Here is a 72089-nt window from a genome sequence, read left to right as displayed (position 1 = left end):
TCCCTCTCCAACTGCTGAAATTAGATTCAAAGGGATGATTGTGAAATTGTTTATCAGCTTGGGTGTGGGGGAGAGGAACAGAAGATGGAGGAGGAGCAGCCCAGTACTTTTCAGCAATGGATTGAGCACTTGAAACATATCTGTCACTCAACGAATATGTGTTGAATTTGAGTATAGTCAAGCTTTTAACTACTACCTATAAATCGAGTTAATGTAACAATCCTATCAGGAACAGTGCTTTGGAATGCCAGTATGATGAACTGCCTTTATAGTTAAACTGGTTTCCATCTCTTCACCTTATCCATTTGATAGTCCTCACAAGGGAAAAGAATTGTTGTTATCCTGGAGAGGGCTACAGCATATTATAAGGGAAGTCTTGGTTATATAAGAAAGGAGGAAAATCCTGTCCACCCACATCCAAGGGATTGTGAAAAAAGAAAAATGTAACAGATTAGCTCTTTGCATCCTATCCCTGGGTCAAACTGTGGGGCTGTACACATTTCATGAATATGGAAGAATCTGAGCATCAGAGATCTCCCTTCCATCTGTCTGAGGAAGCTGCATGCATGCCCCTGGTTTACAACCTGGCATGCAGCCATATGTCTCAGGAGTGGTAATGCAGAAGCTGAAGAAAGTCACCAGAGAAACAGTCCTAAGGTTGAATTTCTGGCTTCCTAAGACTTGTTCAGGGTGTTACAGAGCCACACTGTCCAATAGAGTAGATACTAAATACATAAGGCTACTTCAATTAAGATGTAAAGTAAATAAATTAAATAACATTTTAAATTTGAGTCTTCAGTTGCAATGCCCACACTTAAAGTGCTCAATACATGGCTGATGGCTGCTGTATTAGTCCGGCCGGATACAGCATGCTTCCATCATCACAGAATGTTCTATTAGACAGCATTCGTTAGAGCAGTGGTCAGCAAACTTGTTTTAATAAGGGTTTGATAGGAAACATTTTTGGCTTTGTGAACAAAATGCAAAATGACTCCATACTGTTGCTGTAGGATGAAAGCAGTTATGAGCCATACGTAAGTTGAAATAGGCATAGCCATGTTCCAACAAAACTTTATTTACAGGCATTGGCCCAAGAGTCTCAGTGTCTAGCCTAGAAGACTCAAAAGTTCCCATGTGCTTCAGGAAAGGGACAGGAGCCCCTGAAAGATTCAATACGTTAGCAGAGGCCAGATTACCTGATCCCTCTGCCTGAAGGAGAGACAGGTTGAAACACAACTCAGCACAACCAGGCCAAGACTCAGACCTGTCACTGTGGGAAAGCACATGAATTTGCACACAGATTCAAGACCATTTTGAGAAAGAGCAGGGAGAGAGGAATGAAATTAGAAACACCAACCCCAAATAAACCAAATAATCTTAAAGTGGTTGTTTAAATGGAGGAGACAATGGTGCTGTGTTGGCAACTACAGGTGATCTCAACTCCAACATCCCCATGCCCCCACCTCTTCTGCTGGGGGAGTAGAGTTCAGGTGGATGTTTAGACCCATTTTATAAAAAAACCAAATCAGTCATAATTTCTTTGCATCTCTAAGTTACGGTGCAAATAAGTCAATGCTGCTACACAGTGTTTTCTGATATCCACATAGAAATAACTTAGGAAAGTTTGTGCACTGTTTCTAGAAAGCCTGATTTGGGCTAATTCATCTCTAAATCCCTACCAACCATCTGAACAAAAAATTGTATGTATTGCATAAAAGGACCCCTGGCCTTGGAAGATGGCATCTGGGCTCCAGTTACATGGCTTATGATAAACTTCTGAGCCACTCCTGGCCTCAGTGACCTTATCTGCCACACAGGATGATGACTCAAATGCCTCCTAAGTTCTTTTCAAGCTCACAGATAACAATTTTACTACTTATCTAAAAGACATCTGGCGAGGTTATATATAGTGAACCCAACACATGTCAATGAGTAAAATCTTAGCCTTACTGAAAGTTTCTTCCAAGTGACCGAAAAATTGTGACATTTGACACTTGGATAGTTATAGTCTTATGATTACCACTCAAACTGTATTAATTAATCAGGTTGAGAGGCCCACCACTCTATCGGTGATTGCATGCAGACCCCAGGGAGCAGCTGTGTGGCAAGGATCAGTCCAGGGGCAGGCTGATCCCAGCTGAGTCTCCGCCCCAATATCAGAGGCTCAGGCACACCTGCCCAAGCCAAAGGCCCACCCAGAAAGGGGCTACTCAGGTGCATGGGCTTCAGTCAGAGGTCCACCATACCATTGGCCACAGCCAGGAACCCACCTGGACAAGAGCTGTATAGGCACACAAGCAATACCCAGTGGCTTGAATGATACCATTGATAAGTGCATGGTGACCCTAGCCAAAGCCTGTGCAGACAACAGGAACTGGGGTGCACAGCCCCCAACCAAAGGCCCTGCCAGACAACAGCTACATAGGGGCTCCAGTGAGATGCACACCTAGATACCACCCCAGGTGTGCACAGGCCCCAGCCAGAAGCCTGCCAAGACAACAGGTAACCTCAGGGATCCAGAAGGCCACCACTGGGAACACAGGAATTAGTATACTCATGAGTAGCAGAGTAAAGGCTGCTCCATGACTAGTTCAGAATTCAAGACCACTGGGTGAGCAAAATGTCACCTCAACAGACACAGCAGGCTGCATCTGCTGAAATGAGAAGACATGTAAATAAGTCTGAAAACCAGAATTCCAGATCACCTAAGACAACCACAAAGGACAACGAAATGCAACAATCTGTTACTAACCTGGACTCCCTGAACTGGCAATGGAAGGGGACCTGTAAAAAATGAAATCAGAAATAATTTCTCAGATAACAGCAGAGATTGTGCCCATAGTGCAAGACATGATTAATAAATCTAAAGTGGAAACAGATTAAAAAAATAGAGAAGCTGAGGAACATGATGGAATCTCAACATACAAAACAAAGGGAATCCTTAAAACAGATACAAACAGATTGGCAGGAGATTAAAAACTCCATTGAAAATTTGCATACCAGAATGAGCCAATGTGAGGACAGACTTTCAAATATAGAAGATAAGATTGCAATTAGTGACCAGGAAAAGAAAAATTACTTTAAAAAAGTAAGGGACTGTGAGAAATCAATCAAGGAGCTGCTAGATAGTGCAAAGAAGAATAACACCAGACTGATTGGAGTCAATCAACAAATAGAAGAGAGTGCAGATGACATTAAAAAAAACTGTTCACAGAAGTAATGGCAGAAAACTTCTCAAATAGGGGAAAACAATTTGACATAGAGATAAGTGAGGCATGTAAGACTCCAACTAGCAATGATCAAAAAAATCTATACATAGGCAGGCATAAAATAGATAAGATTCCAAAAACCCAAGAGAAGAACAAAATTATACAAGCAGTTAGAGAAAAGAAACAAATCACATACAAAGGAAAGCCCATCAGAATCACAGCAGACTTCTCAACACAAACCCTCAAGGCAAGAAAAGCATGGAGTGACATATTTCAAATCCTAAAGGAAAACAGCCTCCAACCCAGATTGATGTACCCTGCAAAACTATCTTTCAAAATCGATGGAGAAATAAGATTCTTTCATGACAAAGAGCACCATAGGAACTTCATGAATACCAAATCAGCACTCCAAAAAATTTTAAACAATATCCTAGGAAAAGACAATGAGGATCACAACCCCTGGAAACCCAGCAGAATGAATGCAGTGGACCCCACAAGAAATTAAAGCAAAGGGGGAGAATCCAACAAAAAGAAAAAGACATGACAATGATAAGTAAATATGTATCAGTTATAATCATCAATGTTAATGGTCTCAATTCAACAATCAAAAGAAATAGACTGGCAAAATGGGTCAAGAAGCAAGATCCAACAATATGATGCATTCAAGAAACACATATAATTCAAAAAGAAACTCACAGACTGAAAGTTAAAAGGTGGAAAACAATAATCCATGTGACAGGAACCCAAAAAGAAATAGGAGCAGCTATCCTCTTTGCAGATCAAGTGGATTGCAAACCACCATTGATTAAGAGAGACAAAGAAGGACACTACATCCTTGTAAAGGGAACAATCCAAGAGGAAGAGATGACAATCATTAATATATATGCACCAAACACTAGTGTGCCCAACTATACAAAACAAATACTAACAGACATGAAAAATCATATAAGCACTAACACAATAGTGGTAGGGGACCTTAATACCCCACTATCAGAGATAGATCAACTAGACAAAAAATAAGCAACAAAATACTAGAACTCAAGCACTCTTGAACAACTGAACTTCACAGGTGTTTACAGAGTGTTCCACTCCACAAAATCAGAATACACATTCTTTTTAGCTGCACATGGGTCGTTCTCCATAATAGACCACATATTCACTCATAGAACACATTTAAATAAGTGCAAAGGAATTAAAGATATCCCCTGTATATTATCAGACCATACTGTGATGAAATTGGAAATCAATAGCAAAAGAAACCGCAAGAATTTCAGAAACACATGGAAATTGAACAACACAGATCTGAACAACCAATGGGTCACAGAGGAAATTAAAGAAGAAATCAGACAGGTCCTACAATTAAATGACAATGACAATACAACATATCGGAATCTATGGGATGCAATGAAAGCAGTCTTACGAGAGAAGTTCATAGCAGTGAATACTCACATCAGAAAAAGAGAGCAAGCTCAATTACACAGTGTGATGCTGAACCTCAAGCTTCTAGAAAAATAAGAGCAGGACAAACCCAAACACCCTACAAGGGAGGAAATTATAAAGATCAGGGCAGAAGTCAATGCAATGGAGATTAAGAGAGCAATACAAAAATTCAATGAAGCCAAGAGTTGGTTCTTCAAAAGAATAAACAAAATTAACAAACCCTTAGTCAGCCTTATCAAAAAAAGGAAAGAAAAAGCCCAAATCCATGCAATTAGGAATGAAAAGGGTGAAATTACAACCCAAAAGAAATCCAGAGGATGATCAACACCTACTTCAAGAAGCTATATGCTAATAAGATAAAAAATTCAGAAGAAATGGGCAGATTCCTAGATACATATGAATTACCTAAGTTGAATGAAGAACTAAAATTTCTAAACAAACCAATATTAATCAAAGAAATTGAAATGTAATTAAAAATGTACCAACTAAGCAGAGCCTGGGTCCTGATGGCTTCACTGCTGAATTCTATGAGACATTTAGAGAGGAACTACTGTCATTACTGTTTAAATGCTTCAATGAAATTGAAAGGGAAGCAATACTCCCAAATGCATTCCTGGAAGCAAGGATCACCTTGATCCACAAAGCAGAGAAAGACCCAACCGAAAAAGAGAACTAGAGGCCAATCTCACTAATGAACATAGATGCAAAAATCCTTAATAAGATACTGGCAAACAGAATGCAGAAGATCATACACCCTGACCAAGTGAGATTCATCCCAGGGATCCAGGGATGGTTTAACATAAGCAAATAAATCAAGGTAATACACTATATTAATAGAGCCAAGGACAACAACCATATGATCATCTCAATAGATGCAGAAAAAGCATTTGACAAAATCTAACACGCATTTATGATAAAAACTCTACAAAAAATTGGAATAGATGGTCTCTACCTCAATCTGATAAAAGACGTCTATGAAAAAGCAACAGCCAATATCATACTAAATGGTCAAAAACTGAAAGCCTTCACACTCAAATCAGGAACAAGACAAGGATGGCCACTATCACCACTCTTGTTCAATATAGTTCTGGAAACATTAGCCACGGCAGTTACACAAGAGAAAGAAATAAAAGGAATGAAGATAAGACATGAAGAAGTCAAATTGTCATTATTTGCAGATGACATGATACTCTATATAGAAGACCCCAACAACTCCACCAAAAGTCTTCTAGACTTAATAACCAAATTCAGTCAAGTAGCTGGTTACAAGGTCAACACACAAAAATCAATAGCTTTCCTCTACACAAATGACAGACTCACTGAGAGAGAAATAGGGCAAATAATTCCTTTCACAATAGCATCCAAAAAACTGAAATAGCTGGGAATCATCCTAACAAAAGAAATCAAAGACCTCTACTCTGAAAACTATAGCACTCTGAAAAGAGAGATTGAAGAGGAAATCAGAAAATGGAAAGACATCCCTTGCTCCTGGGTAGGAAGAATCAACATAACGAAAATGGCCATACTTCCAAAACTGCTCTATAGATTCAATGCAATCCCAATTGAAATCCCAGCAGCATACTTCACAGACCTGGAGAAAACAATCCAAAAATTCATTTGGAACAAGAAGAGATCTAGCAAAAGCAATACTAGACAATAAAGACAAGGGAGCGGGCATCACAATCCCCAGCTTGCAACTGTACTACAAAGCTACTGTGACAAAACAGCATGGTATTGGCAAAGAAACAGACCTGAGGACCAGGGAAACAGATTAGAAGAAGCAGAAACAACTCCAGACACACTCAGGTACCTCATCTTTGACAAAGGAGCTAAACACCCTCACTGGACGAAAGATAGCCTCTTTGATAAATAGTGCTGGAAAAATTGGGTTTCAAACTGTCAGAGATTTAAACTAGACCTATATCTCTCACCATGCACTAAACTAAAATCTAAATGGATTAAAGTTCTAAATATTAAAACAAAAATGCTGAACTGGCTAGAACAGAGATAAGGTAGAACTCTTGAAGACATTGATGTAGGAAAAGATTTTATGAACAAAATCTCAGTTGCCCATGAACTAGCACAGACAATCAACAAGTGGAATCTCTTCTTATTAAAAAGGTTCTGCATAGCAAGAGGAATCACCAACAGTGTGAAGAGACAACCCAGAATGTGGGAAAAATTTTACCAGCTGTCCCTCAGACAAAGGTGTACTATCTAGAATCTATAAAGAACTTTAAAAAATCAGACCTCTCAAATTTAAATACCCAATCCAAAAATGGGCATCTGAAATGGACATTTCTCAGACAAAGAAATAGAAATAGGAAATAAACATATGAAGATATGTTCAACATTACTGGTTATTTGAGAGATGCAAATGAAAATAGCACTGAGATTCCACCTCACCCCAGAAAGAATGGCTGCTATCATGAAATCAACCAATAACAAATGTTGGCGGGGCTGTGGGGAAAGAAGAACCTTACTCCACTGCTGGTGGGAGTGTAGACTGGTACAACCACTGTGGAAATCAGTATAGAGATACCTCAAAGAACTAGGATTGGAAGCCCCATTTGACCCAGCTATTCCCCTGCTGGTATCTTCCTCCAAAGTATTAAAAGAATTATACCACAGTGATATATGTGCACCCATGTTCATAGCAGCACAATTCATGATAGCTAAAACTTGGAAACAATGCACTTGCCCATCAGCTGGAGACTGGATAAAGAAAATGTGGTTTTTTAATAAAATAGAGTATTACTCCGCCATAAAAAATGAGAAACTAGAGACATTCATAGCTAAATGGATGCACATTGAGGTGGTACTCTTAAGTGAAATAAATAGGACACACCTATGTAAACATCAAATAGTTTCTGTAGTGTGAGAAACTGAAAGAGTAAATAAGGACTAAAAGGTATAATAGATAATGTGAAATAGGAAGAAAAGGGGCAAAGGGGAAGGGGAAGTGAGAGGGGTGAGGGAAAGGAAAGAAGGGAATGAAAATAATATGAAAAAATTAAAAAATGGATACAAAGTCTTTGTAAATAGGGAGGGGTGGAGTGGTTGAAGGAAGATCAGGGGAAAGGGGAAAAATAAGAACCAAGATGGATTATGTAAAGGTGCAAATTTCCAACGATGAATGTCATTATACTGTATACCTTAAATGTACCAATAAAATTAATTTTTAAAAATTCAATCAAATTACCATAAGAAACTTTTTAAAAGAGGTGTATTTTTTACAGTTCTAGAAGCTAAAACTCTGAAGTTGGGGTGTGAGCATGGTCAAGTTCTGGTGAGGGACCTCTTCCTGACTTCCAGAACTGCCACTTTCTCACCATGTTCACATATGGGGTTGGGGGGGGATCCTCTTGAGTCTCATCTTAAAAGGGCACTGATCCTGTCCAGGAGGCCCCCACCCTCCTAAACTTACCCAACTCTAATTATCTTCCAAAAGCTATATCTCCAGATGATACCACATTGTGATAATGGAACTTATTGCTATGATAACTCTCAGCTGACTTTGGGACCCTTTGTGTTGTGCTCTTCATTTTTTTTTTTTTTTTTTTTTTTTTTGGTACGAGGGATTGAACTCAGGGCCTTTCATTTGCAAGGCAGGCGGAGTGCCGCTGAGCTAAATCCCCAGCCCTGTGCTCATTTTGATCCATCCATTCATCTCTTTTCCTCTTCCTCACTGTACTATCTAACCAGGAAATACTTGCTTGGCCTGGGAAATTCCCTTTTTCCTTTTATGGTGAACACATTGTTTCTATCCATCTCAAAAGGAACTAGGATTCCTGGAAAATGGCTAATTCTAGGATTAGGACAGAAAATGATCTTGGAGCATCTTATAGTGCCAAAAAATAAGGAAGTACCAAAAAATCTGTGGGCTACACTGGCTTGTGTCTAGATGTCCCCCCCAAAGCCTTATGCAGTCTTTTTCAGAGGTGTCTGAATCTGGAATGTGTGAGTCTGGAATTAAGGGTGTGTAATTACTAAACCACTGCATGTGAGTGATTGGTTTGGCACCGCCCTAATCTCAGAAGTCTGGATGGGATAAAAGGGGCAGAAAGAAGCTGTTAAACTCTCATTGCTTTTGCTGCTTCTGCCACCATGAACTGTTGCCCGACTGCCACACTGCCCTGGGGCCAGCAAATTATGGACTGTAATCACTATGAACTGTAAGCTAAATACACCTTTCCCCCTTTAACTTTTAGGTGTTGAGAATTTTATCTCAGCAATGAGAAAAAAGTAACTAGAACATACACTAATCTGTTAGAGTTATTATAACAAAATAGCATAAACTGAGTGACCTAGGCAACAGAAATTTATTTCTCACCATTCAGGAGGCTGGAAGTCTAAGATCAAGGTGCTACCAAGTCTGGTTTCTGGAAAGGCCTCTCTTCCTGTTTTATAGACAGCCACCTTCTCACTGTGTTCTCAAATAGCTATTCCCCTGTGCATACATATTCACACAAGCATGTACACATGCACGCACACACATGCACATGTGCACAATCACACACTCACAGACCAAGTTGGGGGAGGCAATTCTGTGTTTCTTCTTGTCCTTTCTTTTCTTCAGGTGCTGGGAATTGAGCACAGAGCCTCACTACATGTTAGGCAAGTGCTCTACCACTGAGCTGCTGCCCGCCTCTTCCTTTTCTTATATCAGACCTATCAGATTAATGCCCTACCCTTATAACCTGACCTAACCTTTACTATCTCCTTATAGGCCCTTTCTCCAAATACAGTCACATTAGGGTTTAGAGCTTTAACACATGAATTTAAGGGGAATATAATTCTGCTCACCACCTGACATATCAAACAGACACAGAAGTCAACTGAAAGCTGAAAAAATTGGGGCTACAAAATAAATAAGTAGTAATGGATTATAAAAATCCATAATATTAAATAAATGATTGCATAAATCAGTAAATGGAGGGAAAGAGGCAAATCCTTCATGCGGGTGAATTCCAAATAACTTATGTAGATATTCACCCTCATGGAGCAGGAGCATAACTGCCCACTCTTTATGTGTGGGCCATGCATTGTAACTTCCTTCCAAAATGTACAATGTATAAAGAGAAAAAAGAACAACTTTACAGTGTAGAAATCTTCACTAAATGCTACCTCAGCCAGGTGACCAAGGTTAGCTTCTACAGTGATAAACCATGTTGCTAGCATAAGATGTTATGAAAATGTCATCTCTATGGTTTGCCTTCCAGCAACACACAACCTTAGTCTTATCATGAGCAAAGCTCAGATAATTTCAATAGTGGAGCATCTTAAAGAATACCTGATCAGTATCTCTCAAAACTGTCAAGTCATCAAGAAACAAGGAAAGTCTGAAAAACTGTCACAGCCAAGAGAAGCATAAGGAGACAAGACCCCTAAACATAATGTGGTATCTTGCCTGAGATCTGGTATAGTTTCAATTATGCTTTCCCTCAAAAATAAAATGAAACAAAACAAAATAAAAGATATATTAAAGTCCTAACACTAAGTACTTCAGAATATGACATTATTTGGAAATAGGATCATTAGTTAAGCTGAAGTCATACCAAAGCAGGCTGGGCTCCTAATCCAGTATGACTGGCAAGAAGATGGCCACATGAAGATACGTGAAGAGTGCCACTTAACAATGAAGGTAAGGGCTGGAGTTATGCAGCTCCAAGCTAAGAACCAGCAAATATTGCCAGCAAAACACCAGAAACTGGAAGAGAGAAAAGGAAGGATTGCCCTAAGTTTTCAAAGTCAGCATCACTTAATGACTTCTAGGCTTCTAGCTTCAAGAACAGTGAGATAATAAATTTCCAGTGTTTCAAGACACCTAATTTGTGGCATATTTTTAATGGCTGACATAGAAAACTAATATAGGGTACTGGAATGGGAAAAAAAAGCCAGATAAAACAAGAAGACAAAAATCTGAATAAACTGCAGACTATAGTTAATTAAAATATAGCACTATTGGTTCATTAATTATAATAAATGTACCATAATATAATGTAAGATATTAATAATAGGAAAACTCAGTGTGAGGTATATAGAAACTTTATTATCTTCTCCATTTTTATAGTAATGTAAAACTTTTCTAAAAATAAGGTTCTTTTTTAAAAATAAGTCTTTTTTCATATTTCAGAAATTGCTGAACTAAAGTCTAAATTTCTCTAAGCTCTGACTTTAAAGCCATCTGCCTTTATGTAGTTTATATCAAATGTATCCTAATTTAAAAGAATAAGAACCTCTCCACAAAAAGCTGTCCTAAAGACACCATGTCTACCAATTTAGTGTTACTTCCTTCTCTCCTCCTCACACATGTATTCTATAGGTCTAGTCTTCCGTTATAGTTTAGATCTAAAATGTTCCCCAAAAGTCTCAAGTATTCAGAGGTGGAGCTTTTGAAAGGTGATTATATCTTAAGGACTCTGATTTCATCAGTGCATTAATCCACTGGAGAATTTATAATTTGATGACATTGTCAGGAGACAATGAAGACTTAGGTTGTGGGGCCTAGTTGAAGCTGAGTATTGAAGTGTAACCTTGGGGACTAGATCTTGTCCCTGGTCCTTTCTTCTCTGGCTCTTTCATCCTGTCTGCTTTCTTGCTCTCATAAGGTTACCAGCTTTCTTCCACTACAGTCTTCTTCCATATTGCTCTGCCTCATCTCAGGCCCAGAGTAATGGAGCCAGCTGACCATGGACTGAAACCTCTGAAACCATGAGCCAAAGTAAATCTTTCTTGCTTTAAGTTGATTCCTTCCAGGTTCTTTGTCACAGTGATGGGAAGCAGACAACACATCACCCATGTAGTCACTTGCTCTGTGCTAGGGTATGTGTCAGGTACATAGGGGCAAATGTGACCTTACCATCCAAGGAGACAGATAACGAAACATTATCACACAAATAAGTGTCAAATTGCCCTATGAATTTATAAGCTGGGATTGAGGACAATGCAATATTTGCCATGGGTGGAGAGTTAGCTGAGAAAGAAATCAACACAGGGATAGCACAGGTTGTGGAGCATTGTAGTTTATATCAAATGCATCCTAATTTTAAAGAATCAGCCATTTCCACAAGAAGCTGTCCTAAAGGCACCATGCCTCCAAACTTAGTCTCATTTCCTTCTCCCCTCCCCACACAAGTCCTGGAACATTGTTGGAGTCCCTGCAGTTGTTATCTCTGAACTCTCTGCCCTCCTTTGATATAATAAGTATCCATTTTTTATCTTAAAATAACAACTTTTATAAAGTCTGTAAAAGGAAAGTTCTTTGTGCTATGAGAGTGCAACAAAATAAGAGAAACGTTATAAGCCAGAATAAGACCAGCCCTGCCAGACTCCATGCTATTTCTACAAAGCACTGTGGTATCTCATGCTTCAGTGCCTTCCAACATCATCTTGGAAGTACTGACAAGTCTATCTTCTCCCTTTCCATCTCTTGAGGGAGTTGTGTTGTATTTAATAGCTTATACTCAGTGCCTAACATGATGCATAAGTGTAAGCAGTTAGGACAATTACAAAGAAGATACAGTCGCCAAGATTGACCTCACTTCTGACACCACCACAAGTTCAGGGGGTGCCCAAAACTACCCTCAGATTTCTCAAGGGTTTTTTTTTCTATTTTTATTAGTACACGTTTGTAGTATATAATCTTCGCATTCCTTGTGTGGAGATGGTAATGTACATAATACTTCTTAATTCCTTTTTCATCCCCTTTCCTTTCCCTCCTTTCCCCTCCCATCTATCTCTTGATCCCTTTCCTTTTTGTTTTCACTAGAAGAAAGCACATAACTTGCTGAAAGTGATTATAGTTATAGTTGCAGTTTAATGCAGATTAAAACAACCAAGGAAAGAACAGGATAGGACAGAGTCCAGAAATACCAGCTGTGAAGCTTCTGTTGTCCTCCCCATAGTTTAAGGACACATGATTCTCCCAGTATCTCTACACATGGAGTACTGCCAGGCAACAAGCCTTGTCTGGGCCTTAGCATTCAGAGTTCTTGGAGTTCCATCACATAGGCATGATTGGTTAACTGACCGTATGACTGATTTCCAGTCCCCATGTCAATTGACATCTCCTGACTCAAAGCCCTCACTCTAAGGCACATTGTTCTGGCCTGATAAGCCCTGCCCTTAGACTGAATGTAGCCAGACTCCCGCTAAATCACATTATTAGACTATACAGTATCACTAAAACCCTGAGGCAAACAAAGATACTGTTATTAGTCATAACATTCCAAGGGCCCAGAGATTACTTCCCAGAAGTCAAATGCAAAGGCCAGGTCTTTTTTTTCAACAAGATCAAATTCTCTACTACACACATGAACACATACAGGCTCTCAATAACTGTCAAATAAAGGAAGGAATGAGGTGTTGACTGTAATGCTATAATTGATGACTAGATGTGACAGTACTTTCAAATAAAACCTCCTGAAGTGCTGCCTCTGTGTTTCCTCCATACAAGGTCTAGAACAGCGTCATGTAAAATTCATTAGCCCAACTCATGTTCATAGTAGCATTATTCGCAATAGCCAAAAGGTGGTGGCAACCCGTTGAGGATTTTCTGACCAGTGAAATAAGCCAGATTCCACTTATATGGAGTAGCTGAGTAGTCAAAATAATAGACAGTAGAATGATTTTTTTTGGTGGCCAGAACAAAGGAGTTAATATTATGGTACAGAGATTCAGATTTGCAAGACAAAAAATTTCAGAGGTTGATGGTGGTGACAGTTAACAACAATGTCAAGATAACTCAGGCCACTGAATCCTATACTTAGAAGTGTTAAAGGTGGTAAATTTTATGCTTTATGTATTTTATCATAGTTTAGAATTTTTTAAACAGAATGTGCTAATTCATTAGCCCAACATAATGATAACTTTCATTATGTAAAATCACCAAGTACTTACAGGTATGAGAAGAACTAATTAAAACACTAGTGCAGGTGTTTTTGGAGAAGACCGTGTTAAAGCTGCAAAGCTCATTACCCAAAGAGCCCCTAGCACACAACAGACTCTCACCAGTCACTGGATTTGAGATGGTTTTCATGCTTTTTATCAGCCTCACTCTTCCCTGCGGCCCACTACTGAAATCTCAGCACGATCTCATATTACCAGAGGGAAATGACTTTCAATATGCAAAGCCCATGATTCTGCCAAGGAAAACAGAAAAATATAGCATTTAGTTTCTCTCCTACTTTTCTTTCTCCATACAGTGTAAAGATTTTTGCTATCAAAAATTCAAAAAGAATGAGCAAAGCCATGAAAAAGGAATCATTAATAATTTGTAAACTTGCATTTTTCCTTTTTGTCACTTTTCCAAATATACAGATATTTTTTCAATATAGCTACTAATATTCTGCTGTCATTTATGTTGAAATTGTGATAATGCTTGTGACAGATGGTTATAATATCCCATCAAACCTGATAAACAAAACCTTTTCTTTCAAATAATACTGTATTATATTCTTCACTATTCCTGCCTCCAATTAGGAATGCCTATAATCTGTCTAGTCCCCATTGTCCACATTCGAATTGCAGAAGATAAGACTCTCAGCTTTCAACTGAGTAATGGTAATGAGTAGAGAGCAACCTGTAGTTAAAATTCTCTAGAAAAAATGGGTCTTTGGCTCCATAGGCTTGGTTATGAACATGCTAACAATTCTATCAAAGGTCAAATTACTGTATGGATAATGACTTGCCTATAAATCAAAACATTCATTCATTCATTCATTTCTTGTTCTACAAACGCCTACAAATAATGCTACTAAATAGGTCCTGTATATGGAATTGAACCAGGCCTTATAGAAGACACTGGCAACGTGATATAGGAATTAAGCATTTATCAGAGTTAGAGTGCTTAAATTTGAACTCTGGATAACTGTAACCATGTGAATCTCCAAATCTGTTTCTTCATCTATAAAGTATGAAGAGTAACAGTACCTGTTCTTTGAGAATTTGGGATGCAATGAATGAGACAATGCATATAAAGTGCTTAGGACAATGAGCAGCACCCAATAAAAGCACCCAATATATGCTAGTTATTATTATAAAAGTATGTAAAACCCAACTCTTGCTGTCATGGTTTTGTTAAAGCATTCATCTTTCTTATTCCAATAGATCAGGGGTTGTCAAAAGCAGCTGACACTCATCACACACAGCTGACACTCAAGTCTTCTGCCACCTTCTCTCTACTCCCCCTGGTAGTCCTACAGATACAGTAGTCTGCTTATCCACCCACTCTTATGACGCCTCTTTCCTTCTTTTCCCATCCTTTTCCCACGATGATGAGATTTGGGAAGAAATTGTGGAGCCCTGCCATAAGTCAAGGATTGGAATAACACTCTTCAGGCAAAATCCTATCCAATGCCTGACTTTGTAAATAGCTTTATTGGAACACAGCCACACCCATCCCTATGTGCACTGTTTATGGCTGCTTTTGCATTACAATGGCAGAGTTCAGTGATTGTATGCCTGAGTCACTTTCTCATTGCTGAAAAAAAGTTTCTGACACCTACAACTTGAGGGAGGAAAGTTTATTTTGGCTCATAGTTTGTAGAGATTTCAGTCCACAGTTGGCTGGCCCCAAGGCAAGACAGCATGGCACAGGGGGATGACAGAGGAGAAGCTGCTCATGGCATGGAGATGGAGGAGCGGAAATAGATCTCAAGGTAGGAGCTGGGGATGGAAATATGCTTTCCAGTCACTCTTCTGACTACACCCCACCTCCTAACAGCAGGTCAGCTAATATTCTACCCTAAATCCAATCACCTTTAAAAAGTCCTTTGAGCGATGAGGCTTTAGGGGGGACATCCAAATATAAACCATAAACATTGTGACAGAGATGTTATGGACCACCAAACCTAAAATATTTACTATTTGGAGATTCACAAAAAGTACTAGATGATGGTAACAATGATGAGAAAGATAAGGCAGTTCTGCCACATATCAAGTACAATAACTCCTAAAAACCAGAAATGTCAACTCTGTACAATGTACAAAGACACTGAAACCCAAAGATGTTAAGTCAAATAAAAATAAGACTTAATAATTCATGGCAATAATGATGATTCCAAAGTCTGTACTCCTAAACTCAAAATCGTCCTGCCTCAGCCTCCCTAGAAGCTGAGATTACAAGCACATACACCACCACACCCAGCTCCAATTTCTTAATTGCTTTTTCTTCCAGATTCCTTCCTTTCAGCAAGCACCCATTTTTCTTCATCTAGAGTTGACAGATAAAACAGAAGATACCAGTTAAATTTGAATTTGAAAAAAATGACAAATAATTTTTTTAGTATAAGGATGTCCCATATAATAATGAGAACATATATAGGGTGTCTCATATTTTTATTTACTAATGCTTGCAACCTTCCCCCACCTCAGTATTTTTGTAGGAGTAGCAGGACATTTACCTGGAAGGCCTCATGGGTTAGGAAAGTATACATCAGAGGATCGTGTGCCAGAGCAGCTCGGCAACACGCCTGCATTTCGCCTCCACAAGAGGACACAACAGGGCCCTTTCTCAGGGTTCACCCAATGAAGTATCTGTGAATAGCATTGGTTTTGGTGAAGTGTAGTAGATTGTTTTTCTCTCCAAGTAAAATTTGTTCATTCATTTTAGTTATTCTTTCTGATAGTCAGATTCTTTTTTTTTTTAATATTCCTTAACATGCCTTTAGCACAGAACTGTCAGATTTTTTCCCTCTATTTCCCTTTCCTGGATCTGACTGAGGAATTTAAATGACCATTAATTTTAATGTAATCATAATGTATACAAAAACTTCTCCTGATTTATTAATTCCACAGGGGAAAATTCAACAGATAAGATTGCTATAAAGTGAAGAATATTTAATACATATGTCTCTAAAGTGCTCCTCAATAAATTTTAATAATTCAGCATCAGTTGTATTATCTTCTTACAAGTTCCAAACTGTTTTGAAGTCCATGGTCACATTTGATAACACCAAATGAACGCTCATTTAAAACAATCCTTAAATAATGGATTTCTGTCCCCTTTGTTGACTCAATATAAGTCAGATCCTTCGTATTCTAAGGTCTCTTTTAGGGAGTGGGATGTGATGGTTGGAGTGCATGCAGTTTTTCATTGCTTACCTTATTAGAGAACAAGAGCAAGCTGGAGTAGCACATGAAAAGAAAAGAAACGATGCCAGCTCATCCAGGGAAACAACTCAGAGCCAAGCTGTTGATCCCTTAGTCGTTGCTTTGACTCTTTGCCTCTGCTTTTAGCAAATGCTTACTAAAGTCTCTCAGGCTTTAAAATGCAGAAAGGGGAGAATAATATATTTCTTGTCTCCAGGAGATGGTCTATGTCAGAATATGTGCATTGAAATCCTCAGTCCATAAAGGTGTTTCTTCTCACGAATTTCTTTAACTAAACACTGAGCAAAATTTCAGTATCCAAAACCAAGATTATAAAACCCTCCTTACTCTATGGGTGTCTATTATTCTTAATATTTTAGGGGAGAAAAACAAAAGAAAAATAAAACTGCAAAAAGGAAAGAGATTGACTACTAGAAATTTTAAAAAATGAATCACCACAGTAAAGGAAAAAGCTTAGAGCCAAGGGGATTTTTATTTCAAATTTCAGTGGGGCTTGTTGGCTCAAATAAATAAAATTACATACAAGTCATTTTGCTGAAGACTTTTCCAAGGGAAAGCTGTCAACGGGATTTAGACCTTTAAACATGTATTGAATTTGAATTCTAATGTGCAATCATAAGAAACAAACATAGAACATTTACAAAATTCTTCTCCCCAGGTAATATTTCTCCAGTTCACCCTAGAATCCCAAATGAAAGCTGACTAATTATTCCACTACAGATTAAGGTCTTTAAAATGGTCTTAGATCCCAATCAATTAAAGTGCCTGGCACTCCTTCTACCCACAGAGAATATTGGTCTGATTGCTACCACCTGTTTGCCTGGACTATGATCTCCATGCACTTGTTGTTCACAATAGAAAAAAAAAAGATTGTATCACCCTCTCTAAAAGGGAAAGAGTCTGAAAATCATTCTCAGCTGCAGGGCCACAAACAGTAGAGGAGGCTTACAAAGACAAACGGAAAAAAACCACATAGCCAAATATACTCTCCCCTGATTTGTACTACACCGGAAAATGACTTGGAACTTAACAGGTGCAATTAAAGGCAGAGAAGACTGGGGAAGTTTTCATCTTGCTAGGTTCTATGGTTTTGAGAGCACAGGTAACAGATTCAAAAGCCCCCAAATCTCTCTTCATCTGTCCAGAGTTCATGATAATACACAGATGCCTTTGAAATAAGTGACCTATCTCTCATGCCTTGCTCTAAGCTCTGTATCTCTCTCTGGAGAAGTTAGACATAGATGCATAGATGCACAGTTAACCATTGTTTTAGAATGCAGTAATTTACTAAGAATCATCCTGTGAAACCCTGAGGGGATTAAACAGGTGCAATTAAATCATATGGGGGGGGTGCATAGGCAGAATCTCCAGGGCCACACTGGAGAAGCCTAAAATGTCAGGGCTCCCAACAATAGCACTGGTGTGTAGAGGAAAGGAGGTGCCACAGTAGAAAAAGGAGTGAGGACAAAGACACACTTGGTCTTTTCCTGCTTAGCCGGGAGATGGACAGGGATCAAAATCAGATAGTTTACTCTATGTATAGACACCCCCTGACCCTCCTATAGCTTTCTGTCCTCCTCCTTTTGAAGTAACACAAATGGTAGGAAAAATCCAAGGTGGGGGGAGAGAGAGAGAGAGAGAGAGAGAGGACTGTGGTTAAACATGGAAACAGGTACCTTGGAGAGCTAATAATTTGCAAGTTTTGAACCAATATCCTTGAAGTACTTGTTTAACTTAAAAGAGAGGTTATGTGCTAGGGGAATAGCTGAGAGGGAGACATGTAGGGAGGCCTCAGTTTCTTTTATTTTCCTGAGCAATTCAGTTCTTGCCACAACCATGTGGGCCCTACTTGGCAAATGCAAAATATACTAAGTCACTGTTACTGAAGCCTGCCCAGTGGGCAGTGTCCCCATTGGTCCCATCTCAATCAGCTCTGCTTGTCCACATAATCCTTTCAGCCACACAGAATGCAGTCCGTAAGAATGTTTCTGAGAAAAACCTGTGCTCTTCCTTATTCCATGTCCAGTAATACTTTGTGCCCCTTACACAGGAGTGATGCCAAGGACGGTGTCTTTGTACACCAGACTGCCATAAAGAAAACCAACCTCAAGGAATGCCTTCACAGCATAGAAGATGGAGATGCTGTAGAGAGTGATGCTCTTGAAGGAGAAGAGAGTGCGAGGCTGCAAATGTTATGGGCCCTGATCAAGTTCCAGTCAAGACAATAAACATCATAAACATCCTGCAGGTTGTAACCATTACAGCTGCTTGTCACATGGTAGGGTCCTCTACACAACTGCGAGTGAAATTACAGTGGGTCTGCTCCCTGAAATCTACAGTAGCTGAAGCTTCCCACCTTACCACACTGACAGACTGTATAATAACAGGACATGGACCATGATTTCCCACCCTTCTTGTGCAGGAAGGCATGATGGATGACAACCAGGGTACAGGAGAACAACATAGACTAGAGAAACAGAATCGGTATGGGGTCATTAATTGTGGTTCTACTGAGGTCCCCCACCCAAAAGACATCCTTGAGAGGACAGCAATGAAGAGGACAAAGAAATCAAGGAGATGAGACCTAAGCTCAGCAGCCTCCTCAATGTGGGGACCACTGCAACTTTCTCACAGATGTAGACACCCAGAAAACAGTAAACCACAAGACAGCAAAGTGATAAAGGCAGCCCATCCCCCAGCTGAGAATTCCTCCACTCTAGGTGCTGGGCCAAGCAGGACAGAGTCAGCTCATCACCTCCACCATTACCCAGTCATCCATGGAGAATGATTACAATATTCCAGTACTACAAAACAGAAAGTTGGAGCTGAAGACCTTAAGTGCTTCCTTTTATCCACTGACCACATAACTAGAACTGTTTTATCTATGCAGAATGGGGTTTTACTGTTTTTGCACAAAGAATCTCTTTTTGGTAATGACAAATGTGTTGTTTAAAAAGGTCTGCTTTTTCTCAGTATGCAGTGGCTTTTAAATTGCTTTATATCTGGTCAAGTTGAGATTTTTTGAAACTTAATTTTTTTTTTTTTTTGGTACCGAGGATCAAACTCAGGGATCAAACTTGGGACCTTGCGCTTGCAAAGCAGGCGACAGAACCACTGAGCTAAATCCCCAGTCCCTTGAAACTTAATTTTTAATAAAATTTTTAAACTTGATTATGTCAAAAAAAAAAAAGATCAACAGACAGCAAGCATTTATTAATGAATGCTTAAATAATTACAGAGAGAGAATGGCTTTCTGTGTTTTCCCATTTCCATCTATCTCTGGGGCTTTGGGGAAACCTATCTGATACCTTTGAGTAGGGAACACTGCCAGGCTCTAAGTGGATCCCAGCAACCATGCTCGTGTCAGCATGCTCCCCTTGGCACTAGCACAAACTTGGAAAAGGAAGTTTAAACTCATGCTAATGTCAGATGTCCAAGTAAGCCAGCAGCCACTTCTACTTCCCATATTCCTCTCTCAGGTCATTTTGTGGCTCTCCAATTGGCTCTTAGAGAAGTGTAGATGGCCTGGAATGGGGTTTACAATGGGTTCTCCTTAAATAAACCTCAACACCCTGCAGTGTGTACATGTAGAGCGCCGAACATAGATGTTTATGAGGTAGGAAATACACTACAAGGCACCCCAAAGTTGCTTTTGGAGGGAATATAACTTGGAATAAATGCAACATGACATATGTATTATAGATCAGCTTAACCTACTAACCAAAATTCTCTCCGATGCTCATAAAAAACAATGTCAGGCCTGGTGCCACACACCTGTAATCCTAGCACACAGAAGGCTGAAGCAGCAGGGTTGCCACAAGTTCAAGGCCAGCCTGGGCTACATAATGATTTCAAGGCCAGTCTGGGCTACATAGTGAGGCCCTGTCTCAAAAAGTCAAAAAAACCCTGATTCTCATAATAATAACCCAGAGAAACCATAAACCACTGAACTATCTGCTGAATCTTCAAACAAGAACAATGTATGGTGTGCTTTTAGTTGCTGTTTTAATATACTTGAAGTCTTTGAAAACTCATATTCCACTTATTTATAATATATTATGGCAACATTTTATTAGTTAGACTATCTGGTAGTTATCCTATGTAAAAAATTTTTTGATTGAGAAAGAATTGACTGGTCCTTGATTCCCCATATGGGGAAAGGAGATGAAATTTACAGAAGTCTCTAAGCTTACCTCTGGTGGTGGAGAAAATCACAACTACATAAATCTATTGGAGAAGTTTACAGGGAAGGAAGATGTTTTCATAATAGAACAGTTTCATATCTTTACAAAGCATTTTCCCAGTTTTCTTTTGGTCATGACTACAATTGACTATTTAATTAATTTTACTACCTCAGACATTTTCCTGCAAATTGCCCTGACCTGAACAAAACTCTGCCTTCTTAGTTTTTAAACTAAAAGTCAGATTTCAAATCATTCAACCTGACTCCAAAAAAAAAATTACTTAGAACAAGCAGATTTTCTGAAGAGGGAGTCATTGAACTAAGTCAGGCAATTAACAATGAGAAATAAAATTGCAAATAATGATGTAAAGAGCAAATGGAAAGTTGGCTGGGAAGTCATGAAGGCCCATATTCAAGTGAGGTTATGAGAGAGTGGATGCTATGAGCAAGTAGACACCCTCATGGTGGGATTATATAATTAGTTAAACTACAATTACAATGCAGAGAAAATTTGTAATTGTTTTGATCTTCAGGAGCCCCCACCCACTAGGTAACAAAAGGAACAAAATTAAACTCCTTAAGGCAAGCATGGTGGTGCATGCCTGTAATCCCTGCACTCCAGAGGCTGAGGCAGGAGAACAGCCACATGTTCAAGGCCAGCCTGGACTACATAGTGAGTTCAAAGCCAGCCTAAACTATATAGTGAGACACTGTCTCAAAAAACCAAATATAAATAAAATAAATAAATAAAAATAAATAACACATTAGCTCAGTTCTTAGTTTTAAACTATCATTTTAATATTATTTTGGGTATGGTTATGAAATTTTTTAGAATTTTATTTGTCTATTTTGACATGGCATTTGGAACTATGGGGCAAATGGGGGTTATGGGATGTGGCTTTGAGGGGAAAGAAGTGTAAAAGCCAAACAATATATTTTGTCTCCTCTAGTCTCCACTGCCATGGCTTTGAACATCTGGTCACCACTGGCCCTGCTGACACAGCTACAACTGTCATCTGAGTTCCTTGATCTGGCCTCGTGCAGCTGGAAGAGGGGCAGGTGGCCCTCCCAGCTCATGCAATCCCACTCCATTTGGCTGATTATAAAGATCTCTCCTCAAAGTCTGTGGCTTGCATTCCTTCTCCATGGCATCGAGACCACCAGGCTGAGAAATAGAGTTCCCCAGACTTTGTTTCCTCAACACTGAATCACCACCAAAAGTAGAGAAAGTAAAACATCAGGAAGTGTTTGTGTTCTACCACTCAGCGCCATCACATTTACTTTGCTACATTGGCCCCAGAGAGCTACAGAAGGCAACTGAGGACTGAAGGCCTCCCAGTAAGTACCCCAGGCATGGAGTACAGACAAATCTTCATGCTCCTGAAGTATCCTGCATTGCCTGTGGGATACTTCCTAGCTGCTCACTGCCTTGAGGTGCCAGTGAAAGATAAGAGAATGTGACTCCTTCCATGGCTGCCTTTCTCCTATGTCCCACCATCTTCAGGCTGGAAAGCAAATCCTTTCCATGGTCTTCACTAACAAGTGCCATCCTCCTGCCATCTCTAGCTAACCTTTGTGATTTAGCCCTGTTAAATAGAAGGAGCACCATTCCTGAACCCCAGGAAGAACCCTATCATATGATGCATCCACATTAGTTCCTGAAATTCTAAAAAGGATTTAGGAAATCCTCTCTCCCTCTCTCTTTCACCCAAGCCTGATTTTCAAAACTATTATTTTCTCAAAGGACAAAAGATTTCAGGGTTTAACCATAGAGGTAGAAGGCTACAATGAATATTGCCCTGTTCCAAGAGGTAAAAGAAAACAGATCAGCCAGCACCCGGAAGGAAGCTCCCCCGCAGCCATCCCATGCCCCTAGGGAAGAGAAAGTGAGCCAGTCCCAGCACCCAGAAGGAAACTCCCCCACCGCCATCCCATGCTCCTAGGGCAGAGAAGCTGAGCAGGTCCCAGAACCTGGAAGGAGGCTCCCCCACCGCCATCCCACACTCCTAGGGCAGAGAAGGTGAGCTAGGTGGGATCCACAAGCAACCCCCCCCCCGCATGGAAATGAGAAGACACATAAACAAGCCTCAAAAACAGACTTCCAGATCACCTACAGCAACCCCAAAGGGAAACAAGATGGAACAATCTGATACTCAACCACCTAGACTCTCTGAACTGGCAACAAAAGGGGATCTGGAAAAAATGAAATCAGAAATAATTACTCAGATAACAGCAAAGATTGTGCTCATGGTGCAAGACATGATTAATAAATATAGAGAGGACACAGATAAAAAATAGAGGATCTGAGGAACATGATGGAATCCCAACATAGGAAACAAACGGAATCCATAAAACAGATGCAAATAGATTTTCAGGACATGAAAAACACCATCGAAAGTCTGTGCAGCAGAATGAACCAATGTGAGGATAGAATTTCAGATATAGAAGATAAGATTGCAATTAGTGATGAGGAAAAGAAAAATTACTTTAAAATTGTAAGGGACCATGAGAAATCAATCCAGCAGCTGCCAGACGATGCAAAGAAGAATAATATAAGATGATTGGAGTCAATGAAGAAAGAAGAGAGAGTGCAGATGACATAAAAAACTGTTCACAGAAGTGATGGCAAAAACTTCCCAAGGAGGGGAAAAGAACTTGACATACAGATAAGTGAGGCATATAGGACTCCAAATTGCCTTGATCAAAAAAAAAATCTACACATAGGCATATAATAGTTAGGATTCCAGAAATCCAACAGAAGAATAAAATTCTACAAGCAGTGAGAGAAAAGAAACAAATCACATACAAAGGAAAGCCCATCAGAATCACAGCAGACTTCTCAATGCAAATCCTCAAGGCAAGAAGAGCTTGGAGTGATGTATTCCAAGCCCTAAAGGAAAACAGCCTCCAACCCAGATTGATGTACCCTGCAAAACTAGCTTTCAAAACTGATGGAGAAATAAGATATTTTCATGATAAAGAGCACCTCAGGAACTTCATGAATACCAAACCGGCACTCCAAAAATATTTTAGACAATACCCTAGGAAAAGACAATGAAGATCACAAACCCAGGAAATCCAGCAGAATGAATCTATTGGGTGTGACAAATTAAATGCAAAGCGGGAGAATCCAACAAAAAGAAAAAGTCATGACAAGGCTTTTAAAACTTTGAACTTCATCTCCCTAATGAGTGTATAATTCAATCTTGTTATTGTACTGATTAGTATTTTTCTGATTCTAGAGTTGCTCACTTTTCCTTGTGCTATTCTGGCTATTTATCATCTTCTTATGTCTACTTTTTAATTGCATTGTCTATTAATGAGCTGTAAGAGTTCTTTATATAGTCTGGTCATAGGTTATATGCATTGTAAATATGGTCTGTTTAAGAACTACTTTTCATTTTAATGATGTCATTTAAAGTTCTAAATTTTGATGGAATCTCATTTATCAATTTTTTTCTTTTATACATCATGTTTTTTGTATCCTAGTTAGTTCTTGCCTACCCTAAATTCATAAACATTTTCCCTTATAATTTCTTCTTGAAGTTTTATACTTTTAGGCTTTCATATTTAGGTTCATAGATCCCTTCAAGTTATTTTCATGTATGGAAATAAAGGGTTGAGGTTAATTTTTTATATATGGATACCAGGTGTTCTAGTGCCGTTTGTTGAAGACGCTATCTCTTCCTCGGCTCTTGAATTGAGTTTATATTCTATAAAATGCTAATGTTAAATAATCTTTCAAAACTCAGTGGACCATATATGTGTGGTTCTATTTCTAGATTCTGTTTTATTCCAATGATCTATATGTCTTTCCTTACACCAACACTGCCTTGATTACTGTAGCTTTAGAAGAAGTCTTAAAATTAGGTACTAAATGTCTTCCAACACTGTTTTTTTTTAACTTTTCTAGGTCCTTTGTACTCCTACATAACTTTCAAATTTCAATATCCAATTCTTCATTTATAGCAAGTATACACAGACCTGAATTTTTATATATATCTTGTGTTGTCTAATCCTGCTAAATTCAAAAACAACTTCTAGGGACTCCTAGAGATTTCTTAGTATTTTCTCTGTAGATGATCATTTCATCTACATATAAAGATTTTGCTTCTGCCCTGCCAATCCTATCCTAATTGTGCCATTTTATTGGCAGACTATTTTGTTTGGGCCTGGGTTTCAAAGTTTAATGGACAGATAAAGAGTAAGCATATCTGCCCTTGTTCCCCACCTTAAGGAGAAAGCATTGTGTCTTCTCCATTCATATAAGGCATTCTCACTGGAAGTATGGAGTACATGTCTTTAATCTGTTGAGAAGGTTCTGTTCTACTTCTAGTCTCCTGATAGCTTTTACCATGAACAGCTGTAGAAGTTAGTCCAATACTTTTTCTCCAACTAGTGACAGGATCATATGGCTTTTTCCTTTCCTCTGTTAAAATGATGACTTTTGGGGGTGGATCTTCCAATGCTGAACCAACACTGCCATCCCTATAACAAAACCACTTTCTACATCCTGCCAGATCTGACTTCTAATAGTTTGTTTTGTTAAACAAATTTCTATCTATGTTCATACTTTTTTCTCCTATTATCTTTATCCAGTTTTAGGATTAGCACAATGTTGATTTCCTAAAATGAGGGGAGAAGTGTTCCTTCTTTTTTCTGTTTTAATTGTTTGATATAATTTATCAGTTAAAATGTATATGAGCCTGCTGTGGTCATATAGGTAGATTTTCAAGGTAGGAATATACTTTCTTTAATAGGTGCTATTCAAATTTTATATTTCCTCCAGAGTTAGTTTCATTAATTTGTCTTCTAAGTTACTTCTTAGAAGTTGTCAAATTTATTTCAAAAAAGATTTTTGTAATACAGTTTCTATAGCCTTTTAAATTCTGTAAAATCTGTGGTAATGTCTCCTAGATCTTGATATTGTATTTTAAAAATGTATAATTGATATTGTGTAATAGGAAGAAAGGTCTAAAGGGGCAGGGGAAGTGGGAGAGGTAGGGGAAAGGAAAAAAGGGAAAAGAAAAAATATGAGAAAAGGAAAAAAATGGAAACAAAGTCTTTGCAAGTAGGGAAGGGTGGAGGGGGTGAAGGGAGGGCAGGGGAATGGGGGGAAAAATAAGAACCAAGAAACTCATGTAATGGTACAAGATCCCAGTGATGAATGTAACTGTATTTTATACCTAAAATGTACCAATAAACTTAATGGGAAAAAAAGAAAACAGATCAGCTTAATACTTGCTGAATATTATTCTCATTCCATTACAGAAGAGAGTTGGGTCAGAGGGAGAGAACTGGGATCCAGGCGAGGAGCAATGTGGGCTGTGACTAATGGAGCACAGAAATGGAACACAAAGGCATCTGACTAGAGCCAGCTGGATATGGAAGACCTCCAGTTCCAGTCTCCCCCAGGCTGCTGTTTGGTAGTTTGTTTGTTTAGCTTCTCCTGAGTTCCTATGTTTGTGTACAAATGTTCAATGACTTCATTTAAATTGAGTGCATTTCTCCTCCATAAAGCCAAAAAGTCTGAATAAACACAAGCATTCAAGACTTGTATATTTCACAGCATATACCTTGTGTGCCCGTTAGGCTTGATTTCAGCTTGGGGGCCAGGGGATTGGTGGAACACACTTCTGGGTGTGTCTGGGTGGGTCATGGAGGCATGACCTTGAGCACTATTTCTGGCCCCTCACCCCTTCCTCTGGCTGTTCTGCTTTCCATCCTCCATGAACTAAGCAGCTTTGTTCTGCCACACCATTCTGCCATGACATCCTTCCCTGGGGCCAGCTGACCATTACTGAATTCCCTGAAACTGTAAGTTAAACATTTCCTCCTTTAAATAGCGGATATTGGGTATAGTGTTCTCGCAACAGGAAAGATGACTAATATATCTTGTGTACATGCTTATAACTGAATCCTATTTTCTGCTTCCAATAAACGTCTTTCTACCCCATTGCTCCACACTGCCACAGATTCCAGTTGCCACGACCCAGGTCACTACATCACCCTAGCTGGCCAGTCTGACTCCTCCTCACTGCTGTCCTACAATCCTTGTCCTTTAGGTCTTCCTAAAACTCCACTTTTGTTGCATCCACTTCTGCTCAGAGATTTACACATTGCTCGTGTCCCTCCTCTCTGACATAGCAAGTTATATTCGCTTCAATGTGGTTTTTAGGTTCTGTCCATTTAAACAAATCCAATATCCCACTACACTAAGCTTCCCAGTCCTTGTGCTGGGCAGACTGACATCCAAAATGGCCTGTGTATCACACATTGTTACCTGCATCTGCTCTCACATTTTCTGCCTGTCCTGACACGATTTTTGCCCTTCTCCATTGCTAATTTAAAACCAACCCATTTTTTCCAAGTCCACCTTGAGTCAAACTTATTTTCTGTTTCTCTGAACTGCTAGGGACTTCAGGCCATATCACACTACTTTAGAGTTTAAGTGTATTCCATCTCTCAATGATGGATAATATCAATAGCTGATGCTTATTGAAAATGTCTTGGGTGCCTAGTGCTCATTGGGTGCCTAGCTCATTTGGCCTTCGCTCCACCCCTGTGAGGTGGGGACTGTGAGGTGGGCACCGTGAGGTGGGGAAGAGGAAAGTGATTGAGTAACTTTGCTGAAGTTGCACAGCTAAGTGGACAGAGCCAGAACTCACGCCAAGAATCAGATTCCAGAGGCTAAACTTGTGGTGAATCTGACTTGTCACCCCTAGAGAGTCACTCCTTCTAATCTCAAGTGTATCATCTTATCTGCCCAGCTGGATAGTAACTTCCTACAGGGGAAGGATTGTGACTTCTAGGTCCTCGGAATCCTCCTACAAGTGACAAGAGTTTTGTGTGATGTTTATCACCCTCTAGCCTTTCCCATGGAATCATCTTTGTTTTCAGGGATAAAGCCAGAATGGACTTTAAAGGTTTGCTCAGACTCTGTGGGATATGCCAGCTGTACCTATCCCCTTTCCTCATGGATGCTCTGTGGGCCCCTGGATGGCTAAGGTGCCACCTGCCAAAGGTAAGAGGCACTACATGCTTTCAGCAAGTTCTCTCTCTCTCTCTTTTCCTCTCTACCTCCCTCCCTCCTTCTCCTCCTCTTCCTCCTCTCCCTCTTCCTCCTCTTCCTTCTCACCCTCTTTCTCCTCCTCCTCCCTACGTGCCAGCCCTGACTTCTAATGTCACTGGACTCTGACCACCTCCTGATCCCCTTTTTACAAGCCACGTTGTATGACATTCCTAAATCCCCTTCCAGGCACACCATTGCCAAGGGGCTTTATGAACAGGATTGTGGTCTCCAGGAGGCATTCTCAGGCCAGCATCCTTCAGGCTGGGCTTTCTGTCTAATGTTGAATGGAGATCCCTAAGAGCTCTCAGTAAAAACTACAAAGCCCATTTAGAGAAAAACCAGGTGCCCCAGAAAGAGCAGAGAAATATGTGGTTTGCAAAAAGATTTTAAACATTAGAACTTATACCTTCAAGGGGGATTTTCCCAAGAGGATATCTCTTCCTTCTCCCAAATACGAAGCCACAAGCATTTAAGAGTGTCTTAAGATGTGATGAAATGAGGCTTTGAGAGGCTATCAACATTTGGCTCCTCTCTTTATGGTGGGTGTGTTGGAGCTCCTAGGCCTGGGCCTGGTAGGAAAAATCGGCAAGGCCACTTTGTTTTGAGAAGACTTCAGGGGGAAATTGCTCATTTCCTCCCAGGGCCTTTCCTACAAACAGTATGGCTCCTCCCTTCCTCTGCAGCAAACTGACTGACGGCTCTCACTCTCCAGTCTGTCTCCCTCTGCTTCCCCCCTCCACTCACTGCCTGCCTTGGGAAGAAGAAAAAAAAAGAACAAAGGATAGTCAGTTTCCCCAGTTTCTCAGAGGTCAAGCTTCTTGTTCCACCAATATTTGTCTGCAGAAACTAGAAGCAACTTGGTCCATGTTGACATAATAAGGATCCCCTGAAAAAAAAGCTCTACTGTTTGTCTAACTTTCTGCCTACCACTGGCTGTTTAGGAAATCTAACAAAAATATCCTGAAATCTTCTTTGATCTCACCCATTATTTACTGCTAATTCCACAGGACAGGAAAGCAGAGTTTGTTTCAAGATGGGGAAAGGTGGCTTTTTTGATCTTGATAAATATCAGACACTTCCCTTCCAGTCAGGGGTGTTATGGGATATGGGAGATGCTCAGGAAAAGAGGGGGTGGTCCTTCCCAAGCCTACTTATGTCTTTATTCTCCAAGCAAACTGGAAGGGGGCCTACATTAGCCAGCACAACAGGAAAGGGGAAGAGTGCTCCATACCGAGTTGACCCTTGCTGACCGGGGGGGGGGGGGGGGGACACGGGACGACACCACGACAACACGATGACACATATTTCCATGCCTGCCCCACCTGTGCCTATTTCAAGTGATCCTGGACCTGTGCTCTTGTCTGCTTTTGACCCCAAACTCACCACTGGAAGAAAACACAATCCTTGGAAATCCAGATTTATAAAAGTAAGATTAAATCAGGAATTAGGTAAGTTTTTCATTCTGCTTGAGAAATATCGAAAAGGATGCTTCAAAATAGTGTCTCCTGTCCAAGGGCACTTGTATCTGATTTTTAAGAATTTGGTTCCCATGGGGCCAAATCCCCATGGGGATTTAACTCAGTGGCACCATGCCTGCCTTGCAAGTGCAAGGTCCTGAGTTCAATCTCTGGTACTACAAAAAAAAAAAAAAAGAACTTGGTTCCCAATCAGATTCTTGGGAATCAGATCATACACAGTTTTATCGGGAGTGGAGAGAAGCTGGGCTTATTAACTACATCTATACATTTTCAAGGTGATCTGGGGAAAGCAAAATGTCTCAGAACAGAAAAAGATTCACTAATTAACTGACCATTATATAATTATCTACCACTCAATCATAACTTCCCATGCTTACTGGTGTCCAGTCTCACCCACTGTATCAATATCTTTGTTGGACAATCCCATGAGGTCAATAATGAAATGCAAATCAAATACAAATTGCTTGCAACAAAGTGAAATTGCATACCAAGCAATAGATGCTTTTCATCCGAGAGGGACAAGAACATAATTTGAGTTTCAAAAGAGTGATTTAAATATCAGAGAACTAAAAAAGGCCCTTGGGAAAATGAGTGAAGCCCTTTTTAAAAATTTCTTGCAAAAAATGACCCTTTCAATATCTATAACAAAGGCCAAATGTAAAGGGAGTCTTAAGTTTTTGTCAAAAGAGTTGAGCCAAAAGTCAATCTTTGTTGGATTTTCTAACCCTAAAAATTAGCAAGTGAAAGCAATTATAAGATCCTAATAAAGATACTTATTTTTATACTTTTTATTTTAATAATAAAGCCCATTGATATTTTTAAATGCCATCTTATGAAGTTTTGCTTATTTCAAGTTATTTCCATTTTAATGTTTTAAATAGCAATTGTTTTTTGATAATGAGAACCACCTATATTTCTATATCATTTTATACATATATTATTTCATTTAATACTCTTAGCCACTGAGTTAGACTGAGCAACTATTAGCCCCACTTAACAGGTAAGAAAATCAAGACCCCAGCAAGTGACTTGAACAGCACTAGAAAGTTAGCAATTATTAACTTCAATTACACAGGCAATACATATATTGTTATTTTTTAAATAAGAGAAGTATGTCTCTAGGACATTTAATGACTAACCTTTGGCCATGTGTCTAGTAATATTAGACATTTTCCAACCTAAACTTTCTGGCCCCAGACCATACTAATCCTATTGTATCCACCAGGAATCTTCACACATAAAAATAATGAAGCATAACATAACTGATATTATAAGCACTAAAAATATTGCAGATCCAACCCACAGCCCACAGGCCACTTTCCCTCTTTCTTTTTTTAAAATGTATAATGTCAAATACATTTTTAAAAGAAATGTTGTTACTTATCTACATTAACTATAATATCTATTTAATATGCAGTCCAAATGGTTACTCTTCACTCAATGTGGCCAGGCAAGACAAAAGGTTGGACATGCCTGGCATATTCTGGAAGCAGGGTTCTGTTGCAAACTCCACTGGGAGGAAGTAAGAGCCAGTCACTGTTAAAGTGTATGTTTACTTCATTCTAGATTGAGTGCAACTAGCACTTCAGTTGTGAGTACCGCAGACTGCATTCTTCTTCTTCAGTGACCCACTTGCCAAAAGTACCACAGTGATAGAACACTATGCAAATACAAACACAGGTGAGATAAAAATAACACTCAGACATGGAAAACCTAAATCTAGCCAGCATGTTTGAATCTAGTGAGGCATGTGTGGCATCTATTTTTATCAATGGACTTCTATTTCTTGTTTCTTTTTCCCCTCCTGCATTGGTGATACTAGATATGCACAGGAAAATCTAGATATTTATCCAGAAATTGGTACTTTACAACTGATGAGTTGATATAAATTATATAACTAAAGCCATTATAATGTTGAGTTTTGAACAAATAGAGTTAGAAATCCAATTATCTTTCCATAGAAAGCTTTTGTGAGAAGTCATTGTTAAATAAAGAAGGGAAACAGTGGGAGACTTAGAATAGCAGTTTCTCCTGCCTGCAAAAGGACATTAGAGAATTTCATCCTGCACATACATTAATCCCTTCATAATGGTCTCCCTCCTGCAGTCAGCCTACAAGGACCATTTTTAATTCCTGCTCTGCTTCTGGTGACTGGAGGCTTCCTTTTGGAAGAGCAGCTAAAAGCAAGAAACCTATGACTTGGATTAGAAATAAAACATGAAACGCAGAGCCTTACACATTGGCAGATGGCTTCAAACTGACTTCTAGAATGAATGCACAGTACCCCTTCCCTGGCATCTCAGACCAGGGCCCTCAGGGTTCACCAGAGATGAGAGAAATAAGAAATTCCTTACAATGGTTCCAATTTTTCTGGTCTTCGGTTGGCCTTATCTTGGTCCCTCTCAAACCTTTATAGGTGTGTGGATCACATCGGGACCTAGTTAAAAATGCAGAATCTGATTCATAACTTTGGGGTGGAATTTAAGCTTCAGCATTTTTTCAAAGATGACGGCTAATGCCCGTGCTGTTAGTCCATGTACTTTAAGTAATAATAATTTAAATTAACTTAAACCTTAGTTAGTACTCCAAGTCTTCTGTTTTTTATTTTTTCAGCAATAACCATTACAATTACAGTCAGGAGGGAGCTTAGAGAACCTCAGGTTTTTGGAAATTACTGTATGACCTGGGGGAAAGTTACTTAGCCTCTTTTTAACTTATTTTTCATAAAAGGTTGGTTATGAGGAGTAAATGCAATGTTGAGTACAATGCCTGATATTCCAAATTGCTTCATAAACACTAACTAAAACCATCTGGCTTTTCTGCTTCATCTGCTTCATCTACAGGTGTAGAGATAAGAATTGTGAAGAATCTTGCTCACGGTGACACAGCTTTGCTAGTGCCAGAGGCTGAGCAGAAACACTGTCTTCTGACTTCTGGTGGGAAGCCCTCACTTCCTCACATGGGTCTGCTGCTCAGTCAGGACCCAGGACTAATTTGGGAAAGCTGATCCTGGCGTATTCCCGGCCCCCTTCCCTGCCTCCACCTCAGAAACTCAGAGAGCACCAGGAGCTTATATCACACGCCCAAATATTTTCGCTACAGTTAGCCCTGACAGCTCAAGCCTTCTGCCATTAATTATGGAGATTACCCAAATAATTGATGTAATTGGGAACAGAGAGCATCTCAGTGCAACCAGCCAAAATGGATTAGATCTCCTCCATGCAACATGAGATCCCTGCAGTTCTCACAGGGAAAGCATTTCCTCCCTAGGGAGAATGATGGCTGCCCCAGTGGAACCTGACCTATGATCTTGGCGACCTAGTCCCCAGAGATGAAGTGAAATCTTGACCAAGTATTGTACATAGGCAGACCTCTCTCCTTCTCTCTCATCTTTTCTAGAAGCCCTCAATAGAGTTTTCAATCCCCATACTTGACAGTGATGTCTCTGGGAGGTCAGAAAGCAGAGTAAAAAAAATTCTCTCCCAATGTGATTTTGCAAAAATGGGCATTAGCCCACAGGCTATTCCATCTCAAGGGTGAACAATAGAATAAACTCCTTCCTTTATCTGCAGTAAAAAGAATGAAATGACTTCTTTCTACAGCAGTGCTGAGATATGAATAACTGAACTGGAAAAAATATTAGCTGTCTGTCTACTGTTATTGCATAATATAAGATACATATCATTTCGGCATCTTCCCAGTGAAAAATGACAAAGACACTAGCAAACGCATGCTACAAAATATCTTCATTTTGGTAGTCTTCATTCTGGTACAATCAAAATAGTGTTCTCAACCCAGTTCCTTAAAGTCAAGCATGTTCATATCCTCTCATTCTAAAGAAACAATCCTTCTTAACAAATCAATCCTACATCACTTTAACCTGTGTGGACTATTTTTTTCTGTTTCTACATGCATTGAAACCAGTTTGAAAATCTGATAGGTAGAAAGCCCAGGGGAGAGAGGTCACCTGCACAAAACACAGAAAACTGATGTTACTCATACATTTACTAAATGATGTGTTCAGAACAGCTTCAAATTTGGGAACCGGAAAATTGGGCAGTTCTGGAGAATAGTGATGGGATATAAGGCTGTGGACATTTTAATTGCAGCTAAGGTGGAAAAAATAACAAAACAGAAACCAGTTGAACCTTCGTGGATGCATTCTTGATGCCTTAGTTTCCTCCAAGGCCCTATGAACCTGCCATCACAAAGCAGAGCTATCTAAGACACTATTTTATGTGCTTTGGAAACATTTATTATGTGATGGAGTCAGCTATTTTCTCATCCTGTTTAGATTCAATTATACCCCAGGTCCCATCTCCCCACCCAAAATTTAAAGTATCCAAGTCCTAACATCGAACACCTCCTACAGTGATCTTATTAGGAAATGAAGTCTTGCAGATGTAATTAATTAAGATGAGGTCGTGCTGAAGTAGGGCAGGCACTTAATCAGGTATGACTTGTCTCCTATGGTAAAGATGACCTACTGTGTGTCATGCAAGAGGAAAGTTATTTTTGAGCATAAACTGCAGCCAATGTACGATTCTGTGTAAGATTCTGAGTGGAAAAGTTTGCTGGCCCTAAAGAGAGAGAGAGAGAGAGAGACAGACAGACAGACAGACAGACAGACAGAGAATGTGTGAAAATGGAGGCAGAGACTGAAGTGGTGGATCTACAAGCCAAGGAATGCCAGGGATTCAGGGACTGTTGACTATCACCAGAAGCTAAGAGAGAGGCATGGGCCAAGGTCTCCCTCCACCTGCTATCTTGGTTTTGGACTTTTTTAACCTTCAAAATGCTAAGATTATAAACTATTGTTTTAAGCCACCCAGTTTGTGATACTTTATTACAATATCCCTAGAAAATTAATATGTTGTCTGTATAACAATTGCTACATTTCTATCTTTTATGTCAGGTGAGATCCTAGTTGTCTCACTGATAAGAGAAAGAATCTGAGATTTGAGGAAATAAATCATCTTGAAAATAGGAAACTTTCTCAGTCCCATACAGACTTCAAACTGAGCTAGTGGTCGGTTGGAGATCCATCACTTTCTTTTAAAGAACACACCGAAGACCTTGAGGTCTCCTTGACAATCTGTCTGTTTCCTGTCAGTATGAAGAAAATTCATTTGGATTTGTAAATGTGGATTTTGACTGCACCCCCTTCAACTGTTCACCACTCTTTGATTCATTCAATGAATATTTATCTTCTGCCCACAGGGACAGGAAACTGATGTGTTGAGAACTTAAAAGTAAAGGGTCTTATCTTCCTTTGCCTTTCCATAAACATTTATATTCACAGCATCAGTGTCACAATCTATACTTGATTTGGAAGTTGTGTGTTTCTCTGAGCCTTACTTACACCAGCTTATGAATAGATAAGAACCAGCAAACTTTTCTGCTCAGTCTGTACATAAAATTGTACATTGGCTGCAGTTTACACTGGAAAATGACTTTCCTTTCACAGGGCACACAGTAGGCCAGCACTAATGGACTGATAATGAATGCTGATGCTAAGAGCTTTGAGTTGAGGTCAACTCCAGTGCTACTATCGGCCTCAGCAGGAGTGTGTGCGAGGACCCATTAGTGATGTCTACTGAGCATGGGGTACCATAGTGATGAATGGGCTGTTTGCCAATTATGTCCTCAGGCTCAAGTGGAAAGACTTTAAATTTTACCTCAACAGAACCCTGAAAAACATATACTGTATGTACTATTACACTGTAACTCAAGTAAAAGAATACATCACACTATGGATCTTGGAGAATGGCTTGCAAGACTCAGCTAACATTTTCTTTTTAGCTCTTCTCTAGATAATACATCTAATTTCATAGACTAAAGATGGGACACTGGGATTTTTCCTTGTAAGTGATTGTTTCTATTCTTCATGCTTATGAACCTGGTTTCTTTTAAGGTGTAGGTTCGAGATCCATCTACTCCCCAAGCAATGATATGTCAGGACTCACATGTCAGATCAGCAGCAACATCTCCAAGTGCTTGGTAATGTTTGACCAACTGTTTAACACAGTCATTGTCCTTTAGAATTTATTAGTGAAGGTTTGGGGTAAAAATTGCCAAGTGGATGGCACACTCAGCACTCTAGAGGCTGTAACCCCAACTCTCAGGAGTCTGAGGCAGGAGAATTGCCATGAGTTTGAGACCAGCCTGTGTTACATAGTGAGTTCAAGGCTAGCCTGAACTGCCTAGCAAGACCCTGTCTCGAAAAAAAAAAATTAGCTTCCTAGACATCCTCTATGCAAGTAGCTTAGAATAATAGCTGTTTATCAGAGGAAGACCAGTTCCAACACTTGTATATTTGAACAATTGCTTCCAGTGTAAAATAAGAGTATCTCTGAACCAAATAATACCTTTCCTGGAGAGTTACATGCTTTTTATATACTGTTGAAAAGTCTGGCAGATCAAGTATCACCGACAGATAGATCGGTTCAATTCCTTTAGGTGTAGGAAACCCATGATACCCATACATCATACCAGGGAGACTCCAACTAGTCAGTCTGTACCTCTGGTAGCAGGATGTGGTGCATGAATGAAAATGTGACAAGAAATTATAAAATAGAGGTTTCTCCAACACAATAAGGATGGGACAGTGTGGTGATCAACAACCTTGTATATCAGAGTCCAAGTCTAGACCTGGTCCCCCTAACTTCAGGCACCCCATCTTATCATAACTCTATGTATCCTCAGTTTCTAGCACTGCACCTAAAAAAGCAGTCTTTCCATAAATCCTGATCAAATAAAGAGTTGTCACAAGGTTCAAGAACTCTTCCCCACATCTCTGCCTCACACTTTCCAGGACTCCACCTGATGCTAGGCTAGAAATGGGTCCCTATCCAAGCCACTCCCCAGCTGCCTCTCCTCTCCAGGTGAGGGACTGGGACTTCCGACTGGCCTGGTTCTCCCTGGTGCAGAACTACTGTGTGTGGCACTGAGTTCCCCAGGCCAAGCTGACAAGGCCTGGGCTTCTCACAGTGACCTCCACTTCAGGTTGAAGGAGTATTGTAAGGCTGGTTGGAATAAGCTCCTTAGATAAGAACAGAGCTGGGTAGTGCCCTGTGACAGAGGAAAAGGCAAACTGAACTGCAGTTTGGAGCTTCCCAATCTTCCTCGTCAAGCACCATGCATTTTCAGCCTAGGTTTATAAAACACATTCCTAGAATCCTCAGGCACATGACAAGCCTCAGTTTTTCTCTGGGAGGAAACAGACTTCTATTTCCACTCTTGACTGTGATATGCAAGGTGCTTAAGTCAGCCACACCCACTCTGAGGTCTTGAAGGCTAAGTTGGTTTGAAGAGAGCACACTGGCTCATCTACCAGGCTCCCTACTCATCCTAGAATTTCTGACATTTGCTGGACAATTTCCTTCTCTCGGAAAAGCATCTTAATCAATGCCAATATTCTCCATCTGGGGTAGTAGAGCCAGACATTGGCCTCTGTACCAGGACAGGAATGGAGAATGTCTTTTGCTCTGCTGAATGATAACAAACTTGAGATTTCCCAACCAACTTCAAAGACAAAGATCCCGAGGGTACAAATGCAACAGGAACCCCGGGCAGGTCAGCTCTAGATTGGAAGTTTGCAATTGGTGACCATTGTCAAACTTCTAGATTCCTAAAGATTCCCCACCACCACCCTTCTAGAGACACTGAACATAAAGCTGAGTTTGGCGAATATCCACTTCAGGGCCTGAAGCTTTATTCTGGGCTCTGAGTCTCCAAAACCAGGAGATTCTGCACAACTGGCGTGTGTTAGCCCAGGGCAAGTCCTCGAGGAAGTAAAGGTGGCCTTTGGCTCTCAGCTCTCACCATTGAAAATATTTGATTGTCTTTTGCTGCTTTCTCTGACCCCTACTGCTTTTAGTCTTAACAAGGTGGAGTGAGCCAATAGATCACTTCATTGCATCTTGGTGAAACTACATTTTGAAAGAGAACCCAGGGTGAAATTTATGCTAAAATCCAGTGAATCCATCCTAATTGTAGCGTTTAAATCCTAGAAATAGGCAAACATGGTAGGGGCCAAAAGGGGGCACAAAAGGGGGGGTTCTAGGGGCCCTGGAATGGACCACATGGGGCAGCAGTCTATAGGCTGGTCTTGTATACAGCAGGCTGGTTATTATGCCATTTTGCCCTTGGAATTGGTTTACATGGAGAACAATTGCTGTATAGCCAACTCCCTGGCTTCCTCTCCCCTTTCCAGGCAAGAGGAGATGTGCTGGCCAGCTGCTGTCAGGCTCCTGGAGGATCCTTTGTGGAGAATCAGCTCTTCCAACACTGCCTATCTGAAGCACTGTGAGGAGCAGCCTGGAGTCTCTTCTCAGTTTCCCTCCCAAGGAGCCCAGCCAGATGCAGAGCAAGGGAGAACAGGTGAGCGTGTGCTCAATGCAAGCTCTCCCAGGAGACAGAGGCAGAGGCCGAAGTAGGCCTGCAGTCAGCATGGAGGAGAAGCCCAGCCGGGAGTGCAACTGCACCCGTCCCTGCAGGAACCTGGCCCGCCCAGGCCAACCTCAGAAGCTAATGCCTTCATTTCAGGTAAGAAATACCAACCTCAAAGCCCCCACCTATAGACCCCACTATCATCTCCAGAATGCTTCAGGCCAGAATTTAGGGAGAGCTCTGAAACATGGACTCTAGCAGCTGGGTGTTGCCAAAACTTGCATTGTAAATGACCTCTGGCCGCCTGGGTAATTATAAGTGGGTTTAGAGGGTTTAGGGATGGGTAGGGTGACGCGCAAATACCAAAAAGAATGCGCTATTTCCCTTAAAAGCCTGTTAGGGGCACAGCCTGCAGTGATGAAAGGGGTCAGGAAAATGCCATGATATTACTTGCTCCCTACCCTAACATTTGGCCTCTCTGAGGCCCCACACAAAGAAATGTGTACTGCTTGTCAAATAAAAGGGCACGGCTATTTAGCAGCCCAAAAACTAGTAGAGACTTTACTCCAATAACACAGAATTCAAGGATTTCCAGAATCTGGCCTTCATTGTGATCTCTGACCCCTGCTTTGAACCCTCTCCTCATACACCCTCCTCCTTATGCTAGGGCTGCTTAGGTTCCTGCACAATCCTTCAGTCACAGTGTTCCCACACCCCCAGCTGCAGCCCCTCAAATCTCACTCTTCACTCATCTCAGTGCACACCGTGCTCAGCTCCCCATGATGTCCACCTCCTAAGGAAGAGGCTTCGTCAGCTGCTGCCTGCTGTCCCCACCCACAGCTCCCACCTCACCCCTCTTCTATGCCACATACAACCTTAGATTGTTGCATATATTTTTACATCCTGTCTTCAAAGGCCAGTATTTTACTTAACCAAGAGATTCTAGTTTTAAACAAAACCAAAAGGGTCCTCTCTTAAGCATCCTTTCTTCTGGAAGAAGTTAGGCTCCTCCAGGTAGGTGCTTGTCAGGCACCCATTTGAATCCTCAGTTCAACCCAAGGGCCTTTCAGGACATTGGCCCTCAGAGGAGACCTCTCAATGGCCTCCCTGGAAATAGCTCACTCAGTCTCTCAGTGAACATTTCTGGATGAGATGTCCACAGCATCATCCCAGCCCTCTCTAACATTGAATAGCTCTAAATTTTATTAAATTCTGATTTCTAATAAGCTAGAATCAGTGATCTCTCTTTCCAATTCTGTATGACAAGCAGCCTCTGGCTCTAAGATCTGACATTAGCATTCTCCGTTCTTTCTGTTGCTCTTCATTTATCATAGCATGCACATCCTGTGTCATCCCCCAAGCTCTCCTCTCATACTTCCTGATTTACAAGGTCTTTCTTGAAAGGTGCTGACCAGAGCTGCTGTGCAACTGTGTAAGGATGAGCTCTGGGGGCAGACACCTGAAGGAGGTGTTCTGGGGATCACTGCGACACCGAACACAATTAGATTCCAACCAACTTTGCCTAAAACAGGAGGGAAATGCTTTTTAAAGAAAGAGAGCATTTTATCCAACTGAAGAATTCCAGTTTTTTTTTTAGTCCGTGTTTGAAGTACATAATGTTGACATTCCCCATGTGGAGTTGTGCATTTACAGAACACATTTTTATTCCTTTTTCATCCCCTTTCCCTTCCCTTCCTCATCTCTTACTTCTCTTCCTCTTTGAAAATGATCCATCTTTCTACTTCCTATTATCTATCTCTTGTTTTGCTTTTAATTTATACTTTGAATTCCTCATACAACAGAAACCATGCAATATTTAAGCTTATGTGTGTGATTTATTGCACTTAACATTATAATCTCAAAGTGTTTACATTTTCTTACAAATTACTCAAGTTTGTCTTTATGGCAGAGTAGTACTCCATTGTGTGCAAATACCACACTTTCATTATCCATTCATCTGTTGATTGACATATAGGCAGCTTCCAAGAATTATCTATTATAATTTGTGGTGCTATAAACATGGGTATCACTGTAATGTGATGTCTTTAACTCTTTTGGGAAGATACCTAGGAAAGGAATAGTTGGGTCAAATGGAATTTCTAGGTTTAGTTTCTTGAGGAATCTCTATACTGATTTCTAAAGTGGTTGAACTAGTTTACATCCCTACCAACAATGTTGAAGGCTTGCTTTTTCTCAAGTCTTGCCAGCATTTGCTATGATTTGATTTCTTGTGAGTTCCAGTTTTAAACAAACAAAATATGGGAATGAGGATGTAGTTCATTTACCTAGTATGCACAAAACCTTGGGTTCAATTCCCATCACTGAAAAAAAAAAAAACCTTCAGATGTGGAAGAACTAGAATCTCATGGATTGTAGCAGACATAGAATCTACTTTCTGAGTTTCATCTCATAGCTTTCCAATGGTATAGTTGTGGATTGAGTGAGTTCTACCAAAAAACTCCATATTAGCCAGTTGTAAGTGATTAGCCAGTTGTAAGTGTTACAGATAACTAGAATAAGATGAGAGGAAGTGTATCAAAGCCATATGCTTCCAAACTGATGTTGCTACTGCAGGTCCTCACTAAATAGGTGATGAGGGAGCAAAGTAAGTTCAGGGGTCCTGGAGGTGACCCTGTACCCCAGGTCCCCATCTCTGCACACCTTGCACATCCCCAAGCCTAGTTCCTGTGACTCAACATCTCTGAAGTTCCATTAAAGGACAGATTAGGAGAATGGAGTCTTCACAGTTTAGAGGAAGGCCATCAAGAACAGATGATTTATGAGAGCCACCCCCTGTGCCAAGGAGGAGCCTTCCAGGCAACCATACCACCATCCCCAGAGCCAAGGAGCAGAGCCACCCCTAGCACCTAGGAGGTGAGCTGTGCCACCAGCATACACCCCTCCCCCCTTTGTGCTAAAATGAGAAGGCATGTAAACAAGTCTCAAAACCAGACTTTCAGATCACGTAAGACAACCCCAAGGGGAAATGAGATGGAACAATCTGATACTCAACCACCTGGAATCCCTGAACTGGCAACAAAAGAGGATCTGGAAAAAATGAAATCAGAAATAATTTCTCAGATAACAGCAGAGATTGTGCCCATAGTGCACAACATGATTAATAAATCTAGAGAGGACACAGATTTAAAAAAAAAATAGAGGAGATGAGGAACATGATGGAATCCCAACATATGAAACAAATGGAATCCATAAAACAGATGCAAACAGATTTCCAGGAGATGAAAAGCTCCATTGAAAGTTTACACGGCAGAATGAGCCAATGTGAGGACACAATTTCACATATAGAAGATAAGATTGTAATTAGTGACCAGGAAAAGAAAAATTTCCTTAAAATTATAAGGGATCAGGAGAAATCAATCCAGCAGTTGCTAGATGATGCAAAGAAGAATAACATCAGACTAATTGGAGTCAATGAAGAAAAAGGAGAGAGTGCAGATGACATGAAAAAACTCTTTACAGAAGTAATGGCAGAAAACTTGCCAAGCAAGGTAAAAGAACTTGACATACAGATAAGTGAGGCATATAGGACTTCAAATAGCCTTGATCAAAAAAAAGTCTACACATTGGCATATAATAGTTAAGATTCCAGAAACCAAACAGAAGAACAAAATTCTACAAGCAATTAGAGAAAATAAACAAATCACACACAAATGAAAGCCCATCAAAATCACAGCAGACTTCTCAACACAAACACTTCAAGAAGAGCTTGGAGTGACATATTTCAAGCCTTAAAGGAAAACAGCTTCCAACCCAGATTGATGTACCCTGAAAAACTATCTTTCAATATTGATGGAGAAATAAGATACTTTCGTGACAAAGAGCACCTTAGGAAGTTCATGAAAACTAAACCAGCACTCCAAAAATTTTAAATAATATCCTAGGAAAAGAAAATGAGGATCACAACCCCAGGAAGCCCAGCAGAATGAATCCATTGGGCACAACAAGAAATTAAACACAAAAAAGGAGAATGTAACAAAAAGAAAAAGTCATGACAATGGTAAGTCAATACATATCAGTTATAACCATCAATGTTAGTGGTCTCAATTCACCAATAAAAAGAAATAAACTGGCAGAATGGGTCAAGAAGCAAGATCCAACAATACACTGCATACAAGAAACGTATTTCATTCAAAAAGAAACTCACAGACTGAAAGTGAAAGGGTGGAAAACAATATTCCATGTGACAGGAACCCATAAAAAAGCAGGAGTAGCTATCCTCTTTGCAGATCAAGTGGATTTCAAACCACCACTGATTAAGAGAGACAAAGACACTAAATCCTTATAAAGGGAACAATTCAAGAGGAATAGATGACAATCATTAATATATATGCACCAAACACTAGTGTGCCCACTTATATAAAACAAATACTAATGGACATGAAAAATCAAATAACCACTAATACAATAGTAGTGGGGGACCTTAATATCCCACTGTCACAAGTAGATAGATCAATTAAAACAAAAAATAAGCAACGAAATACTAGAACTCAAGCACTCTTAAACAACTGAACTTCACAGATGTTTATGGAGTATTCTACCCCACAAAATCAGAATACACATTCTTTTCAGCTGCACATGGGTCATTCTCCATAATAGACCACATATTCACTCAAAGAACATGTTTAAGTAAATGCAAAGGAATTGAAGTTATCCCCTGCATATTATCAGACCATAGTGCAATGAAATTGGAGATCAATAGCAAAAGAACTCACAAGAATTTCAGAAAAACATGGAAACTGAACAACACACTTCTGAATAACCAATGGGTCACAGAGGAAATTAAAGAAGAAATCAGACAGGTCCTACAATTAAATGACAATGAAAATACAATATATCAGAATCTATAGGACATAATGAAAGCAGTCTTACAAGGGAAATTTATAGCAGTGAATATTCACATTAGGAAAAGAGAGCAATTACACAATGTGATGCTGAACCTCAAGCTTCTAGAAAAAGGAGAGCAGGACAAACCCAAAGCTCGTACAAGGGAGGAAATTATAAAGATCAGGGCACACATCAAAGTAATGGAGATGAAGAGAATGATACAAAAAAATCAATGAAGCCAAGAGTTGCTTCTTCAAAAGAATAAATAAAATTGACAAACCCTTAGCCAACCTTATCAGAAAAAAGAAAGAAAAGGCCCAAATCCATACAATTAGGAATGAAAAGGGTAAAATTACAACAGACTGAGCAAAAATCCAGAGGATCATCAATACCTACTTCAAGAACATATACCCCGGCCAGGGATTTAGCTCAGTGGTTCTACTGCCTGCCTCGCAACTGGAAGGACCCAAGTTCCATCCCCGGTACCAAAAAAAAAAAAAAAGAACCTATACACCAATAAGATGGAAAATACAGAAGATAAGGACAGATTCCTGTATATGTGTGAATTACCAAAGTTGAATGAAGATGACCTAAAAATTCTAAACAAACAAATATCAATCAATGAAATTGAAAATGCAATTAAAAATTTACCAACTAAGAAAAGCCCAGCTGGGGATTTAGCTCAGTGGTTCCAGTGCCTGCCTCACAAGCACAAGGTCCTGAGTTTGATCCCTGGTACCCCCTGCAAAAAAAAAGCCCAGGTCCTGATGGCTTCACTGCCAAATTCTACAAGACATTTAGAGAGGAACTACTGCCACTACTGTTTCAACTCTTCAATGAAATTGAAAAGAAAGTAATACTCCTTAATTCATTCCTGGAAGCAAGCATCACCTTGATCCACAAAGCAGAGAAAGACCCAACCGAAAAAGAGAACTAGAGGCCAATCTCACTAATGAACATAGATGCAAAAATCCTTAATAAGATACTGGCAAACAGAATGCAGAAGATCATCAAGAAGATCATACACCCTGACCAAGTGGGATTCATCCCAGGGATCCAGGGATGGTTTAACATAAGCAAATAAATCAATGTAATACACTATATTAATACAGCCAAGGACAACAACCATATGATCATCTCAACAGATGCAGAAAAAGCATTTGACAAAATCCAACATGCATTCGTGATAAAAACCCTACAAAAAATTGGAATAGATGGTCTCTACCTCAAACTGATAGAAGCCATCTATGAAAAACCAACAGCCAATATCATACTAAATGGTCAAAAACTGAAATCCTTCACACTCAAATCAGGAACAAGACAAGGATGGCCACTATCACCACTCTTGTTCAATATAGTTCTGGAAACATTAGCCACAGCAATTAGACAAGAGAAAGAAATAAAAGGAATGAAGATAAGACATGAAGAAGTCAAATTGTCATTATTTGCAGATGACATGATACTCTATACAGAAGACCCCAAGAACTCCACCAAAAGTCTTCTAGACTTAATAACCAAATTCAGTAAAGTAGCTTGACACAAGATCAACACACAAAAATCAATAGCTTTCCTCTACACGAACAGACTCAATGAAAGAGAAATAGCACAAATAATTCCTTTCACAATAGCATCCAAAAAACTGAAATACCTACAAATCAACCTAATGAAAGAAATCAAAGACCTTTTCCCTGAAAACTATAGCACTCTGAAAAGAGAGATTGAAAATGATATCAGAAAATGGAAAGACATCCCTTGTTCCTGGGTAGGAAGAATCAACATAGTGAAAATGGCCATACTTCCAAGACTGCTCTATAGATTCAATGCAATCCCAATTGAAATCCCAGCAGCATACTTCACAGACCTGGAGAAAACAATCCAAAAATTCATTTGGAAGAAGAAGAGACTTAGAATAGCAAAAGCAAGTCTAGGCAACAGAGACTTGTCAGGAGGTATCACAACCCCCAACTTGAAATTATACTACAAAGCCACAGTGATACAGCATGGTACTGGCAAAGAAACAGACTTGAGGACCAGTGGAACAGATTAGAAGATGCAGAAAAAACTCCAGACACACTCATTCATCTCATCTTCAGTAAAGGAGCCAAACACCCTCACTGGAGGAAAGATAGCCTCTTTAATAAATGGTGCTGGAAAAATTGGGTTTCAACTTGCCAAAGATTAAATCCTGACCTATATCTCTCACCATGCACTAAACTAAAATCAAAATGGATTAAAGATCTAAATATTAAAACAGAAACACTGAACCAGCTAGAACAGTGGTTAGGTAGAATTCTTGAAGACATTAGTGTAGGAAAAGATTTTATGAACAAAACCTCAGTTGCCTGTGAACTACCACAAACAATCATCAAGTGGGATCTCTTCTTATTAAAAGGCTTCTGCACAGCAAGAGAAACCACCAGCAGTGTGAACAGACAACCCACAATGTGGGAAAAAATCTTCACCTGCTCTTCCTCAGACAAAGGTCTACTATCTAGAATCTATAAAGAACTTAAAAAAATCAGACCTCCCAAATTTAAAGACCCAATCTGAAAATGGGCATCTGAAATGAACAGACATTTCTCAAACAAAGAAATAAAAATAGCAAATAAACATATAAAGAAATGTTCAACATCACTGGTCATTTCAGAGATGCAAATGCAAACAACACTGAGATTCCACCTCATTCCAGAAAGAATGGCTGCTATCATGAAATCAACCAATAACAAATGCTGGTGGGGCTGTGGGGAAAGAGGAACCCTGCTCCACTGCTGGTGGGAGTGTAGACTGGTGAAACCACTGTGGAAATCAGTATGGAGATACCTCAAAGAACTAGGACTGGAAGTCCCATTTGACCCAGCTAGGAATTAAAAGAATCATATCACTGCAATAGATTTGCACCCATGTTCATAGCAGCGCAATTTGTAATAGCTAAAACTTGGAAGCACCCCAGCTGCCCATCAACTGGAGACTGGATAAAGAAAATGAGGTTTTTTAAAAATGGAGTACTACTCAGCCATAAAAAATGAAAAATTAGAGACATTTATAGCTAAATGGATGCACATTGAGGCAATACTCTTAAGTGAAATAAATAGGACATGCATGTTTAAATACCGAATAGTTTTTCTAGTGTGAGAAACTGAAAGTGTAAATGAGGACTAAAAGGTATAATAGATACTGTGAAATAGGAAGAAAATGGGCAAAGGGTAAGGGGAAGTGGGAGGGGTAGGGGAAAGGAAAGAAGGGAATGGAATTAATATGAGAAAATGAAAAAATGGAAACAAAATCTTTGTAAATAGGGAGGGATGGAGGGGTTGAAGGGAGGGCAGGGGAATGAGGAAAAAATAAGTACCGAGAGAGATTATGTAAAGATGCAAATTTCTAATGATGAATGTCATTATATTGTATACCTAAAATGTACCAAAAAAATTAATTTTTTAAAAAAGAACAGATGATTTACTTTTCCCAAGCCCTTCCACAATACCTGGCATAGATTTAGGACTCTATTGGCCTGGTTCTTTGATTCTTTAATGCTTTTCATGCAACTGTGTGACCATAAGTAAGTGAACTCACCTCTCAGGCTCTCAGTTTACTTCCTGCACCCAAATCTACAAAACTGAAGTCTACAACTCATGGAAGACCTAGTTTCCTTTTGTCATGAGAGTCCACAAGTCATAGGCTTTCTTTATCACTCCAAACCACATTAACCTTTGGTTACCCTTTATTTCTGAGGTATTTGTTTTCTATACCATTTATTTTGTTTAAATACTTAGTTATCTTTTTCTCTTTATTTTCATAAAATAAGGATCATCCTCTCTGGAAAGAAATCCCTCTAACTCCCTTGAAAAGTTGAACCTGAAGTTGCAGAGCTGGTCAGCTCAAGAGTACGGCTATCAACCCCAACCAGATGCTGTGCTCCTGAGATACCAGAAGACACCGGGCCATCACAGCCTCCTTTTCAGGTCCACAGTGGCTTTCTTTTAATAATGATTCCAGGACACCTTAACAACAAAGTAGGTCAGCACTTGAGTCCATGCTTTTTAGAGAACTGTGACCGTTCCTGTCTGTCATAGCCAGGAGAGAATTGTGGTTGCAAAGACCCTAGCAGTCATCTACCAATCTTTAGGATCTGCTTGTATTCACAATCTCTTACTGCCTATGGTGGCAGTTATTCTGTAAGACAGCAAATAGGCGTGGGATAAGAAAGACACAGCACACAGGCTCAAACCCTGTTCTATTACCTGGAGTTCTGATGAATTTTCTCCCCAGGCAGAAAGTCAGAAGAACCACTTCTCCTCCCAGTCTTCACCTCAGGAACCTGCCTCGACACCCCTGCACAGAACCCAAACCTATACAGTGAGTACACATATGCCTGGTGCTATGTTTCAATGATTTGTATTGACACTTCATGCCTGGTGAAACAGTATTAGGAGGTGCAGGCCTTGTGAGTTGATTGAGTCATGAGGCTCTTTTGCCCTTTTTCTGTCTGCCACATGAAGACATGGGGTTCATCCCCTCTGGCATTCAAGGGACCTTCCTGGGAGCAGACACAAGACCCTCACTAGACAACCAAAACTGTGGGTGCTTCATCTAGTCTCCCAGTCTCCAGAACTGTAAGAGACCAGCTTCTCTTCTTTATAAATTACTCAGTCTCAGGTATTCTGTTCTAGCAGCACAAATGGACTATGACCTAGATGAAAGCGGACACCAGAAACAAGTGATTCCTCATAAAATCCAAAAAAAAGGCGTGGGGCCAATTTAATACAGTGTATAAATTCTTAGGGATATGGATGAAATATTCAAATGTCTATTCATAATAATTTGTTAACTGAATTTTACATTAATATTTATAGTCATATATCCTAGAAAATAATGCTTAATTTGGAATGTTTTCCAATCTCCTAATTCAGAATGATTTTGTTCATACTCCACATGTATTTTCTTACATCAGTGCCTTCTTTATCACAATGGCAAATTTTTTATCTTTTACTGAATTGGCCAAAGCACATCTTCTCTCTTCTGGAGTATGAAAGACAGCCCTTTTTGAAATCATATTTGACAATGTCTCTGAAAACTTTCTCCCAACCATAAGCTTTTGTAATAGTAGGCATTTCTACTTACTCTGTAAGTTAACAAAGCAATCACTTTATCACTTTCCTTTTTGCTTTTTTAAGTGTTTGCAAAATCCAAATTTGAAAGTTTGAGGGAGTATTCTCAAAATAATTACTAAGTCTGTGTCAAATTTCTATTCTTCTTTCTAAATCTCATGTCTATTAGCTACTTTCTATAAAAATGTAAAACTAGCAGTGATTCAATAATTTCAGGGTAATGAATCTTCTTTAACAATGTTTTGTTGTTTTTTGTACATTAAAAGTGAACTTGAAATCATCTAAATTATGAGAAACTTCATGAGAACTTGAATACTGTCTATATTTATGACTATATCTATTTTTATATCTATGTCTCCCTCCATTCTGAGAAATAACTTGGAAGGAAAAAAACCTTTCCTTATAGGTAAGGAGGTCCTACTTTACACATGTTTTCTGCAATAATTGTTAGTAGTGCTTCCTGTGATTCTCAAAGGTGTCTTGATTTCAATAATATATCATGACTCACTTATAGTGAAGGGAATACTATATATGGCAATTCTGTGGCTTCCTCAAGGAATTCAACATATTGGCCATTTACCAAGTTTCCTGTCAGGCTAATATCAACATAACAGCCTGTCTTAGTTACTTTCTCGCTGCCGAGACACAATACCTGACACTCACAACTTAAGGACGAAGTTCATTTTGGCTCACAGTTTGTAGAGGTTTCAGTCCATAGTTGACTGGCTCCAAGGCAGAGGGACATGGCAGAGGAGAAACAGCAAGCGGCATGGTGGTGGAAAGTAAGAGCAATCAAGGGAGGAGGGACCTTCCAGGCCACGCCCCCAACAACCCACCTCCTCCCAACAGCACACTTTGCTAAAACTCATCCGTGCACTCATCCATGGATGAGTATCACGACCCCCTGAAGCCTCACCCATGAGCACCTGAGGCTTCAGAGGGAAATCCAGAAATGAACCGTAACACAGCAAGACAGAACTCAAAGGCACCGTAGTTGGAAATGAAAGCAATGCAGCTAATTCTCTAAAGTGCTACTAAACGTTAAGATTCTGGAACCTTAAAAAAAAAAAAAAAAAAAAAAAAGATTCTGGAAACAACTACCAGTCAACACAGTATCTGCTTCAAAGAAATATTATTTTTAAGGAAATCTTTATTTTTAATAAAATCTAAGTATGAAAAACTTGATTAGTGGAGTTTGATCTGAGAACTGTGCACTTAGTTTTATTATTAGCTTAAATTGAGTGTTTAATATGCCTAAATATGTGAAGGTAAATTTCCCTTATCACTTATTTTTTAGTTGAACCATTCAGACCTTCAGTGGAGTCTCCTTTAATACAGCACCCATTTCCAATTAACTCTTGTGTGTGGGCGCGTTGAGCGGAAGGAGAGGTGTGTACACAAGCAGCAGCTGCAGGAAGCTCTTCCTTGCTTTCCTGCATGATGGGGAGCATTAACCAGGGCCCCCAAGACACAGTGGTCTCAAACATTCAAGCCCACTCCCACTCCTCAGAAAATGATTCCGGGCCAACTTACCTCCCTATGGCCAGAATTCTCATCTTCCTACATGAAGTCCACCATGCAAAATAAAAGGGAGCAAACAAAAACATCAAGAAATTGCTTCTTAAAACCTACCCCCTCTATGATTCTCTATTCCTGGCTCTAAGAGCTGACTGTGCCAGTCTGTCAATAAGCCCAGGTCAGTGAGATAGACCCCAAAGATAAGGCATTTAGCGTGCTCACTGTGGGATAGGATTTTAGTGGAGAGGTTCGTTAAGCAGCTTGGCTCCACCTGACCTGATGCATTGGCTATTAAACAGGAAACAGCAGTTGTAGAGTAGTTGGCCAGGTTTGTGCTCTCTGTGTGTCCAGCTGTGGGCAGCCCATGTCCCTGGAGCGCTGCCTAATGCAATAGAAAGTTGGTCTTGCCAAGCGGGCTACCTGCTGAGGATCCCGGCTCCACACCACACAAGTATCTCCTCTACCCACCAATCAGCACCAGAGAAGGTTCCATGCGACATGGTCATAGGGATGCACGTGCTGCTGCATGTGAATTCATCTGCATTTCCCTGCAGTGAGCTGGCCCAGACAAATAACCAAAGGACAGTTGTCCCTCAAAACAGCAGGTCCATGAGGCCCTTGCCATGTGTTGTGATATCCTCTTTTCTCCTTGAGAACTGATGGTGTATTTCTAGTAAAGCAGCCCAAGCAACAAGGGATGCACAGCCCCAATGCCTCTCTGTGAGGGTGAGAAAGAGGAAAAAAGAAAAACACTTCAGGAATCTCTCCTACACTCTCCAGATTTCTAAGAGACAAGGCCCCCTCACTTCTGTCATTCTTGACAGGAGCTTTTCCCTTTCCACCATTTCCTCTCCTGACAAAGAACGCAATGGGAGAAACAATGGAAAAGGAAAGGTTCAGCCTCCGTCCTTGATGTCCTCTGCCCTTCCAGGGTTTTTTCCTCCCAAGAGAACCTGAAACAAGAGGGTTGGATGTGGCAGCAACTTTTCTGTATGCCCTTGAAACATGAGGATGTGACTTCTATGCCTCCACTCCACCTTCTCCTGATCTCTCTAGGCACGTTGTTCCTGCATTCAAATGAGTCCAGGAATTCCTTGGTGTGAGGCTCTGGCCAGGGCTGCTCTCCACACTAAGTTTGTACAGATGTATGCAGAGGGGCCAAATGCACACTAAGAATTCAGCAACCTTGTCACCTGCACTCTATTAGTCTTCGGCCTTCACTGTCTTTTGCAGCCCATCCCTGAGGATGCCCTCAGCCTCATGATTTACCCCAACTGGCTGCTCCACCCTTGAGATTGCAGGTCCACAGGGACCTCACCCATTTCTCAGCCTCCCAGAGGTGCAGGGCTGAGCAGTCTGGTTTGCGGTTGTGTTGTGGTGAGTCCTCGAGCCCTACCCTCCTCCTGCTCTCCAACCACTTAGTTTCCCTCCCTTGTTGCTGTCCGAAAGGCAGTCAGGGTAGTCTACAAAGCACTTGGACTTCCTGGGAAGAAAGCCTCCCATCTGAACCAGCCAAAGCCCTGTCATTTGTGGTCCACAACTTCCCTGGTGCTCTTATGTTTATCCAGAGTTTTTGTTCCCTGTCTTTTTCATTTTATAGTCCTGACAACAGACTAAATAAAAAGGAAATTTACCAGGTGCTGTGGCTTTATCTTTTGATGACCAAACTTGCACCTTCTGGTTCTTCAAATATCCAACTTTTTGAATGCCTTTGAGACACTTTCCTTGACTGACATTTTTCATTTTGCCAAGTTGCTTGTCTTTTCTGAAACAGATACTTATCTTTTTATAGGCAACTAATATGAAAATCTCACCAAATTCCTCCACGTAAAGCATGTCAGTATTTGATTGAAATGTGAGTTTGAAGTCTCTCCTGTTAAATCATTTCTATTTGCATCTTTAAAATTAACTCATTTTTAAAACTAATGAGGTATTTAATATTGAGAATAAGTGAAATGGATGATAATGCGCAGAATTCTTCAAATTGATGCAGAAGGTCGCCACCTTGTGACAACTATGAAAATTGCCTCATAGACTCTTGCCATTTTTTTTCCCCCCAGGGTTTGGGTCCATTTGGCTCAGGAAATGATTTCTAATATTGCCTTTTCCCTTGCAGTTCACATCCCAATCCTGTTCCTCCACAGGTTAATTTGTAGTTATTTCCTGGAACTTTGAGGGAGGGAGAATATTCCAAGTTATTTCCGTGGTTTAATTGAAAGAAGACTTTTTTTTTTTTATCTTAAAATAAGTTTTAGGAGAAGAAAGAACAGCTCAGGAGTTCAGGTCTTTGGTTTACTCATAGCCTTTCTCTTATTCCTATATTTTAAAAAATCTGCTCCGAGGAATGCCTATATCAGCATTTACAAGGAAGTTATTGAAATTGAGCTCTCCCTAAGACCTAAGAATAAGAATATCTGGGGATGGGCCTTGCAATTCGCATGTGTAACAAGTTTCTCAGGTGATTTATTATGCACACTAAAGTTCTTACAATGCTGCATTCTCAGCTACCAGAAAAAGAAATTAGACAGAATTGTAGCACGTTAAATGAGCACATTAAATAAGCATTCTTCACCAGGCCCACGGAGGGAAGAAATCCAGAGCTCGGAAAGTGATTCTCAAAAGCCCCTGCCAACTCAATTTGTTGTTTGAACAAGAAAGACTCCATAAAAGACCCTAGGACCTGTCACCCTTTTCCAAACTCTATACAAGAAGCCATCTTCTAGTGAGTGACCATGTGACAGGGAACCTTCCTCTGGCCCACACTGGAAGCAGCAAAGGGAAATTAGAGACAAAGGAAGCCCTGCATCCCTACCCAGGCCCTGTCCACCCAACCCCAAAGTCTCCAATCCTGTGACAGGAATAATTCCCCATCGGGCGCAAGAGACAGGAGACCGGCTTCCAGGCCTGGCTCCCACCTGCTGTGGGCAGGTCACTGGCTTTGTTGTTCTTACCATAAATGGAAGCAACTGGATTTATCATAATTTAGCTTCTTCCTAACTTTAACACTGCATGATATTCTGATTTTGAGTTTTCAAAGGGAGAAGAGTCTCTTCGTGAGACTGATCTTGAGAATTCTGTATTCCAAACATAGGATTAAGTCTGCGGCTTGCTGTCATTACAAAGCGTCACAATGAAATGTGACAAACTTTGGCAAAGTCAAAACCCTGTGTTTGGGAGTAAGATAGCACCTTCACTCCCTGTGGATACCCTTCTCAGTTCTTAATGCATGACATTTTAATCATCTGTTTATATGCCTGTAGCCCAAGACACACCTGTGTCTGCAACATAATATTCAACCTGTTTTCCTGAGTGAATGACATTAGGAATGAAAAATGAATGAGTGGACAAATTAAAGAATGAAGGAAGTAGGCTGACTATGGTAGCAAACTCCATATCTATTTTTTGTACAATTCTAGAGGAGAAGTGAAGGCCCTAGTCTAGGGTCTTCAGGCTCTGGAGCAGTTGGGGAGGAGCTGGGAACTAAGCCCGTGCCCAGGTTAGAGGAAGCATGGCAGCCTCTAGCATGGCTGGCCGGAGAGGCTGAGTAGCCCTCATCCAAAATGCTTTGGATCAAGTGTCTCAGATTTTGGAATTTTTCTGCTTTTGGAATATTTACCTATACAGAATGAGATATCTTGGGAATAGGATCCAACTCTAAACACAAAATGTTTCTTATAGACATAGCCTGAAAGTATTTGTTACAATGCTTTTAAAGTACCTGTGTTTTGGATGCAACTTGTCACGTGAAGTCAGGTGTGGAATTTTCCACTTGTGCATCAAGTCAGTGCCTAGAAAGTGTCAGGTTATGGATTTTCAGATTAAGGATGCTCATCCTGTACTGTGAAGTAAAATCAACTACGTGGGTTTAGACCAACATATTTTAAATGGGTAGTAGAATAACACAGTAGAATAACAACAATAATGCAATAAAAAAAATGATAACACGATAGAACAAGTTAGAAATTATATCTATTAGTAAGAATGTGTACTATTTCATGGAACTTTTGATGTACATATATAATTGTGATGCAAATTACACTTCTTTACTACACATGCTGGATGAAATATTTAGAAGCTACTCATCCAAGAAAAGCTTCCCTAAATGCTTCATTATCTCCATTTTTAAAATAGCTTATAAACCTTATGGTATGACTTCCGTTTATTGAAATGTAGGGATCCGTTTTTCAGTAAATATTATGGATTTTAAGTTCCAAAGTCAAACTTTAATAAATCTGTTTCTCTGTGGGAAGTCATAGTAGAAGGCAGGATACCAAAATTAAAGTCCCCAAACAAAGAAAATAATGACTAGTCTCATTATGAACTTGAATCCAAGTGCACAGGAGGTATTTTCTTCTCTGCCGTGGTTTTGTCCTCTTCCACTACACAGAAAGCCAGGTTTAGGTTTTCCCTGGTTTAGCCATGACATTGTCCCCAGTCTTGTTGGTTGACACCATGTGGATGGTAATACTTCCTTGTTTACCAGAGCCTTCTGCATCATCTCTAATATCAAATGTCAATATTAGACCAGCAGTCAGCACAACCCAGACAGGTGCTTGGACTGCTTCAGTGTTTAAATAAACTTTATGTTTACATTTAAAAGTCAAGAAACTTCCTTTTAAAATGTGGGTTCTTGGCTTTTCTTGGAAAATCAGAATATTTAATTGTACAACACCTTTAGTGTTTACACAGAGGCCATTGATTAACCTGGGTCTATGGCCCCAGCCCCACAATTTGATATAAATAATTTCCTTTGTAGTCTTATTTATTTTATTTCTTTCAAAATGTCATCTTGAGAAGGGATCCATAGGTTTCCCTAGGCTGCAGATATGCAGGGCCCAGTAAAAGTGAAGGACTCCAATGGCCTAGCCTTTATTCTCATCACCCTTTACTTTCTCTGAGGCCATACATCCATTTTCCATTTTACTAGTGCTTTTCCTAGACTCAAAAAATGTTTTTCTGTAATCAGCTTTCTATCAAAAATTGGAAAAAGAGAAATGACCCAAAAGGGCCTTGGAATCCTCACGTGAAGCTGCAGCTCTTTCTTGTGCCGTCTAGCTGTGTTCAGCACCTGTGAAGCAGCATCACCGAGCAGCTGCCCTGGCTGCTGACTCCAGGGCCCAGGGTGTGGGCCTCAGCCCCAAGCCTGGAGCTTTCTCACCCCTGCACCTGGAGACTTCCCTGGCCCTCTGATGTCTCTCTCTGCTTCACCTGTCCTTCTTCCTGGGACTCAGAGGATTGTTGAGTAGTGGGCTAGAGTACTTGGGACTATCAACACTAATGTATTCAGAGGAGCTAAGAGGAGACCAATGTCTCCTTTTCTGTTTTTTTCTTTTTCTCAAAGGAGCAGAGGTGCTAGCGTTACCCTGCTGTCTCCTGTCTGAACTTGCACAAAGAGTCAGTCACAGAGCTTCCACACTGGTATTGCGTGGTACTGTTCGCTGGGACCCGGCCTGAGAGACCCTCATGGCGAACCCCTCCAGGGCAAGGACAGGAGCCAAGCCAGCTTCGCAAAAGAGGTGCCCTGGTGCTCCGAGAAGTGAGAAGCCTGTCAGACAGAAAACAGAGACTTGGATTTTAGCCCATTCGAATACTCTGAAAACACTCTTTTCTCCCCAGAAGGGATTTTTTGAGAATCCCACAGCAAGTGTTTAAATAGTGTTGTTTAAAAAGTGTTAATGCATTAACGTTTTAATAGAGCAAGTCTCCACTTTTAAAATAACTGATCTAAATAGTTACCTTGGCCTTTATGCTAATTACAGAGAGACAGAGACAGAGATGGAGGGAGGGAAGGAGGGAGGGGGGAAGAGACAGAGAGAGAGAACTTGGATCTTATTAGGAAATTGGGCTTTTATAACTGCAGTAAAAGGATTTATTCTATTTTTTAAAATTCACTACAGTGAAACTGATTTCTTTTTCTCTTAGTATATAGTTCTATGAATTTTAACACATGTATAGATTTGTGTAACCCCCTTCCAGATTCAAATCCATCCAGTCCAAAAACTCCTTCAAGCTAGCTCTTTGAAATAGTCTTTGAAATAATTATATGGGTGTACACATAAATCAAAAGTGACAGGGATATTTGTAAGATAAATTATGCAATATTTTGTATGATATTAAGATAGAATTTTTGTGTGTGTGCTTTGGAACATTATATTTCCTTCCACTTTAGGGGATGTAAATTGTTGAGAAATAAGCTATACAGACCTTGCTTGAAGTGCCTTCTCAACAATTTTTTATTAGTTCATATTTGCAGTACATAATGTTTACATTCCATGTGTGGAGTTGGCACAAGTGCAAACACATCTTAATTCTTTTTCATCCCCTTTCCCTTCCCCCTCTCCCCACTCCCTCCATCTCTGGATCCCCTTTCCATTTGAGAAAAATCCATCTTCACGCTTCTATTATCTATCTTTTATTTTGCTCTTTATTATATTTTGGGCTTCTCGATAAATTTTTTGAAGTAATATCATGTTTGACCATTTTCAGACTATGATGGAAGATATTTAAGAAATAAGTGTGAACAGTGAGGCAAAGCCTAAAGTAAGTGGTCCAGGCAATGGAGCAATGTGGCCTCGCTGCTTCCCTAACTTCTCTAGCACTGGATCTCACCAGCTTCTTCCTCCTGTCTTCTTCCTCTTCCCTCCTTTTATATTTCCTTGTCTTCTCTTTCCTACTCTGATTTTTGTCTCTTCTCCTCAGAACAAAAGGGTCTAGTGACAAAAGGGAGATGGCAGGGCCAGGGATTTAGCTCAGTGGTGCCACCGCCTGCCCCTGCAAGCACAAGGACCCGAGTTCGAGCCCTGGTACCAAAATACAACAACAAAAGGGAGATGGGATCTTCGCGCCCCCCCCACTACAGCGCCACCTAGTGCCCGCTCGTACTGTTTACTTAATATTTCCGGAAATAAAGGTGTCAGTCTGCCCAAACTGCTTTCTACCTGGAGACCAACCCATGGCCCACAGACACACAGGGCACTCGCCTGCCCGCAGCCTGCTCCTCTCACTCAGCGGCTTGCCCCATCCCTCGGTCTCCTCTCTTAAAAACAATCCAAGGCTGGGAGTTGAAGGAGAAGAGGAGAGGAGAAGGAAGAAGGTAAGAAGGATTCTAATGCTCACTCAGTAGATTTATAGTGAGAAAGTAAGTCCTGTGCCATGCTCACTGCCCTTCACAGATACTGGTACAGAGGATATTACCATAATCCATACAGTCATAGGAAGACTAAATTGTTGTAAGTAGGTATTTCATGAGACTCCAGAAAGCAGAACTCATATTCTGGTACTAAAACTAGAGTCCTTTGGATAATGCCAAATATGGCAATTCATAGAAAGAAATGTGTACTAATGCCTTTCGTTCACTATGACCGAGTCTAGTAATTCTATGTGATTTCAGTGGGAAGGAAGAGAAATAAATAATGAATCTGTTGTTTTCCCAATTTTACACTATTGGTTATCCTTGCTCCCAAAATCAGGCTCCACATATCGTTTAAGCTGGAGACCAATCTATGTACTCACATATATATTTCTTTTAAATATATATATATATATATTTTTTTTTAATAGATTACAACTGTTTTTAACATGCATAAGCTTAGAAAGAAGAAACAAAGTGCTGGGGATTTAGCTCAGTGGTTCCGCTGCCTGTCTTGCAAGAGCAAGGTCCTGAGTTTGATCCCTGGTGCCAAAAAAAAAGGAACAAGGAAATGAATTGGCTTTATTGTTTTGGGAAATGTACAGGGGTTTGATGTAGTCAGAGAATTGAAATTCAGTGATGAAATTTAGCAATAAATAAAAAAGCATTTGAGTGCCTCAATTAGTTTTTGCACTTCATGTTAGTTCTCCATGTGTGGGGATGATCTCAGCCCATAGGCCTAAAGCAGCTTTAGAGTCATGTCCAGAAACTAACTAGGTATTGCAGTTATGAACTTTTCACAATTTTAACACACAGATGTTCAAAAATTTACATTTCTCTGTGTATTAGTTGGCTTTAGCTTCTAAATCTTTCAACTTGGCAGCAGAAAATGAAAGTGTGCCTGTTTGAGGTAAAATTTTGTTACTTCTGGAATCAAAAAAATCAGTAAATTTTGGATAAACAGCCAATTCAAGAACTCTCTCTTTTCTCCTGATATAAGTACCAGGAAGACTTCTGTATTATTCAGAGAGGTGAATTTAATAGATTAAAAATGTTCTAATATTCATAAGGTATTTTGGGTCACCTTTACTATAAAAGTAGAGAATATTTTAAAAATAAAGTTGGGGCACATTCCATAAAAGTTTTACAACTCACTTAAAAATCATAGAAAAGCTGTATATTTCAAGATGAAGATTTAAACTCCGGTTATTTAGCAGGATCTTGGGAGGCAGGAATTGCTGTGTCAACTAATGTTGTGCTTTATATTTCAGTAGTGTCTTTGTGTTTTTTAAAAACCACAAGAATAAAGTTTATTTAAAATGTCACACTTTGCAAGCAGCACGTTATATCCATAGAATATACTAGTGCCAATGTTATTACTCTTATTTATTACAGTAGATTAGTTATAGGCCCTCTGCTGTAATATCTTGGCTTATTAACATACTGCATACTAAAAGGCATAATAAATGCCCCTGTAATGAGCAGTTACAAAGTCTAGTCACTCATTCTTCCTTGCCTCTCCTTTTTCAGAGGAGAAAATTGAACAGGATTAGACCTGTGCCTGACACATCAGCCATGTGATTCAGCTTGTCGTGTGAGGAGAGAAGGCACCATCTCAGCACTTAGATTGAGAAATACCCCCATCTCCCTCTAGAACTACCAATCATCAAAGTTGCCCAAACTAATCCGAAATTCAAATTCCACAGGAAGAAGGGATGAGCTAGGCTAATCCAGACTTAGACCCACATTTGTTTTTCAAATTGTTTTCAAAAATAAAATGGCAAGAGTGCATGAACAGTGTAGAACTACACAGCACTATATAGTTCACAAGAATTTTTTTGCTAGCAAAAGTCTCCTATAAACTTCTGCACAAGATGAAGCATTTAAGAGACAATTTGATCCCTGCAAAGTACCCAGTAAAAACTAAATCCACTAAAAGAGGGAGGGTATTGACGAAAAAGACTGACTAAAACATCTTTTCTCAACTAATAGCCAGAAAAAAAAATTCATTGTTTTCAAAAAATATGTGTCAAAAAATCTCTTGGTGGTGATGTGGAAAAATTGGAATGCTTATGCACTGTGGGTGGGATTGTAAAATGCTATAACTGCAATGGGAAGCAGAATATTGGCTCCTTAAGAAATTAGAAATGGAATTACCATATGATCTAGTAATTGTTCTGAGTACACAACTAAAAGAACTGAAATCATACTCTTAAAAAGATATTTTCACATCAGTTCCACTGCTCCCAGCCCAGAGGACATGAGCCGCACAGGCACCAACAGAAACCACCACCACCACTACCCTCCTCCACCTTCAAAATGAGAGGACATGTAAATAAGTCTCAAAACCAGACTTCCAGATCACCTACAGCAACCACAAAGGGAAAGGAGATGGAACAATCTGTTACTCAACCACCTGGACTCAGAAGTGGCAACAAAGGAGGATCTGAAAAAAATAAATCAGAAATAATTTCTCAGATAACAGCAGAGATTGTGCCCATAGTGCAAGACATGATTAATAAATCTAGAGAGGGTACAGATAAAAGAATAGAGGAGCTGAGGAACACGATGGAATCCCAACATATGAAACAAATAGAATCCATAAAACACATGCAAAAAGATTTCCAGGAGATAAAAAACTCCATTGAAAGTCTGCACCACAGAATGAGCCAATGTGAGAACAGAATTTCACATATAGAAGATAAGATTGCAATTAGTGACCAGGAAAAGAAAAATTGCTTCAAAATAGAAAAGAACCATGAGAAATCAATCCAGCAGCTGCCAGATGATGCAAACAAGAATAACATAAGACTGATTGGAGTCAATGAAGAAAGAGGAGAGAGTGCAGATGACATAAAAAAACTGTTCACAGAAGTGATGGCAGAAAACTTCCCAAGAAAGGGAAAAGAACTTGACATACAGATTAGTGAGGCATATAGGACTCCAAATAGCCTTGATCAAAAAAATCTACACATTGGCATATAATTGTTAAGATCCCAGAAGCCCAACAGAAGAGAGTTCTACAATCAGTTAGAGAAAAGAAACAAATCACATACAAAGGAAGGCCCATCAGAATGACAGCAGACTTCTCAACACAAACCATCAAGGCAAGAAGAGCTTGGAGTGACGTATTCCACACCCTGAAGGAAAACAGCCTCCAACCCAGATTGATGTAAAACTATCTTTCAAAATTGATGGAGAAACTATCTTTCAAAATTGATGAAGAAATAAGGCACTTTCATGACAAAGAGCACCTTAGGAACTTCATGAATACCAAAGCAGGACTCCAAAAAATTTTAGATAATATCCTAGGAACAGACAATAAGGATCACAACCCCAGGAAGCACAGCAGAGTGAATCCATTGGGTGTGACAAGAAATTAAATGTAACGGGGGAGAACCCAACAAAAAGAAAAAGTCATGGCAATGACAAGTCAATATGTTTCAGTTATAACCATCAATGTTAATGGTCTCAGTTCACCAATCAAAAGACATAGACTGGCAGAATGGGTCAAGAAGCAAGATCCAACAATATACTGCAATCAAGAAACACACTTAATTAAAAAAGAAACTCATAGATTGAAAGTTAAAGGGTGGAAAACAATACTCAATGCAACGGGAACCCAAAAAAAAGCAGGAGTAGCTATCCTCTTTGCAGATCAAGTGGATTTCAAACCAACACTGATTAAGAGAGATAAAAAAGGACACTACATCCTTGTAAAGGGAACAATCCGAGAGGAAAAGATGACAATCATAAATATATATGCATCAAACACTAGTGTGCCCAACTATATAAAACAATTACTAACAGACATGAAAAGTCATATATGCACTAATACAATAGTAGTGGGGGACCTCAATAGCCCACTATCACAAATAGATCAACTAGACAAAAAGTAATGAAATACTAGAACTCAATTGAAATCTTGAACAAATGAACTTAACAGATGTTTACAGAGTGTTCCATCCCACAAAATCAGAATACACATTCTTTTCAGCTGCATTTGGGTTGTTCTCCAAAATAGACCACATACTCACTCATAGATAGTGTTTAAGTAAGTGCAAAGGAATTAAAGTTATCCCCTGTATATTATCAGACCAGAGTGCAATGAAATTGGAGATCTATAGCAAAAGAAACTGCAAAAATTACATAAACACATGGAAATCAAACAACACACTTCTGAATAACCAATGAGTCACAGAGGAAATTAAAGAAAAAATCAGAGAGTTCCTTCCATTAAATGACAATGACAATACAACATATCAGAATCTATGGGACACAATGAAAGCAGTCTTAATGAGGAAAATTCATAGCCGTGAATGTGCATATTAGGAAAACAGAGTGAGCTCAATTAAACAACCTGATGCTGAACCTCAAGCCTCTAGAAAAAGAAGAGCAGGCCAAACTCAAAGCTCATACAAGGGAGGAAATTATAAAGATCAGAGCAGAAATCAATTCAATAGAGACTAAGAGAATGATACAAAACATTAATGAAGCCAAGAGTTGGTTCTTTGAAAGAATACACAAAATTGAAAAACCCTTAGTCAACCTTATCCAAAAAAAAGGAAAGAACAAGCCCAAATACATGCAATTAGAAATGGAAAGGGTGAAATTACAACAGACCCAGCAGAAATCCAGACGATCATCAATACCTACTTCAAGAACCTATATGCCAATAAGATAGAAAACACAGAAGAAATGGACAGATTCCTAGATACATATGAATTACCAAAGTTGAACGAAGAAGACCTAAAAATTCTGAACAACCCAATAGGAATCAATGAAATCAAAAACATAATTAAAAACTTACAAATTAAGGAAATCCCAGGTCCTGATGGCATCACCGCTGAATTCTACAAGACATTTAGAGAGGAACTACTGCCACTACTGTTTAAAATCTTCAATGAAATTGAAAAGAAAGTAATACTCCTTAATTCATTCCTGGAAGCAAGCATCACCTTGATCCACAAAGCAGAGAAAGACCCAACCAAAAAAGAGAACTAGAGGCCAATCTCACTAATGAACATAGATGCAAAAATCCTTAATAAGATACTGGCAAATAGAATGCAGAAGATCATCAAGAAGATCATACACCCTGACCAAGTGGGATTCATCCCAAGGATCCAGGGATGGTTTAACATACAAACATCAATCAATGTAATACACTATATTAATAGAGCCAAGGACAAAACCCATATGATCATCTCCATAGATGCAGAAGAAGCATTTGACAAAATCCAACATGCATTTATGATAAAAACCCTACAAAAAATTGGAATAGATGGTCTCTACCTCAAACTGATAGAAGCCATCTATGAAAAACCAACAGCCAATATCATACTACATGGTCAAAAACTGAAATCCTTCACGCTAAAATCAGGAACAAGACAAGGATGTCCACTATCACCACTCCTGTTCAATATAGTTTTGGAAACATTAGCCATGGCAATTAGAGAAGAGAAAGAAAGAAAAGGAATAAAGATAGGAAATGAAGAAGTCAAACTAACATTATTTGCAGATGACAAGAAACTCTATATAGAAGGCCCAACAACTCCACCAAAAGTCTTCTAGACTTAATAACCTAATTCGGTAGAGTAGCTGGATACAAGGTCAACACACAAAAATCAACAGCTTTCCTCTACATGAACAATAGACTCACTGAGACAGAAATAGGGCAGGCAATTCCTTTCACAATAGCATCCAAAAAACTGAAATACCTAGGTATCAACCTAACAAAAGAAATCAAAGCCCTCTTCTCTGAAAACTATAGAACTCTGAAAAGAGAGATTGAAAAGGATATCAGAAAATGGAAAGACATCCCTTGCTCCTGCATGAGAAAGATCAATATGGTGAAAATGGCCATACTTTCAAAACTGCTATATAGATTCAATGCAATCCCAATTGAAATCCCAGCAGCATACTTCACAGACCTTGAGAGAAAAAAAAAATCCAAAAATTCATTTGGAACAAGAAGATACCCAGAATACCAGAAGCAATTCTAGGCAACAGAGACATGGCAGGGGGTATCACAACCCCCAACTTGAAACTATACTACAAAGCCACTATGATAAAAACAGCATGGTACTGGCAAAGAAACAGACCTGAGGACCAGTGGAACAGAATAGAAGATGCAGAAACAATGCCAGACACACTCATTCATCGCATCTCAGTAAAGGAGCCAAACACCCTCACTGGATGAAAGATAGCCTCTTTAATAAATGGTGCTGGAAAAATTGGGTTTCAACTTGCCAAAGATTAAAACTAGACCTATATCTCTCACTGTGCACTAAACTAAAATCGAAATGGATTAAAGATCTAAATATTAAAATAGAAGCACTGAATCAGCTGGAACAGTGGTTAGGTAGAACTCTTGAAGACATCGGTGTAGGAAAAACAAAACCTCAGTTGCCTGTGAACTACCACAAACAATCAACAAGTGGGATCTCTTCTTATTAAAAAGCCTCTGCACAGCAAAAGAAACCACCAACAGCGTGAAGAGACATCCCACAATGTGCAAAAAAATCTTCACCTACTGTTCCTCAAAGGTCTACTATCTAGAATCAATAAACAACTTTAAAAAATCAGACCTCCAAATTTAAAGACCCAATCCAAAAATGGGCATCTGAAATGAACAGACATTTCTCAGACAAAGAAGTAGAAATAGCAAATAAGCATATGAAAAAGTGTTTAACATCACTGGTCATTCGAGAAATGCAAATGAAAATAATGCTGAGATTCCACTTTACTCCAGAAAGAATGGCTGCTATCATGAAATCAACCAAATCAAATGAAATCAAATGCTGGCAGGGCTGTGGGGAAAGAGGAACCCTGCCTGCTCCACTGGTGGTGGTAGTGTAAACTGGTGCAACCACTGTGGAAATCAGGATGGAGATACCTCAAAGAACTAGAACTGGAAGTCTCATTTGACCGAGCTATTCCCCTGCTGGGTATCTTCCCCAAAGAATTAAAAGAATCATACCACAGTGATATATGTGTACCTATGTTCATAGCAGCAGAATTTGTAATAGCTAAAACTTAGAAGCAGCTCAAAAGCCCATCAGCTGGAGACTGGATAAATAAAATGTGGGTTTTTTATAAAATAGAGTACTACTCAGCCATCAAAAATGAGAAATTAGAGACATTTATTGCTAAATGGATTCACATTGAGGCAATACTCTTAAGTGAAATAAACAGGACACACATGTGTAAATACCGAATAGTTTCTCTGGTGTGAGAAACTGAAAGTGTAACTAAGGACTAAAATGTATAATAGATAATGTGAAATAGGAAGAAAAGGGGCAAAGGGTAAGGGGAAGTGGGAGGGGTAGGGAAAGGAATGGAATTAATAAGAGAAAATGAAAAAATGGAAACAAAGTCTTTGTAAATAGGGAGGGATGGAGGGGTTGAAGGGAGGCCAGGGGAAGGGGGAAAAATAAGAACCAAGAGAGATTATGTAAAGGTACAAATTACCAGTGATGAATGTCATTATATTGTATACCTAAAATATACCAATAAAATAAAATTTTAAAAAAGATGTTTTCACATCCCTGTTCATAGGAGCACTATTAACAATAGAGAAGATATGGAAGCAATCCCATATACCCATCAACAGATGCATAAATAAACACAATGTTGCATACATGTACAATGGGTTATTATTTGGGCTATAAAAAGAAGAAAATTCTGTCACACTCTACAGCATGGATGAAACTTGAAGATATTATGTTAAGTAAAACAAGGCAAAAGGACAAATATTGTATGATTCCACTTAAATGTAGTATCTAAAGTATAGAAATAGAAAGTAGAATAGTGGTTCTCGAGGAATGGAGAAGGAGAGATTGGGAGGTGCTGTTTTACTGGTGTAGAGTTTTAGTTTTGCAAGAAAAGAAAGTTATGGAGATCTGCTTCACAACAGTGTGAACAGACTTAACACTACTAAATGCTGCACTTCAAAAATGGTTAACATAGTAAATTTTATGTTCTGCATTTTCTTTAATCATTTCAAAAACTCTGTTAGTTCTTGATGACTATAATGAACAGGAGCTAAATCATGCTCAGAAGATTCCTTATGGGCTAAGAATGCAGGTAATTTTATTATCTATCTTGTTGCTGGAGCAAGTTTGCTTCCCCTACAAATCAATATGGCTAAGCAGTATGAGGCAAATCTGTCACTATAGAACCTAAAGATTCTTTTGGAACATGAGTATCATTTTCAAAAGTAACTTATGATCTAAGCATTACTGGAAACCAAAGTTCCCTAGAAAACTTAGTGGTTTGGGTGCTTTGTGGTGGAGGGGGGATGTGGTGTGATCTCTATTTGGGGGCTTATTTCATGTTTTGATGAGAGAAAACAACTGTATTCATCAGTAGCAGACTGCAGAAGGCACATGTCTTATGTTTCATTGCCTAGCTTCATGCTGTGTTGCAGCAATTTGCCAACCATGGTCTTGATGAACTATGGCTGTGCAGCAAAAGGAGCATTTATTATCAGAAACACATTTCTTGTCTGACATGATGGGGGAAGGTCCAGATTAATAAGAGACAGAGTGCTATTGAAAAAGCATTAAGCAGACTGTGGCTTTAGCATGAATTCTAGAAAGCCCATAACAAAAATTTACTACTTTCCAGGCTGGTACTACAGCAAAGCCCATCCTGTGGACCTGCTGTTATTTGAGTAACTCTGGAGAGTATTGCTAGTCGGGTCATTCTAAGGAGGCAGTCACATACTGATGAGCTCCCCTGCTTGACTTTCCTAGTTGACTCTACCAGACCTCCTCGTGGAGTAGCTGCTAAGCCTACCCCATCCCAGCTCTAGTCTGGCTCCTAATGACAGCAAAGTCATCAGAGACCACTTCCCATGTTGGAGCTGGGCCTTGGAGTTGCCATGCAGGCTTGTCAAGCAGATGTGTAGTAAATACCGCAGCCAAGTGCACTGCACATTTTGCTCAACGGAAATACTGTGCTATAGAGACAGAACATTACTTAACAGTAGGAGGGCAGTTCGTTGCTGAATACCTCAGCTCTTCCCAGAAAGGGACACCGCAGAAGAGGCTTCTACTGCAGCTGGAGGAGGAAGAGGCCAGTCTGGTAACTGCTTACAAGCAGATAGTGGCTAATAGAAGGCAATTTCTTGGGAAGCTTTTCTATATAAACAATATCAAACAAAACCTTGGGCTTGTTGTTTTGCATGAATTGGCTATATAAAGCTTTCATGCCCATTTGCTGCTCATTCTTCAAGTTTTACTGCTGCTTAAAGGTGTTCTAATCCACATCTGTAACTATGCCCAGCTCTTCTTCTTGGGAAAAACAACAAACATTTACTGAGTGCCCGTAACCGCCCAGAGCTTGATATCTTACCGCTTCCTCTCCAAATACTACATCTATTCCTAATGAGTTGCCCAAATTACATTGTTGATGATTCAACCTGAAATGTCTCTCTTTTCATTTTCCCTGAATGAGAGAGAGAGAGAGAGAGAGAGAGAGAGAGAGAGAGAGAGAGAACCCCAGGTGATGTACTGTCTTCCCATCTTACCAATCTCCTGTCCAACAGGTTTTCCCATACCTTGGACTAATACAGTAACCGAGTCTTGTCTCCATACCACCACCAACATCTGAGGGGCCCGAGTAAGTACAAAAATGGATGCCCAAGCCCCGCTGGACCACACCGTGGCGGGGGTCGGGGGGGGCGAATAAAGGCCATGGTTATGAGCCCCGGAAGATTGAGCAGAAGTGAACAACAGAGAGAGCCACTCTGAGGCTCCTCAATGAAAATTGAAGCCCACTGGGAAAGTGAAGAAAATCTCTTCAATAAAGGCACACTGGACCATTGTGGTTGGTAAGTTGGTGGGATCAGCACCTCCCATAGAAACCCAGACTGGCTTAGGGGGAGGACAGCTGGAACGTGCAGTAGAACCTTGCAGAGTTCAATCTTGCAGGAGGGCAGGGACCTCAACTTGGGCCTTGCAGCCAGAAATCAGCCTGAATCTCAGTAGACTACAGCTAGCTTTCTGAGACTAATTGACTTTGACCTGCACACTGCTGCCCACCTTGTCTACCAGGACAACAGAGACATATCCTGAGGGAAACTCTTCTCTTTTTTATATATATATTTTTTCTTTTCTTCTCTCTCTCTCTCTCTCTCTCTCTCTCACTCCCTTCTTGCTCTGCATTTCTCCCCCTCTTTTGTTCCTGTTCCTGTCCCATTTTGACTTGTTTTTCTCTGTCCTCTTGATTGTCACTATTATTATAGGAAGGTGAATACAGTTTCTAGCTTCCCTGTTGCTGTTAGTTTGTTCTGTTCTTGTCTCTCTTCTTTCACTCTATCTTTTCCTGATGTCTTCAACAGTTTCCCACAGTTTGTGTGATCTTCCTGTGTGCTCTAGCCTCACTTCTAACCTTTTCTTCTTCTATTTCTCTATCACTCCCTCCCCAACCACTTCTAAATACTTTTCCTGAAGGGTAAACTTCGTATATTGAAGGGTTTATTTACTACACACATATTTTGGGCTGGCCCTAGATTTTGATCTACCTAGCCCATGCAGTTAAAGGTGACAGATTAATTGCTACCACAAATCATCATTTTCTAAGCTGTGTTTGATGCTATTGTTGATGCTAATTCTGTCAATTGGGCTAAGGTGTCGTGATTGGTCTAATCAGTGGTCCGCCCTGGTATACTAAAAACGAGATTGTCTAAGAGTCATTAGAGACTCAAAGCCTAAAAAAGACCAGCTATACCTGTGAAGCAATCACTCCGTAAGGACTCTAAACACAAGTAATAAAGATACTCTCAATAAGAAATATTGAAGTATGAGCCCAGGAATTAAAGCAAAAAACAGCACCAACAACGGAATTTAAAATGAGAAGACACCTTGGCAGGATACACACCCAGACTTCCAGCTCACCAAAGGCAAATTCTGGGGGAAATGAGGTGGAAAACTATGATAATCAACCACCTGGACACCCTGAACTGATAGCACAGGAAGTAACAAAACAGATGAATGAGGCTCTAGAAAAATTCAAAACAGAAATAATTTCCCAGATAGGTACAAAGATGGTGAGCAGAATGAAAGACATGATTAGAGACTCTAGAACAGAAACAGATTAAAAAAAAAATAGAGAGCTCAAGACCATGCTGGAAGCCATTTTTGCCCACCATAAGAAAAAAATGGAAACCATGAACGCCCAACATAGGAAAGAAATGGAATCCATGAAACAGATTCAAACAGATATCCAGGAGATTAAAAACTCCATTGAAAGTATTCATAGTAGATTGAGTGAATGTGAAGCTACAATACCAGATAGATTGCGGTTAGTGACCATGACCATGAAAACAGAGATTTCTTAAAAATAGTAAGGGACCACAATAAATCGATCCAGCAGCTGCTAGATGATGCAAAGAAGAATAAGATAAGACTGATAGGAGTCCACAAAAAAGCAGGAGAAAGTACAAATCACATTTAAAACTGTCCACAGAAATGATAGCAGAAAACTTCCCAAACAGAGGAAAAGAATTTGACATACAGATAAGTGAGGCACATAGAACTCCAACTAGCCATGATCAAAAATATCTACACCTAGACGTAAAATAGTCAAGATCCCAGAAACCCAACAGAAGAACAAAATCCTGCAAGCAATTAGATTAAAGAAACAAATCACATAGAAAGGAAAGCCCATCAAATTAAAGCAGACTTTTCAACACAAACCCTCAAGTCAAGGAGAGCCTGGAGTGAAGTATTTCAAGCGCTAAAAGAAAATAACTTCCAACCTAGACTGTTGTATCCTGCAAAATTATCTTTCAAAATCAATGGAGAAATTAGATACTTCCATGACAAAGAACACCTGAGAAACTTTAGGAATACCAAACCAGCACTCCAAACAATTCTAAACAGTATGCTAGAAAAAGACAATGAAGGTCACTACTCCATGAGGCCCAACAGAATGAAGCCATCAGGCAAGGCAAGAAACTAAAGAGAAAAGGGGGAAAAATAAAAAAAGAGCCAACAACAGTAAAACATTATGACAAGGATGAGTCAATATTTATCAATAACAACCATCAATATTAAAGACCTCAATTCAACAATCCAAAGAAATAGACTGAAAGAATGAATTAAGAAGCAAAATCTAACAATATTCTGTACACAAGAAACACACCTAATTGAAAAAAAAAATTCACAGACTGAAAGTAAAAGGATGGAAAACAGTTCTCCATGTGACAGGAACCCAGAAAAAAGCAGGGGTAGCAATCTTATTTGAAGACAAAGTAGATTTCAAACCAAAACTAATTAAGAGAGAAAAAGAAGGTCACTATATACTTGTAAAAGTAAGAATCCAAGAGGAAGAGATGACAATCATAAATATATATGCACCAAATACTAATGCCCCATACTATACAAAACAAATATTAATGGACATGAAAAACCAAATAAGCACTAATACAACTGTAGTGGGGGAACTCAATACCCCACTGTGACAAATGGACAGGTCATCTAGACAGAAAAATCAACAACAAAATACTAGAACTGAACCAAGCTTTTGTTGCCTTTTTGTTTTGGGGTTTGTTTGTTTGTTTGTTTTTGGTACCAGGGATCAAACTCAGAACCTTGCACTTGCGAGGCAGGCACCAAAACCACTGAGCTAAATCCCCGGCCCTGAACCAAGCTTTTGAACTAATGGACTTAATAAATGTCAACAGAGTATTCCACCCCCACAAAATTAGAATATACATTCTTTTTGGCTGCACACAGGTCATTCTCCAAAATAGACCACATGCTAGCTCATAGGACATGTTTAAGTAAATGCAAAGGAATTGAAGTTACCTCCTGTATATTATCAGACCATGGTGCAATAAAACTGGAGATCAATGACATAAGAAACCAGAAACCCCCCACAAACACATGGAAATTGAATAACACTCTCCTGAACAACCAATGGGTCACAGAGGAGATTAAAGAAGAAATTAGACCATTTCTACAATTAAATGATAATGCCAATACAACATACAGAAATCTATGGGACACAATGAAAGCAGTTCTATGATTGAGATTCATAGCAGTGAATGCCCATACTAGGAAAACAGAAAAAGCTCATATAAAGAACCTAATGCTGAACCTCAAGCTCCTAGAAAAAGAAGAGCGTAACAAACCCAAAGCTTGTACAAGAGAGGAAATTATAAAGATGAGAGCAGAAATCAGTACAATGGAGACTAAGAGAATGATACAAAATATCAATGAATCGAAGAGCTGGTTTTTTGAAAAAATAAATAAAATTGATCAACCCTTAGCCAACTTTATCAAAAAAAGTAAAGAAAAAGCTCAAATTCATGCAATTAAGAACAAAAAGGGTGAAGTCAAAACAGATCCAGCAGAAATCCAGAGGATTATAAATACCTACTTCAAGAACCTGTACTCTAATAAAATGGAAAACAAAGAAGAAATGGACAGATTCCTAGATACATATGAATTACCAAAGTTGAATGAAGAAGATATAAAAATTCTAAACACCCCAATTACAATCAATGAAATTGAAAATGTAATTAAAAATTTACCAACAAAGAAAAGCCCAGGTCCTGATGGCTTCACTGATGAATTCTACAACACATTTAGAGAAGAACTATCTCCATTACTCTTTAAACTCTTCAATGAAATTGAAAGGAAAGCAATACTTCCAAATTCATTCCTGGAAGCAAGTGTTACTTTGATTCCAAAACCAGGGAAAGACCCAACCAAAAAAGAGAACTACAGGCCAGTCTCCCTAATGAACATAGATGCAAGAATCTTCAACAAGATAATGGCAAACAAAATACAGAGGGTCATCAAGAAGATCATACACCCTGACCAAGTCAGATTTATCCCAGGGATGCAAGCATAGTTCAACATACGTAAAACAATAAATGTAATACACTAAATTAACAGAGCCAAGGACAAAAACCATATGATCATCTCAATAGATGCAGAAAAAGCATTTGACAAAATCCAACACCCATTCATGATAAAATCCTACAGAAAATTGGAATAGAAGGTCTTCATCTCAACCTGATTAAGACTATCTATGAAAAACCAACAGCCAACATCATACTAAATATTCAAAAACTGAAAACTTTCATGCTAAAATCAGGAACAAGACAAGGATGTCCACTATCACCACTTCTGTTCAATATAGTTCTGTAAACACTAGCCACAGCAATTATACAAAAGAAAGAAATAAAAGAAATAAAGATAGGAAAGAAAGAAGTTAAAATGTCATTATTTGCTGATGATATGATACTCTACATAGAAGATGAAAAAAACTCACCAAAAGACTTCTAGACTTAATTGACAAAGTCAGAAGAGTAGCTGGATGCAAGGTCAACAGTCAAAAATAAGTAGCCTTCTTGTACACAAGTAACAGTCTCACTGAGAGAGAAATTAGGGAAACAATTCCTTTCACAATAGCACGAAAAAATGTGATATCTAGGAATCAATCTAATGAAGGAACCAAAAGACCTCTACATTGAAAACTACAGCACTGTGAAAAAACAGATGGAAGAAGATATAAGAAAATGGAAAGACATCCCTTGTTCCTGGGTAAGAAGAACCAATAGAGTGAAGATGGCTGTACTTCCAAAACTGTTATACAGATTTAATGCAATGCTGATTGAAATCCCAACAGTTTATTTTACAGAACTAGAGAAAAACAATCCAAAAATTCATTTGGAAACAAAAAGAGACCTAGAATAGCAAAAGCAAGCCTAGGCAACAGAGACATGACAGGGGGTCTCACAATCCCCAACTCAAAACCATACTACAAAGCTACTGTGATAAAAACAACATGCTACTGGCAAAGAAACAGACCCCTGGACCAGTGAAATAGACTAGAAGATGCAGAAACAACTCCAGACATACTCAGCTACCTCATCTTTTACAAAGGAGCCAACCATCCTCACTGGAGGAAAGATAGGCTATTTAATAAATGGTGTTGGTAAAACTGGATTTCAACCTGCCAAAGATTAAAACCAGACCCATATCTATCACCATGAACAAAACTAAGATTGATGTGGATTAAAGATCTAAACATTAAAACAGAAACACTATACTTGCTAGACGATAAATTAGGTAGAATTCTTGAGGATGTTGGCATAGGAAAAGACTTTATGAACAAAACCTCAGTAGCATGGGAACTAGCACAGATAAACAAAAATGGATGCCCACAGAACATCCTTCTAAATATTTAAAGATTGTAACACTCCAACAAGCATGGGCACCTCATGTCCATGTCAGATACATTCATATATATATGAAATTATCAAAATTGCATAAGTTAAAAAATATAAGTGTTTCACAATGGGCATTGGTTAATTGTAGTATCACTCCATGTAATAGAACACTTGTAATGCCACAATTTAAACTCTTAATACTATAATGAATATTATTATTATTTTAAGACTATTGTCATGTGAATAAAGATTATTAAGCAACCTTTATAATTACTATTTTGATTATATAGATACATGAAAAGAAAAATGTCAAACAAAGTAGTACCAGTTACAGTGGACCCTCAAGATACAACTAGCCTGACATACGAACGACTTGGGTTGTGACTGGAATTTTAGTTTTAACTTATGACTAAAA

The sequence above is a fragment of the Heterocephalus glaber genome, unplaced genomic scaffold (assembly GCF_053883595.1).
Source record: "Heterocephalus glaber isolate CG9 unplaced genomic scaffold, H.glaber_assembly_v1.0 deba00000347, whole genome shotgun sequence".
Lineage (NCBI taxonomy): Eukaryota > Metazoa > Chordata > Mammalia > Rodentia > Bathyergidae > Heterocephalus > Heterocephalus glaber.
The sequence above is the reverse complement of the archived record's forward strand: the minus strand, read 5'-3'. Positions refer to the sequence as shown.